Here is a 72,089-nt window from a genome sequence, read left to right on the forward strand (position 1 = left end):
TATTCGGGACTTGCCGAAATGTAGAATGTTGGAGCTCTGAGTTTTGTTTAAATCCGGAAGATATCACAATGTGTAGAAATGAAGGATTTAAATCTGTATGAGGTTTCAGATTTGAACCTTATGAATGAGGGGGTTAATAAATAAAGGGGGTCAATAAATATTAAACTACCTTTGAATATAATTGTGTTTTGTAACCTTCACACTGCTTTTTTTCTTATCTGAACATTTTCACCTCTGTCAAATATTTGGAATGTTCCAAGTTACAAGTCACAGGTTCGACAGGAAGTTGCACCATGTCATGTGAATTTTCAAAAGAGCACAGGAAATATGATATCGACTGACAATTACGCTTTGAAATACAGCTCTCTTTTTTCAATGTTTGAATGAAAACCAACGATTTATTACATAAGTGATCACAATGTCAGTAATGTCATGTCCTGTCATTAGCATAAATGTTAGTTATCTGCATATTGTTTTTGCTAACTTTATGTAACCAGGTTACTCATACAAGACAGATTATGAGCAAAACAATTTACATAGATGAACAAATTTTTCACATTTAAGCGCATGTTTTATGCACAAAATCACCTTGATGCTGCACAAAACTTGATTTCAAATCTTAAATGCTTAACATTACACAGAGACACTTCGCTTTCCCTTTTTCAGCTTTTAAAGATGCTGAAACATTTGGTGTTGCCTCGAAGTCTCCGATTTCACCCCAATTTCCTCCTCATATTGAAAGAAAAAGTGAATTAATTGAAGCGCTTGTCTAAATTGGTGCCGCGTCGATTGGCTCATTGAGGCCAGTTCTGAATGACAGGAAGCGTTTTTGCACTTGATGTTTGTTAAAAAAAAAAAAGTAGGGTGGGTGTAGGGGAAGGCTCGCGAGATCCAGCTGAATCTCCAAATCAGCGTGAATCTCCACATCTGCCATCTTGAGGGTTAAAGGACACAGATGGCCGACTCGCTGGCACACACCCAAAGCCCCGTGTGTGTGTGTGTGTGTGTGTGTGTGTGTGTGTGTGTGTATGTGTGAATGCGGATGCCAGGATGTGCAGAGAGGGAGGAAAAAAAGTCTCATTTTCTCCCCACCGTTAAAAACGTTCTCAGGTCTGCCTGACACCAGATGTTCCTCGAACGATGCTGAGTGACATCTTGTGTTGTCGCAATCTTGGTTTTTAATCACTCTCATTTATCCAAATGGGGCTCCAATAGACGCTGTGAATAGGAAATTAGCTGTCTGTGCTAACGCTGGCGTCAGGCTAAATCGCTTTAAGGCCGCACATAAACGAAGGAACGACGGAGAACGCATGATGATGGGGTTTTGATCGCGGATGCTACAGAGAGAGATTTCAGACGCTAATCGCATCGCTAAGTCCGCTCGGGCTGAGAGTTCCGACTCTTAAAAGACTTTCCGAAAGTGAAGAAGCTCATTCGCTAACGTTAATAAAACTCTTTAAGTGATATTGAAACTTCATGGTTCGGCCCGCTTTGCTTTCTCGCTTCTCTGCAGTAAAGCACATACCTCGGGCCGCTGTTTTCGGAGAGCGTATTAGTGTTATCCCTTCCCTTCAGGCAATTGGTCTATTATGGCCTCCGATCCTCAGCTCTGATAATATTAAGTGCCTTTTTTTTCAGTTTTATATTGCCGCCAAAATGGCTTTTAAACCCGTGAACACGTATGAATATGTAAATTCGGTGTGGACGAATATGAAACTAATCCCGTCAGGCCATCTTCAACTTCAAATTCAAATTCATCAGAGGCCCCATAGTTAGCGTCGCTTTCGTTTAATTTGAATATGACCGAATTAGATTTTCCTCTCAGATCTCAGATATTCTCCTGCTTCAAATTTTGATGCTTTTCTTTTCTTTTTTGGTTTGGTTAAATTTTTTTTTTGTAAAATTTCTGACAAATCACCATAAATCCATATGTATACTGTGTTTAGTGGACGATTTTATTGAGATGTGAAAACAGCAGGCACTCAGTGATGGAGTCAGTTTTCGTCGTTAAGTGAATTTTCCCAGTTTTCTGATTTTCCAATTGCTACTAAAGATACCAAGATGATGATTTTCTCTTCATCATCATCATTTGCCGAGTTTTTATGTGTGTATATATATATATATATATATATATATATATATATATATATATATATATATATATATATATATAAATTGTGCAGAAACATATACACAAACTAAAGCCCGTTTAAAAAAATACCCACAAAATACAAATACACACACAAAAATATACACACAAAAAAACACACACCAACAAACACAAATATACACAAAAAATTACATACACACAAGCACAAATGCACACACACATAACCACACATATACACACAACATATACATACAAAATATACCCACAAACAGACAAATACACACACAAAAATATACACACAAAAACACACCAACAAACACAAATATACACAAAAATTACATACACACAAGCACAAATGCACACACATAACCACATATACACACAACATATACATACAAAATATACCCACAAACAGACAAATACACACACATAAACTCACAAAAATACAATACAAACATAAATATACACACAGACACATGCATACATATGTACACTCAAATATACACCCACACATATACTAATATACACACATGTAATCACACAACACGTATATACATGCATATAAACATAAAATCACACACCTCCGAGGCAAATCAAACACTCCACCCTTCAGTCTTTAGCTTTATAACTCATAATGGCCTGTTGTTTTAAATAAAGGAAATTAAGTCAGATTCTGAAGGTCACATGACCTCCAATTGTATTTATTTGTAAAATGCTGCTTCACAGATAATTTCCTCCTTGGCGCATGATCCCAAAAAATGTCATTAGCGCCCTAAATACTGTAAGGAGGTGCAGCCCATTTTGTACACATCATTATGTCTCGCTATCTTTCCAGCAAATGAGTCTTTTCAAATGAATTTGCTTTATTAAAAAATATTTTTCATTTGATCACTGAATTAATAGTTTTTTCCCTCGCCGTTCATTGACATAGGTGATTGGTTCTTAATTACTACGATGGCCTCGGCCCATTCTCTCTTATTAATTCGTGTTTTCTGGCGCAGTCCCAAAAGGCAGCCTTGCCCTATATCTCCTAATTACTTCTGTAATTGAATTTGCTCACTGTTTCTCGGTTCGCTTTTTTTTTCCCCTTTTTTTTTCTAAACGCCGCTGTTTGTTCTTGCGCTTATTGTGTCTTTGTGTCTCGGCCCCTTTGCAGACAGAAACACGCCGGCCTACTTGTCTCTCATTAATTTTACGGAGCATGCCTTTTCTACTTTTTTTTAGTTTTTTTATATCTTTATTTATTTCGATATTACCTGCAGCTCTCGAGCCTCAGCCAGGCCGAATCAGAGGAGGGAATTAATTAATTGTGATCGCGGAAACAATTACACTCGGCCCACGACTCTCGGGCACTGGCTTATCAGGTTTCTTGAAGTCGGACGGCGGGTTTGAGAAGTAGCTGCTTAAGTGCCATCGGTGCTATCGCATCTGAAGAGATTGACACGTTTATTTATTTATTTTTGGGTGTTAAAGGATTATTTAATTCCATAAGCTTTGACATAAAAAATGTTGAAAGTGAACTGTAAACAAGCTGATTTTTTTCTTTTTGCCACATGGCTGCCTGTGTCTCCAATTCTGGGATTTAATGGAATAATTGAATGGCGTGTGTGACACTCGGGAGGTCGGATGAAGCCTCTGGACGGCATTGTTGCTTGTGTCAGAGGCCATTATCTGTCCATGCACTCTTCACTCACTTGTGTGTGTTGAGGGGTGGTGGTGGGGGTGATGGTTGATGGTCGTGGGGTATCTTTGAAAAAAAAACCTCAAACTTTCTTCATTCATTGATTTATTTTCGTTTTTTTTCCCCTGCTCGCTCCTATCTCCCTTCCTTTTGTCTCCTTATCGTCTCTTCAGGTTATTATGTGTAAAGTATTGACAGGGCCAGGAGGCGCGTGGTCGATGGAGAGCTAATGCATCCGTAATCCTGCTTTTGTCGCACAGGAATGTTTCACGATGAGGACCGAGAAGTGCAAAGCTGTTGATCCTCGTTTTCTTTTTTTTTTCTTTCTTTTTTTTATTATTTTTTTTTATTTGGTGCCAAGGCCCATCCATCAATCAAAGCACAGCCCATCTGAGCGGCTGAATGACACGCCAACTGGGCTGAGGAAATTTGATAACAGCCCACATTGTCACATGGCTCTCTTTTTTCCCCTCCCTTCCTCCCTGATAAGAAATACATTCGACTGAATCCGATAAGAAGGCTAAAGCTTTCGAGGAGAGCCAACGGTGACACACGTGCCATCAGACAGGAGGTCTCTCTTCTTTCACGCTTCTTCTTTTTCTTTAAGAGCTCGGGGTGTAAATGATAGCTTTCGGTCCAAAAGAAAAAAAAAAAACAGCACAAACACGGATTGGAAAGGATGCAAGAGCAACAGGATTATTGAATGTGATAGCAAAGAGTCCCCTGGTGCATCAAGAGCAAAACAAGTATAGACTATGGAGCAGAATATAGAGTGTAATGTGAAGTTTATCATAAATGTAGCACATACTAAAGCTTTTTTTTTAAATATATATATTTATACACACTACTCAGGACCATTATGCAGCATTAGCTGATGGCTTTCTCTTCTTAATAGTATGCTATAACCTGGACTTACAAATCTTATCATATAAACACACTCAAGAAATCAATGTGAGGAGAAAAATGTAATTTTTAATAAAATAAATTATTATTTTTTTTAAACAAATGCAGCCATGACGTAGTTGAAGTATATTCCGATTTATTTGAGAGGAAATGCTTTATTTTTTTAATTGTCTATTAGTTCTGTACAAGTTAGTCTTCATGACTCTTGTATGTTTTTGTGTGTGTGATATGTATGTATAAACACACAAACATGGTTTTGCGGATAAAATGTTTGATGGATAAACATAAGGTGTCCCACACGGGTCTATTTTAGGTCCCTTTATGTTTCCTGTTTTTTTCTTGAATTCTTACTTTTTTTTTGGAATGAGAGGAAACATGCATATAAATGTGTTTATTCATCTAAAAAAACAATCTTTTTTTTTAACATTACATATACAATCATTACAGTTTGTTATGTATTTATGAAGGACATCACGTACGATTTATGATGTCATTATACACTATATGGCACAAAGGTTGTGAATCTGACCACAAGATTCACGTTTTTTTTTTTTTTTTTATGATGATAAATAGCTGACAACAATAAACAGTATTTATTGTGGTACTAAAATCATATATTTACCCAGGCAAAACAAAACATTAGATGTTTAAATATATTTTTGAGGAAAAAGAAGTGGAATCAAAAGTAAAAATAAATGCCAGTTTGCAGTTTTAGGCAATTTTATTTGTGTAGCGTTTTTAATAATAGACAGTGTGCATAAATAGATAACGGATATAAAAAGTATACACTATAAATGTATAAATCAGTCCATATATGTTTATCCATAATGCCTGAACAATCGCAAGGAAAAACTCCCTGAGATGTAGTTAGGAATAAACCTTAAGAGGAACCAGACACAAAAGCAAATCAATCCTCATTTTCATCTTTAAAAGTTATGAGTCCAAATACTGTTAGCCACATACAGTAGTTTATACTTATTTATACTTTATACTTAGATATAGTTTAGAAACATTTAATACATGGGAAATGTCAGTGAAACACGTTAGTTACTGTTCTCATTACAATACAGTGGCTATAAACAAACAGTCTTTCTCTTACCAGCTTCTCTCTTTTCTTTTCTCGTGAAGTTAATAAATACAATTTGCTTTTTTTTTTTTAAGAAACTGCAAAATTTAAACTCTTCTGTCCTAAGGATTTTGAAAAACCTAAAGTTACAACTTTATCTCTGACAAAGCACTGACTCTGGAGACTCCTTCTTTTTAAAAAAAAAAAAAAAATTTAAAATTAAAAAAAAAAAACATTTTTTTTTCATCAAAATTTCGGTCGATTGTCGATCACTATAAAAACAATAGTAATTTATGATAAACATATTTAAATAAATACGTGGTTTGTGGTTTTTTATGCACTTTGTTCTGATTTGATAATTGACCAGTGTGGTATATGTTATCAGTTTATGAAGAAAAAAAAAAGCCATACTTCACGTGAACATAATTTCCAAGGATTTTCTTTCTTTCTTTCTTTCTTTCTTTCTTTCTTTCTTTCTTTCTTTCTTTCTTTCTTTCTTTCTTCTTCCTTCCTTCCTTCCTTCCTTCCTTCCTTCCTCCCAAAGCGTATTCTTGTACAAAAGAATGAATGGCCTTGCACAACCCCATCGTTAAAAAAGAGAGGACTCTGACCTATAAAAAAGATTTTTAGAGCAAAGCTGAAGAAAGGAACAAAATTACCAGGGGGCAAGAAAATGGACATCGTCGTGACCCGTACATTAACACACCGTATGATTAAATGCGTGTGTGTGTGTGTGTTGTATTTTTTTGTGCCTGTAATGACTACCGGCTATAAAAAGTCCAAAAGGGGAGGAGAGAAAAAAAAAATCAATGCAAGAGTACTGCAGATTAGATTGACAAATTACACACACCCGGCTGCTTCGTTGTACAGTAAGGCTTTATACACTACAAGATGGAAAGTACGCACTCCAAGATCATTTTTATTGATTTTGCGTGTGTGTGTGTGTGTGTGTGTGTGTGTATGGGTGGGTGAGATAGATAGAGATGGCATTCTCGACTGTCTCTGCCACAGTTCTAGGTCACAGATGGTCATGTGTCATTGTCGGGGTCTACTGTCAAATCATAAAAACGAGAAAAATGTAAAGATTTTAAAAATATTTTTATTTTAAATCAATTATATCCTTTAGCAAACATTTTGTAATAAAGTGCAGATATTTCAGCCCAGTAGAGGCTGAACATTTAAAATGAGATTAAATAAATATTTCAGTGTAGTGGGTCTATAAAACATTGTACAGATAAAGGAAAGGTGTCCTACAAGGCTCTATCACAGGTCCGGCCAAGATGGCCAAAAGTATTGGGACACCTGACTTTCTCAGCCATATGTAGTTATGTTTGCTGCTAATGTGTCAAAAAAATAATGTCTTAATTTTATTTTTTAGCTCAGACAACATCTTATTTATTCTATATTCATTTATACATCTTAGCAGCTGAGGGTTAAGGGCCTTGCATGAAGCCCAGCAGGGGCAACATGGTGGGAGTTTGAACTCATGACTTTCTGATCACAAGTCCAACAACGTAACCACTGAGCTACTGCTTACCTGAACATCCTAAATGTTCAAAAGGTTGTGTGGCACTCTGATGTCATAAGGGGACACTGTCATTGCCATTGCTTTTGTTACCATGGTCTGTCTAAATGCTCGATTCTGATTAGTGTGAGTTTAAAGTGTGGAACAAACATGAAGTTTCGGGCAATTTAATCACTGTTCTATAATTATGTGCCGCCTCGTAAACAACTGTACACATACAGTCATATACAACGTACAGTCACAGTTGAATACGGAGAGCGACAGTTATTCGAAACATTTCCTATTGACCTCACTGAACTAAATGGAGGATTTATGCGTGTTATTTAACTGATAATGTGAATACAGTGATTTTGATAAATGGACTGAGACACAAGTTGATTTTAAACACTGGAGACAAAAATGTTTAAATGAGAAATTTAATGGAAATGGTACAAGGAGTTAATACCATTTTTATTAGTAGGGAAGCAGCACAAATGTACATAAATTTCATTCTTTCTTTCTTTCTTTCTTTCTCTTGCTCTAATAACTTTATTAAATGCTTTATCTCTGTGTATGATTTAATTTACATTTACATTTGTAAATTAATTTGTAAATACAATACAATTCAACTCATTTTTATTAGTAGAGCAATTTTAAACATAGTCTCAAAGTGACTATAAAAGAATGTATACGTTTGTTCCTTCTAATTGTAAGTTTGTCCCTATTGTCCCTAAACTACTGATTTGTTTTTATTATTTTGTCCATTCAGAAACAAATATTACATTATATTACATTTATGGCATTTAGCATACGCCCTTGTAACTGCATTGAAGTCTCTATCAATTAATAAATTAGCACACTTTTTCTTTACGTATAGACATAAAACAAACAGGGGAAATACGTGCTAATGCAAGTGTTTCTGGAAAAGAGAAATATTATTTCCAGCTTTAACGTGCCAATACTCCCAAATGGAATAAATGATATAATCCAATCAATGCACTCGTTTTCAGGTCCTGATGTTTTTCGGCTTTTATGCATTATATTTACGGCATTTGGATTTGTTAGCATAATATTTTCCCTGCACTTGAACTAGGAGACCCAGACTTGTTCCAGAATGACAATGTCTAAGTGTACAAAGCCAGCTTAATAAAGCTATGCTTTGCATGGGCTGGAATGAAAGATATTGAGTGGTCTGCTATAGAGCTCTGACCTCAACCCTACTGAACACCTCTGGGATTATTTAGAACACTAACTGCACCCCAGGTACATCAGTACCCCTTATTAATGCACTTAGCACTGGGTTTAGGGCCTTGCTCAGAGGCCCAGCAGTGGTAGCTTGATGGGACTGGGATTTGAACTCCCGACCTTCTGATCAGAAGTCCAACGTTTTGCCTGCTGAGCTATCACTTTAAAAACTCTCTAATACATGCCAGGCCATAGATTACAACAAGTTAAACAGGAGAGAAAATGTGATCTTTGTTAACTACTCAACCTTTATGCCAACATTTAGCATTATTGAAATATCCAGTGTAGCAGTAAGGGTGATCTTGGAGCAATTGCATGATTTAAAATCCTGCTCAATTAATATGCTATATGCCTCAACAAGCCATTTGGAGTACTAGGATATGTTAAGGTTTATGGTTAGAGATGAAGCTTGGGATAAATCCAATCACACTGCTTTTAGCAGCTTGTCAAATGGCATTGTGGGTAGGAAACGTTTATCCAAAGTGAGAATAGAGCTGTTGTAGATCACATAATCATTATAAAAAAATAAACTGATCAAGATGGAGTTTTTGTGTCTGCATCACAGAGTTAACAGTAAAAACTGTTGTGTGTGTGTGTGTTTGGGGTTATTAGCGGTGATCCATCAGCATGGCTTGTTTGAGGCGAGTGTGTAGTGTGATTAGAGGCGTCTGATTCTATTAGCATGAATCAGTGTATTGGAGTAACACAGCGGCATTAAACGGAGCAGATGTTAACAGTGGGAGGTGAAGGAACTGGCAGCCTGAGGGTGTTTGCCTCACACACACACACACACACACACACACACACACACACACACACACATACGCTTGCACACAAACACAGAGAGAGCAGATGTTGCAAACTGTTGCATGCACTTGTCATCTGTGAGTGCATGTATTTCTGCATGAGTGTGCATTTGTGTGTGTGTGTGTGTGTGTGTCTCTGTGTGTGTGTAGCGTTTTACGATGCCAGTTAAAGGAGTGTGAATTAGATGGGCTCATTCCCATGGAGGCCCCGTCGTATAGACAGTGTTTCCTTAACTCCGGCTCTCTTTGCATTTCACACACACACACACGGACTGATAGTTTATTTTCCCGCGTTTATGAGCTTGTTGTGAAATTCTACAACTTGAGTTTAAACAAGACGGGAAGAAAAGCTCAGGATGCAGAAATGCGAGTCAAGTCACGGCTCGTCCAGACGCTGAGGACGAGACCTCCCTGAAGCTCCCTCGTTAGTCATTAGACACCGTGTATGTCTGTGTGTGTGTCTTTGTGTGTGGAAGTGTAAAACACTGAAATGTCAAATTGTAAATGCGCGCACAATAACTCAAAATATTTCACATAGATTCAATATTTAACACAGATTTCTATGAAATATTGTGACTAACAAAACATCTTTACCATTTTGCTATAGCAAGTTTTGTGTGCGTGTGCGTCATCGCCTTGTTTGTTCTTCATGTACTGTAGTTGTGTTCTACTTAGTGTGTACTTAGTGCGCATTTAATCCCCATTTACTGTTATATATAAGATGTTCCACTAGATTTTGGAGTGTGCTTGTGGAGATTTGTGTTCAGCCACAAGGGTGTTAATAAAATCAGATGAGGTGAGGAGGCCTGGGGTGCAGTCAGTGTTCCAAATCATTCCACAAATGTTCAACAGGGTTGAGGTCAGAGCTTTATAGCAGGCCAATCAAAATCTTTCAGTCCAGCCCATGTAAAGTGTATATATCTTCATGGAGCTGGATTTGTGCACAGCGACATTGTCATGCTGGAACAATTCTGGGTCTCCTATTTCAAGCGCAGGGAAAATTGAATCCTACCACATCCAAAGACATTATATACATATACAGTATATTGTGTGCCTCCAACTTTGTGGTAACAAATTGGGGCATAACCATATATGGCTGTAAAAGTCAAGTGTCACAATAGTTTTGGTGATGTGATGTATATTTAACCTAGTTTACTTTTATTTGTATAACAGTTATAACAATAGACATTGTCAAAAAGCAGCTTTAACCAAAGAATAAAATTAAGGGCATTGAAGGAAAATCTCCAGTTCAAGAAGGAAACCTTGAAACAAACCAGACTTTAAGGGGTATCAGTCCTCATTTGAGTGACAATCATTATTCAAATATTCCTGTATATATCATTTACACATCTATGAATATCATTAAACAGGTGTTCTTGTGCATTTTTAAACCAAACCAAAGCAGTCATCTGGTCCTAGATACCAAAAATGCTTCTACCTTCTGCTTTATGAAAATGTTTAAGAGAGAAAAATCATTGATCGTTTTTTTCTATTCATGACCATGTGGTCTTTATTTTCATGCATTTCACTTGTATGCGAATAAAAACTGAGAGAGCTTGCCATATCGATCTGTCTTGAGGGCCAAGCACCACAACAAAACCTCTGTCTCCAAGAGCTCAGATGAAGACGCTGTCTGAGAAAGAGAGTGCATGTGTGTGTGTGTGTGTGTGTGTGTGTGTGTGTTTACCTCTCCAGGTACTCGCAGGATGTCCATTGAGTTTTTCTTTCACAGCCACAACACTACAGAATTGATGTTAAAATTCCCCAGTGTATGTTTTTCTATTTCACTATTTAAAGATTTTTATTTGATTGACATTCACTACAAATCATTGTCTTGATCAGAACCGTATCTGCTTCCAGCCACAGTGCAAATGCGACACCTTTTCCGCTTATTGTGATTTGAAACACTGTGATGGGAAATCCACAAACCTTTAATGACAGTAATGTTTTTAGTCACAAAGCAAAAGAACTAACAAAAAAAATACTAACTCAGAACTTTTCAGACATCGACCCTACAAAATGATATGGTTAAAAATCTTAGGAGTGCTACATGATAGCTTAGTTATGCATAAAGATGCCAATAATAAGCAAACATCACCATACGGATGGAATGTATTTCAGGTTACTTTATGATTTGCCCTTAAAAGGGAGGATTCCCATAGAGAATACCCGAAAAGAAAATCAAGAATTGGCTTCATGGCTTCCTGTTCAGCATACAGTAGAAACAGTCAGAATTATTATATAGTAATCTAATATAATATAGTATTTTATGGAAAAAGGCAAATATTGGCTAGAATGCATGTTTTCAATCAATCAATCAATCAATCAATCAATCAATCAATCAATCAATCAACCAGTCTATCTATCTAGCTAGCTAGCTAGCTAGCTATCTAGCTGTTAGAATTTGGCTGTTTTTTCGAGTATGCTCTTATAGTGTAGCTATAACTTTATTTAGACAACATTTCCGTGACAGGAGGTTTTACATTTAACTTTTAAATTTTTAATTTAAAATAAATAAATAATCAAAAATTTAGCGGATTGAAAAAACAAACAAAGAAACACCAGCATTGGGTATTTTTTTGTTCCAAGACATTGCATTTGGCAAATAACCTTATCCAGGGCAAATTAAATTTTTCTCATTCAAACAACAGAGCTGCTATGGCATTAAGGGCCTTGCACAAGGGCCCAAAAGAGGCAGCTTTGTGTGACTTGGATTTTAACTCACTCTTTAGATTCAAAGTCTACTACTCGAACTGTTTTTTTTTTTTTTTAAATACTGTTTTATTCATATGTGCTACAATGGAAGTAAAACATAAGAGAAACAGTATGTTGTGTCCTTGGAGACGTCCCCTCTTTAAAGAAGAATAAAGCAGAACCTCTGGATGGAATTCAATTCAATTGAATACCACTTGGTGCAGCTGAGGAAGGCTCCACAAGAACAACGTAAAGATTCATGAGGTTAATGCTGAAGGTTAAACTATAGAACCCTGAAGATGAATTTTGACTGTAATTAATATTAACAATTTGCAACAATGGTTTAGGACTACACTTTTTATGCACAGTTTTGCAAGTGTCTAACAGTGAACAGCTAATAACCTCAACAGTTATGGAACTGTAATGAATGGAACTTCAGGGTCACCTAGATGAGGAAGGGGTTTCCTTTTATGTCTGGTTCCTCTCAAGGTTTCTTTCTTATACTATATATCACCACTGTCGCAACTGGTTCACTCGTTAGGGATAAATTTATAAGGACAAATTACTGCAAAGCTGCTTTGGGACAAGGTCTTATTGAACTGAAAACAGAAAATGGGTTAACTCTGAGGAGGTTACAGAGACGATTGCAAATACAGATTTCTCCTGATTTTTGACTTTGTTGGCCTTTTTTTTTAAATGCTACATTTGATTCCTTGGAAACTGAGAAATTTCAGAACTAAGCATGGCAGCATGGTATCAGCTAAAAAATAGCATCGGCACGAGATCATCAGATCCAGATGAGAGATAGAGATGAGGCAATGCCCTCGTCGGCGATGATCCGTAACGTATCTGAGCATCTCCAGGGACTAAAAGGTATCATCCTGTGATGCGTTGGGATTCTCAGTCTCATCGGGAAAAACGACTCTCTACACTTAATTACAGGGGAATGAGTTTCTCTTTGTGATAGGCTAAGCTCGCAGTAATCCCAAACAAAGAGGCCTGGCTGTGCGGGATGTAGGATTTACGGCCGGGATTACAGTCTGTCAGATAATGATGTGCAGTCAGCAGAAGCAAAGCTTTATTCGAATTCAAATTGGCCGGTAAACAAAAAAAATGGAAGCAAAACCCAAACCCATCGGTATGTCTGATGAGAAGGAGACGGCAATGATTCGTCCAATGATGGGGTTTTCTATTATCTAAGAGCAAGTGATAAGTTCATTATTGTGTCTGTTCCGCAATATGATCAATTCAGATAAATGTCTGATAATGGTATGATCAATTTTTTTCTTTAATTAAATGATAGATATTGATACCCATTCAGTATAAAAAATTACCTTTAGTCACTATTTGATGCTTCATTGAATATATAACATCTTTTTTTGTAATCTATAAAGAATTAAAATGTTTCGTTTGTGTAAAAAAAAATACAAAATCACCATTAATATACTGCAGGCAGATTGTGAGCAAACCTAAAAATCAGAACACATTTTATGTATATTGTGTATATTGTGTGTAGAAATTGTTTACATGGCTTTACATGGAGTTGTCAAAGTGGTCTATAGTTGGCCGGTTGTTGTAAACATTAGATTTCATGGTTATCATTGTGATCATGTGAAAGACTTTATTCTTTCATTACAAATAATTCTTAGGTTTTTTTTTTTTAAATCAAGATTTATTTTTGTATGAGCCCGATAATCCTTGCTGCTTGGAATTATAAGAATTTATAAAAAACTGTTAGCGAAGCCGCCATGTTTACCTTATTTAAGTAGGTGTTTAATGCTGAATAGAGTATATAATCAGTGTTATGACAGATGCCATTATCAAGAATGACTTACAATTATCTCATTTACTTTATACATTTAGCAGTTGAGGGTTAAGGGCCTTGCTCAGGGGCCCAGCAGTGGCAGCATTTTTCTGGCACTGGGATTTAAACTCCTGATCTTCTTATCAGAATTCCAGCACCTTAACCACTGAACAACCAATTTCATTTATCTATATGTTGATTAATCTGAAATATCGTATTTTTCTGACTATAAGCCGCTACTTTTTTCCCACGTTTTAAACCCCGCTGCTTAAACAACGAAGCGGCTAATTTTTTAATTTTTCCTGGGTTTTTCCTGGTTTCACAAACTTCAAGCCAAAAAACTGAACCCCATAATATTAGATCAATGAAATTTCCGAACGGAAACGAAAAAACCGCACCTCACCTGTGGTCTGAGCTGCACGGCATCGGGAGAAAAAACTTCCATTGGGTGATTTTTAAACGCACGACAATTCCCAAAGATAAACTCCCGAGAGAAATGGTTGTGAAAGGAAGGAGGAAGACAGTGAACAATGACTTTCTTGGTCGGCTACTGTTTAGATACAAGCTGTTGTAACGCGTTGAGTCAGGGTGAAGGAAGAGCTCGCTTCTGGCATGCTATTCCCAAAATATCGCTATGCTCCTAATGGAAGCGCAACATATTTCATCCGTTACACCGTGTGTAATGTGTCTTTCGTTAAAGCCTGTGTAAAGTACATTAGTGTAGACTTATAGACAGGTGCGGCTTATTTACGTTAAAAATCAAAATATTTGTAAAATTTAGTGAGTGCGGCTTATATATGGGTGCGCTTTATAGTCCGGAAATTATGGTAATTGCTTGTATATTCTATTCAATTTAAAGAATTTAATTAAATAGTAAAAAATTTCTAATAGTAATTAGTAATTACTTTCTACACCCACTGTTGAGGAGACTCGTTCTGGGGTAAGAATTCTGAATTGAGGGCGTGATTCCTAGCCGGAGGCCGACATTATGACCTTTTGCTAAATGCTGCACAATTCAAATAGACATAAAAAGTTGTATCCAATAACTCTTTTCAGCCATAACCATCCATATCATTTAGACAAAATGTAACAATGCATGTACTGAAATTACCCATAATGCTCTTATTTAACATGGATCTGGATTCAAATGTTGTTAAACTGTGACAAGCAGTTTCTGCTCTTTTCTATGATTTTGAAATAATCTCATATGGTGTTGTTAATGGGGTGTATATTCTTTACAGGCATCATTGTAATATGTAGGAAATGCATCATGGGAAATCACTCAGGTGATTATGCTGTAAAATGTACACATTTTGAGACAATTTTCTACTGTATATAAGAAGCTACAGTAAAGCACTTGACACCATTTCTATTATTAGAAGAAAAAGATTTTGAGTTGTGATATTGTTGTGCGACTTTAAAAGAACTTGAAAATCACAAAACATCATAAAATGCCTTATCTGTGACTCTGTTGCTCCGTAACGGCGTACTGTTGAATTGTAACGGATTCCAATTTGCCCCCTGGTGCCCCGTGGACCAAAAACACTGCAAACGTGCTTGTGTGTGCTTTTAATCAGCACTGATAGAGCAGGAACCATGTCGTATCCCGCTCCGTCAGCTCAGCAGCTCTCTGCTTCAGTGTTTCTCAGTCTCCCTTTTCTTTTAATTGAACGCAGCTGAAGCGAGACAAGATGTGCAAATATAAGACATATGTTCTTTGCTCCTTATTTACTCTGCCTGCTGATTTTCTAATAACACCTTTTGTGTTTCGGTGCAGTTCGGACCGAGTGTACCCCCCCTCCACATGCACACACATATTCCTCATTCCGAGTTTGTCACGATAAAGCAACGTCGTTTAATTAAAATGTTTCAATAGGAAAATAACCTTGAAAAGAGTGCGTGATAGAAAGTAGCAAATAACAGCAGGTGAGAATCTATTATCATCTGTAAATGTTTGTGCAACCCAGTCGTGTGGTGTTGTCACAATCTGGAGCGAATTATTATATTATATATATATATATATATATATATATATATATATATATATATATATATATATATATATATATATATATATATATACATTATGACATTATAAGCATTGAAGTGAATAACACTGATTATCGCTTCATCATGGAACCTGTTGGTGGGTGGATATAATTTTTAGGCAGCAAGTAAAAATTTTTGTCCTCAAAGTTGACGTGTTCGAAGAAGGAAAAATGGGTTTTACAAGGGCCAAATTGTGATGTCTAGATTACTGGGTCAGAGCATCTCCAAAACTGCAGCTCTTGTGGACTGTTCACGGTCTGCAGTGGTCAGAATCTATCAAAATTTGTCCAAGGAAGGAACAGTGATGAACCGGCGCCAGGGTCATGGGCTGCCAAGGCTCATTTATGCAAGTGGTGAGCGAAGGCTGGCCATGTGGTCTGACCCAACAGATGAGCTTCTGAAGCTCAATTTACTGACGAAGTAAATGGTGTTAATGCTCGACAGGTCAGGATTGTTTTGGCAGCAATACTTGTAAAAATGCTCCAAACGTGTGTGATTTTAGATTAGTGAACGTTGTCACATTAATGAACAAATACATTTTAATGCGATTGTATTAATAAAATGGACAAAACAACTGCATAGCCGACATACTGTGAGCAAATCTAAATACCAGGACACGTATTGTGCATTGTAGAAATGTCATCAAGAATTGTGTAATATTTTTTTGTAATATGACCAATGTCATGGCTGACATGAGAGAAATTGCTCACTGGTTGTTGCTTGCATTATGTCACATGGTTATTGTTGTGATCATGTGACCAACTTTATCCTTTTATTACAATTAATTCTCTTATATATATATATTTTTTTACAATAATGTTTTTACATTTCGATAATGATCGCTGCTTGGATTTGTAACTGTTGTTTGAATTACAACGTGAGGAAAAAAAATCATAGATGCCTCCACTGATTCTCCACAATGATCTAATTTATATAGTCAACCCCCGATAATTTACGCTTCGGAACTCACGGCTCGGAAAATTTGTGGGTTCTCATTTGGATCCTAACTAACAGCAAGTTGCAGATTAGCTTAAAATTCGTTGGAATTCGAGGCGGGACCGAATGTTCAGGAACGTTAGGAATAACATTTTAAACTATGTTTTTTTGTTGAATAATGTACAATATTACGCTTATAAAGTCACAATGTCTAGATGAATTCACTAAGGTACAATAGGGGCTGCCGGAGTGCGTCCAAAATTCGTGGATTTTCAGGAATTTAGAACTTAACTCCAGCGAGTTCTGGGGGACCACTGCACATTGAGCAGTTGAGAATTAAGGGCCTTGCTCAGGGGCCAGCAGTGGCAGCATTTATGTACTGCTGGGATTTAAACTTGGGAACTTCAGCATCTTCCGACTTCCATTAATAAGTGTGTGTGGTCATTAATAATTAGTGCAAGCTGCCTGTTAACTGCTAAGGCACACCCATGCAAAGGTTTTCACAAGAATTCAAAGAAATTCTTGTGTGTGAAATTGAGCAATCCCCTTCTGGGAGCACTAAGCACTTTTTCTCGTTGGATTAAGTCTCAGCATCCTTGTTTTTTCTATTGCACATACACTTCATACACAATAAACATCAAAATATTATCATGTTTAGTGGGAGGCCAATACTTTTAAACAGGGAATTATTGACTCATTTTTATAGGTTTAAAGTCTACACATGATCAAACTTAAGACAATATTTGTTTGGACTCTTGTTTATACCTGTTTTTGTGGTGGGTGCCAATATTTATAGGCATAATAATCTTTTGTGTTAAACTGAGTTGCCTATTGTTTATTTCTAATGCCAAGCAGATGAGTTTACGTTAAACCGTTATCACGTCGCATCTCCTCGGCCTGCTCGCTTCCTACGTCAATGTTCTTTTTTTTTCTTTCTTTTTTTACTTCCTGTCAGGATGTTGTGTCTAACTAGCCGCTAGAAAGGGATCATCTCTCTAATCTTTATGCTTGACAGGAGAAAATATTTTCTCAAGGAGACAACATGCTCATTGTCAAGCTGCTGAGACACACACACACACACACACACACACACACACACACACACACACACATCCTTACTCAGGCATGACTAAAACGCTGCTGCTTTGCTAAATGGCTTAATGACTGTGCCTGATTTGATAACATTTTCACGGCAGATATCCATGTCGGAAGCGATATGCAAAGGCCTGCTCTTCTGCTGCGTGTCTTCTGTACTCGCACTCGTTTACGGTGATTAATTTAAATCACTCTTGATGGACCGGCGAGTGCACCGTTTATTCATTTGCCAGTCGCTTTTATTTAAAATGACTTACAAATCAGGCAGAGCTCAATCATTAGAGCAGGTCAGGGTTAAACACACTGAGATTTGAACTCATAACTGTTTGGATGTCCCATTAACCACTAATGTGTCCATAATCTGAGATTTGATGTTTGACATTTGCTTGTTTTTTTTTGTTTTTTTTGCTAACAAGCTAATATGCTCAGAACTAATAAATAATGTTAATTAAAAAAAGAGATTGAGGTAAACAAGAAAGTGGTAGCTGGGTATTTACAGACACTGGACATTGAATATCTGATTTCAAATCCCAATATCACCAAGATGCCACTGCTCAGCCCTTGAACAAAGCCCTTAAACCGTAGCGGCTCAGCTGTATAAATGACATACTTGAAAGCCACTTTGGATAAGGGCATCTGCCAAATGCTAAATGTATTGTAGAATATTTTAATCTAGGCCACAAATAACATCCAGTTCTTGATGCCATATGGATACATTGGTTCTGAAAGTGATTTTCAACCTCAGGAAGTGGAGTTTTGTAAATAATAATACGGAATAAAATTCCTCCCTGTGGATGTACATGAATGGGTAAATATTCTGTATGCTAAAAATGCTACGTTACCAAAAAATAATTATATGATTACAAAATTAACGATGCCGTGTAAAGCAAATATGGTTGAAAATGATTACACGTATATAAACATAATTCAGTCAATGATGTACTACACCTTTTCCATTATCATTAACAGTCAAAAGGATATCATGAATAAGAATGAGCCTGTGTTTAATTCATTTGATTCTAATACATTAGAATGTAGTACAGGAAACTGGTAGCCAAATGGTTAAGGCTCTGGATTACTGATTGGTTGGGTTCGAGCCCCAGTACTGCTAAACTGCCACTGTTGAGCCCTTGAGTAAGGCCCTTAACCCAATCTGCTCTAGGGGGGCTGCATCATGGCTGACCCCAGCTTCCTAACAAGCAGAAATATTCAACGAAAAAAGTTACATTGTGCTGTAATGTATATGTTGTTATGTAAAAGTGTGAGGAAAGAAGAAAGGACGGTCAGTGAACAGGCTCTTTATAGCTGCTATAATGTAAGTGAAAACATGTAACTGTAAAACAAATCGATCTCTAATAAATGAAAAAAATTATTGTTATTTTGGCTGTGTAAACAGAAAAAAAAACACTGCCAGGTGATAACAGTAACTCTGCTCCATAACAGCACCACACACACAATTGTATTCCTTTACCCCTACTTTCTCTCTCTCTTTTTTTAAAGGAGGAATTCAATTAACCTAACAAAAAACCCACACTGAATCTGTTTTTTCATCAAATGAATAACACATGGATTGTGTCTGTTCTCACAAATGATCAGGACAATCCAATTTGAGCTGAGACAGGGGCCATGACCTCCCTCCTCTCTCTCTCTCTCTCTCTCTCTCTCTCTCTCTCTCTCTCTCTCACACACACACACACACACACACACACACACACACACACACACACACGTTTCCATTCAACCGTTTAAGAAGTTCACATTGTGACAGTGAGTGACAGGCTTCTGTTTCCCCTCGATTACTGATTCAGCTCAGTCCACAGGGGGAAAGTGTGGGGTCTGAAGTGTCTCCCGGCCTCTATACAACACTAGCCATAAAACACTCACACACACAGACACACACATACACATGCATTAGCACTAAGAACATACTCATGCATATGGAAATGAAACGCCCCGGCATTCATATAGTGGTCAATTAGCATGCTGTGATTAGACCTCGAGTACAGCCTGAAGCGTAGCTGCTTTCTATCATTTCAATCGGTTTAGTCAACGATCATTAATACCGTCGGTCATGCGATTTGCTGATTAATTAATGTAGTTTCACGAGCCACCATGCTAATCCTCCAAATCTGGGATCCATTTTTGTCCCTCTTCAACATAAACTTTTTTGCTCAATAATCAGATTTGCGTGTTGTTATTAGGCATTATTAGACACTCGTAATCTGTGTGCACCTGTGCGAGCTAATTAGCCATGCTGCTATTTTGATTGAAGTCATTATTTCCTGCTTTAGAGATTTAATAGTGAACTGAAGCATTAGAGCTGCTAGGGGACAAAACGCTGTGCAGTGGATTACTGTCAATGTGAAGAGAGAGAGAAAAAACTTCGTATATGTACAGATAGATATTTTTAAAAAAAATCAAAATATCAAGTAACTTATTATTGGCTGTGTGTGTGTGTGTGTGTGTGTGTGTGTGTGTGTGTGTGTGTGTGTGTGTGTGATGATAACCAGCAACAATGTGGTTTGATGTCCAGTTCCTGGGGTTTAAAAAAGTGATGGCACTAAAATTGTCCAATATCATTCTCAACCTGTCTTGCATGTGTTTTTAAGTTTCCTATTTTCACCTTCAGATTCATTGTAACAGTTCAAATTTTTCTATTATTTAATAAAAATGGGAGGAGCTGGTGAGAAAACTTTTTTTTTTTGCAGCTGCTATAACATAAGTAAGAACTGTTTTCCAAATAATTCACAACATCCCATGTAACTCTGAATGAATAAAAATCGATACGTCATTAATTAATGAACAAAATCTGTTATCCTCTCTAATGTAAAGGGAATGAAGCCTTGCAGGATGTACTGCCATGAGAAAACAAATTGTGGCTTATCGTTAAAGTGTTCGTCTTAAAAAGATCTCGTCTCCTTTTGGATCTGTGGCACATTTTGTATCTGCGGCTTAATCATTTTTGAACAGTTTAGCATAACGATAGAGCTATTTCGGTATATCATTTATATACCATCATTACAGGATGCTGTCACAGCCTCAGAGTGAAGGATGAAAAGCATTCCACAAGACCTCCTTGTGCAGAGCGTAATTAGGGAAAGATACATTCTAATGCTGATTGAAACGCTGAAGTTTTTTTTTTTGTTTAATGTGTGTGTGTGTGTGTGTGTGTGCGTGCGTGTTTATATACCAGTTGAATGCATGGATTTTTAATTGCATGTAAAAATAGATGACAAGGCTGCAGAAGGTGGCCTTGAAAATCCAATTTTCTCTCTCTCTCTCTCTCTCTCTCTCTCTCTCTCTCTCTCTCTCTCTCAATAACAATAGGCTTACCTTTAGAGGAATATTGGCCTAAATTTCACGAGGATGTACAATGACATGTTGCACATCACACTACATATGATATGCTACTCTATGTGCATATATATATATATATATATATATATATATATATATATATATATATATATATATATATATAATATATATGTGTGTGTGTGTGTGTAATGTTATAATATAGCACTCTTCTGTACCTGTCCATGTTCAGTGTTCCAAATATCCACAATTTGAAGGTTATTTATATAATAAAAGAAAAAAAGGCAACACGTGCAAAAAAAAAAAGGAATCACGTGATGTTCAATGACCAGGAATTCTTGCCACGAGTGACAAGCGTTAGAAATTGCACGTGATCAAATTAAAATGTAAACGCAAAAGAATCACGTGATAATTGGAGTCAGGTGGAAATCACGTGAGATCATTTCACGTGGAAATCAAGGACTTAATTAGACAACGTAGGCAAAACAACAAAATAGAGGAAGTGTGTAGTGTGGTATAGAAAAAAAGCCTAAACAAAATATCTTCCCAAACATAAATAGATTTTATAGAAGCAGGCAATTTTGTTATCGTCACGTGTAAAATGGAAAGCCGTGACTGCAAAACACACGTGACTATAAAAAGTCACCTGCTGCTTTAAGGTTACCTTTCAGTCAGTGTGTGTTTACGTGTTTGTTTTAGATTTGTTTTTATTCCTCTTTCGCATTGCGAATCCATTTGCAGAGAACATTTCATCCACAATAGCCAGTGAAAAATATTTTGCATAAATAATAGAACAAAATTAAGAGGATGAAGAGGGGAAAAATAAAGAGAAGGGTGTAAAAGATATAAATAAGTTGAAAAGCTAAAATAAGAAAATAAATAAACAATAAATAGATGTTATTAGATTTAAAAAAATATATAAAAATAATAAAAAAGATTATCAAAGTGTTCTTTGGCTGCTCTTTGAGAACCCATTAGCTCAGGGCTGCTTTTGTTGCTCCTTTACAAAAGTGAACAAAAATGGCTTTAGATTTTTGTGCTTTTTTTATATTGTGGTTCAGAGACACACAAAGAGAAGCGTGTTATTGTATTAGAAATAAAAGAACCATCTGTGCCAGAAAACAATGGCTTCAAATTATCTTTGAATGGCCGCCGAATAAAAAAAAAGGAAGATAAAGCTTTTATTTCCTTCTCATTATGTTTGGAGGAGAGGGGGTGGCAGTGCTGCTCTAGCTAACTGACTTTTTTGTTGTTCTTGATGCATTCTTGCCCCTTTTTTCCCCCAGATTGTGTATGGACATAAAACGGCTTTTTCCCGTTGCAGATGCGCGCAGAGAGAGAACGAGTGCGACAGAGGAGCGAAAGGAGCGGGCAGCAGAGCGCGGCTCTGCCGGGAGGAGGGCGCCGGAGAGCGGCCACAGCTCACACATTTCCCCGCTGGACCGCTGGAGGATGCTGATCCGAGCCGGAGCTTCGGGTTGACGGTAACAAAAATAAATATGCTAATTATATACACAATATATGCTGACTTCACAAAGCGCATAGGCTTCTACACTACTGAATATACATATAGGCTAATTACCTTATAAACAGTTTAATAATAATAAATACACTTCCTGTTAGCGCTGATTTCAGCCGGTTTAGTAGACAGATTTATAATATAAATCTTATGGCTCTGATATAATACATGTTTTTTATATTGTTATTATTCTTGACATTATCATTTTATAAAAATGCACTCCAAATTGCAGAGTAAATTTTTCTATTTAAATACATAGATGATAAGAGCATTAAGAAAGATTACCCACACACACACACACACACACACACACACATATATATATATATATATATATATATATATATATATATATATATATATATATATATATAAGTCCTTTTATTTACAGAAAAAAAAAAACACAATTACGTTTTGAAAAGTTTTAAGTTTTGCCGGAAGTTTTCAATTGGCGCTTGAGGTGTCAGGGGGCGGGGAGTCATTTGATTGATTAAGAAACATTGAACTTCCTGTTCAATTAAACTCACAAAAGAGCTACAGATCGCACTGGCTGCAGGACCCAAACTTTTGTCAAAAAAAATCAAACATATAAATAAAACTTAAAAAATATTTTTTCTCATTTAAAATTCTACAATATAAAGTACTTTATATATATATATATATATATATATATATATATATATATATATATATATATATATATACATACAACAATCTGCGTTTGGAAGCATTTTCCTCTCATCATTTTATCATTGCTTTTCAAATCTGTGATTCAGCAGCATTTGCCATTTTTCTGCTCTCCAAATTATGGATTTTATATATATATATATATATATATATATATATATATATATATATATATATATATATATATATATACATATAAATACAGTACTATTTACTTCGATATTGTGTAAATTGATGATAGTTATCATTTAAAAATGCTTCCATAATCGTTACACAAAATAAATGTGTCGTATCCATGTTTTTTCTTTAAAATAATTATTTTATAATGCGTTTTTTGCATATTGTTCTTGATCTACTTCTGGTTTATGGAAGCATATTTAGAGTCTGCAGTAAGCGCGACCCCTAGTGGACAATATTGTATATATGAGAGAGAGAGAGAGAGAGAGAGAGAGAGAGAGAGAGAGACACAGACAGACAGACAGACAGACAGAGACACACGCACGCACACACACAGAAACAGAATCACACACACAGAAACACAACCTTTCCAACTCTCTGGCCTGCTGATATTTCTTTTAGATTTCATTTCACAAATATGTTTTATTAATTCCAAGCATAATGCAAAAACATGTTTTAATGTTGTAAATGTTTGGTAGATAGATAGATAGATAGATAGATAGATAGATAGATAGATAGATAGATAGATAGATAGATAGATGGATACTGCATGGTTTTTGCCTGCATGATTTTTTGTGTTTGTCTTACTTAAACAGGCAAGTAATATTAGTGCAAAAAGGTCAGTTTAAAAGTTATATGATTTGTGTGTGTGTGTTTGTGTTAGTATGAATGTGAGTGAGTGAATTAGTAAAGCTCTAGCTAACAAGAACACACACTCTAAGAGTGATGCGGTTTCCCTGCTGGGCATCACATTTCCATAAGCAGATTAGGAGAAATGAGAGAGAGAGAGAGAGAGAGAGAGAGAGAGAGAGAGAGAGAGAGAGAGAGAAGAGAAGAGAAGGTGTGAGGGGATTTAGACATGCATCATATATGTTTAAATCAAAGTGGCTGAAGTCTAGGTTGTGTGTGTGTGTGTGTGTGTGTGTGTGAGAGAGAGAGAGAGAGACAGACAGACAGACAACATAAACATGCCATCACAGAGACACACACACACACACACACACACACACACATATTGTGTTTTTTTCCCATATATCTTATCCCTTATTTAGGCATAAGATATAAAGGAAATTTGTCTACATTCAAAATCTTTCATAAAGAGCAGTTAATTGTACTAAACTGAGCAACGTCTATATATGATGAGACATCAGTCTGTAAACACATGCAGCAAAAGTCTCAGGTTCAATACTATATACAATATTTTTTCTTGGGGAATCTGATCGAGTTTTTCTGGAGGTTTAGACTGCCAAGCTAATAGGTGCTCTATTACATAATATATTACACTCTTTACTCACATACAAAATATATTCATTCATAAAACCTCTAAGACAAAATTTATATTTAAAAATGATGGAATCTTGCATGGTTTTGTAAAATCATTTTTTATCTAAATAGGAAATATTGTATTATTAGAGATTTTTTCATATGAAAACAATCATTTACTTATTCTCATTATGGAAAAAAAACAGTTCTTTAATATTCATTCACAAAACTAGCTTAACTTTTCTTGGTTTTATAGAGACAGTGGCACATCACGTTATTAAATACTTATATGGACAGTTGACTTTGCATTAGTGTAGTATATAAAATAGACATTTTATTATAAGCATCCTGCCAAAAAAAATCCTGCATGGAAGCATGTTTGTATTTTTGAGTGAACCCTGGACAGAAGAGGGCGCTGTTGACGCGTTTTATCAATTAAAAGTTCCCTACACATGTTCTAACAATCAGTCTGTTCTGCAAGTCGTTTTGTTTCCCCTTGAGATTTTCTGAGATTTTCCTCTTATGGGTTTAGAGTTTTGTATTTATTAAGCAAACACAGACAACAGCCGAGTCTTGATATTATCTTTAGATTAACTCCTATATCTACAAGCAGTTTTTTGAAAATGTGTAGTGCGCAAAAGTAAGTGCACCTGCTGTGTATCATCCATTACTAAAGTTATTAAGTTTGGAATCTTGAAGCTGTTTCGGGGGGAAAAGCACTAACCCCCTTTATTTATTTTTTTTGCTTTTTATTCATTCATAGCTTTTCTACTTTGTTTGTGGATAAATTCAATCTCTTCCGACAGAGATCATGTTAATAGTCAATATTTATTTTGTTGCTTTTTTTTGTTCTGGCTGATGTACCGACAACATCCCGGACAAAAAAAAACTGCTTATTTTGTTATGAACGACATCAGATTGGATTCACACGCATCCAGACGCACAAAAGAAGAAAATACACGTGCAAGTGGGATAACGGCATGATAAAAAAAATATATATAAGTTTATTAATAGTGGGCTCCCTCCAAATTATACATATAATTACAAGTTTGTTAAATGCAAAGTAAAGATTTCTCATAGCATTTTAGGCAGCTGTTGATGTAAATTAGCTTGAAAATTGCTTTATTTTACTTTGAAAAAGTTTTTTTTATCAGTCGCATAAATACGCATTTTATTTCTAAGTGTGATTCACGTGATTCAAATAGAAAGTCGAAAACAGAGCTACAGTCTACAGATACAATCCAGTCTACAGATGTTATATATCCATCCTAAAATATATCCAACCTGTTAATCCTGACATCAAGCCCAGGTTCATGTCGTCATAATTCGTTTTTCAGCAGATTTTTGTTTTTGTTTTTTTTCTTTTTTTTACTGAAATCTTTGCCATGATGAAACTCTTTCAGTGAGTTAGTGCTGTGGCTGCCTCGCTGCCGAAGAGCCCACTGGCCCCGCCCATTTATGCTAATCGACCCACCCAGGCGCGCTGTGATTGGCCAGGTGGAAACCCATTTATATTCGCAGTGACAGTCGCTCCATGAATGGTTGTCTATTAACTTGTTCAAAAAGTATCAGGAGTTGTCAAGGCTTGTGGCTTGTGGAAGAGGGGAAAACGGAGTTTTGATTTCTTTAAGACTCAGAAAGAAGTTTTGTGAGCGTGAGAGGACTTTTTTTTTTTCCACCGGGAGCAAAAGAGAAAGAAGAGAGAGATTTTTGTTTTTGTTTTGTTTTGTTTTTTACCACGAAAGAGTTTGGAACTTTTGTAATTTTTGTTGTTTTATTTTTTTTTACTTTCGTTTGCTCGGTCGAGGAAGAGTTCTCCCTCAAACCGGCGTTTTAAATGTACAACATGATGGAGACCGAGTTGAAACCCAATCCCGGGGGTAATAACACCGGCACCGGGAACACCGGAGGCGGCACACCGGGACAGAAGAACAGTCCGGAGCGCGTAAAGAGGCCCATGAACGCGTTCATGGTGTGGTCCCGCGGCCAGCGGCGAAAAATGGCCCAAGAGAACCCGAAGATGCACAACTCTGAGATCAGTAAGAGGCTGGGCGCCGAGTGGAAGCTGCTGTCCGAGTCTGAGAAGCGGCCGTTCATCGACGAGGCCAAGCGGTTGCGCGCTCTGCACATGAAGGAGCACCCGGACTACAAGTACCGGCCGCGGCGGAAGACCAAGACGCTCATGAAGAAGGACAAGTACGCGCTGCCCGGCGGGCTCCTGGCACCGGGCGGCGGTGGCGGTGGAAACCTGGGTGGTAACGGCATGAGCGCCGGCGTAGGCTCGGGCCTCGGCGGCCTCGGAGTCAACCTTGGGGTCAACCAGAGGATGGACGCGTACGCGCATATGAACGGCTGCTGGAGCAACGGGGGCTACGGCATGATGCAGGAGCAGCTGGGCTACGCAGCGGCGGCGAGTCCCATGCAGCAGCAGCAGCAGCACCACGTACACCGCTATGACATGAGCGCGCTGCAGCCGTACGGCTCCATGACGAGCGCGCAGACCTACATGAACGGCTCGCCCACGTATAGCATGTCGTCCTACCCGCAGCTCAGCTCAATGGGCTCGGCGGTGAAGTCCGAGGCCAGCTCGAGTCCACCCGCCGTCACGTCCGCGTCGCACGTCAGAGCCGCCGCCGCGCCCGCAAGCGCACACGCACCGCCACCGCCCTCGTGCCAAACCGGGGACCTGCGGGACATGATCAGCATGTATCTGCCCGGGGCGGAAGTGGCCGAGCAGACGGGCCAAAGCAGACTGCACCTGTCGCAACACTACCAGAGCGCACCTGTGCACGCAACCACGATTAACGGCACCATCCCGTTATCGCACATGTAAATTCACTTCTTTTTTGTTTTTTGTTTTTCCTTTTTTTTCTATCACACTGGACTCCTCTAGACTGGACTATATTAATTTTATTATTATTTTTTTTGTACAGAATGTTTTTTCTTGGTGAGGGAAACTTTTAAAGGACTAAAGGAAAAAAGAACACAAGCCTTTCTTTCTTTCTTTCTTTCTTTCTTTCTTTCTTTCTTTCTTTCTTTCTTTCTTTCTTTCTTTCTTTCTATTTAAATAAGAAACGGTAGGAACACCAACAAGGGTTGTTTTTTGTTTTTTGTTTTGTTTTTTTATTAAAAATCTATGAATTTCTTTGGAAATGGAAAATGTGTGTGCGTGGGATCGGGGGAAAAGGTATAGTAATCAATCAAATGTTTTATTATTGCAATCAACTTTTGTACAGTATTTATCAAAGAAACATAACAATCAGTTGTAATGTTTGTATAAAACTACACTAAAGAAGTTTTTTTATTAAGAAAGATAATGACAGAATTGACACTTATCATACTCTAAAAACTGTGCAAAAAAAAAAAACCCCAAGAAGACCAGACAAAGTGGAAGTAAAGAGCAGGTCAGATTATTTCATCCTGAGGGTTAAATATTACTAAACCAATTTAATTTAGTTTCAGATGACGAGCGCGTTAATTTATACCTTTTTTTGTTGCATCTCCAACCCTGCATCTGTTCAAGCTCTCGAGTTTGTGTTCTTTATTTTCTCATGGTTTTGTAAAAAAGTTCTGTATATTTTACTGTGAGTTTTTATTTTTCAAAAAAAAATTCCGTAGTTGTATTTTAAAGAATTGTGGCCTGTAGGCAAAATGCCAAACACGCGACATGTACATATCTGAACTAATAGCGACATAACAGTTACAACTTCAGATGAGGTTTTTTTTTTCAATATGCAGTTTGAAATGAATAAATTTTTGAAATTTGGATATTTGAAATTGTTTCTGGTTTTGATTTGATTTCTTCTTCAATTCGTCACGTTTGGTTTTCTCCTCTGCTGTCCAATATAAACTTACATTTATTATTAATCGCTTTAAAAAGGTCATTAACACCAGACTCCTTTACCCCCCAAACATGTGCAGTGCTGTGTTTCTTTACTAATGTTGATTTTGTGCAGACTCTTGATTGCAGCAATACAGTAAGTAACTTCTTCTTTCTCCAAAATCCCTCTTTCAGCTCGTGTGTTGGTGCGCGCGGGTTTGGGAACTGGACAAGTTGGGATTGAAAACTAACTTGATCTTTCTTTTTTTCTTACACTATATTTTGTGTTGTTTTGTGTTGTGTTTAAGGGCTGTAAGAGTCGATGCAGCGCTTTAAAGTTTTGTCGAAGAATAGCAAATGTTGAAGACGCGAGAGACCCCAGGTAGACGCTCATTTCTTTATATTTGTCTAAAATCAATAATCATTTCTTTTATTGCTTTCAATCGGATTAAACACATTCCTGATCAGTATTATCAATCCGATCCTTTTTGCACGTGCAGAACGTCGACCCGTGGTGATGATGATGATGATAAAAATGCGTATAGATATTATAATTGGTGTCGCATCTTTTAAAAAAAGACACCGTTCTAAGTAAATTAGGAATAATAATAATAATAATATTATTAATAATAATAATAACAACAATGTGAACTCACATGAAACATTGTCATGTGCAGCTTAGTTCCTTTTTTTTTTTTAATATTGAAGTTTTGGCGTATAGGTGCGTTATAAAGTTATTATTAATATCAGTGCGTTAAAAAAACGTTGCGTGTTTATTCACTTAGTTTCAGATTTTTTTTGAAGTGCTCGTGCTGCCAAAAAACCAATTGAGCTAAATTGCTATTAATTAAAACCTTATGAAATTCAAATGAAAAAAAAAGTGTACAAAGATGTTTCTTGTGTTTTTGTCGATTTTTGTCTCAAAGTAGATAAAAGCTTACTTAGTGTGTCGTTTACAAATAAAAATAAATAAATATAAAAATATTATACAAATATAAAACTATTTTTAGAAATATATAAAATTATAACCACAAGCATATAAGCGTTTGCTGCTTCTTTTTAACGCCAATAATCTGATAATGATGATGATGATGATGATAATAATAATAATAATAATAATAATAATAATAATAATAATAATAATAATAATTTTAAAATAGAAATAGTAATAGTAGTCAAATTAAATGCTTCCAGCTTCTAAAAAACAATTCTTTATTGTATTATTATTATTGTTATAATTATTATTAATGATATTATTATTAATAATAATAATGATGGTAATATTAATATAATAACATTGAGTATTGTTATGATTATTAATATTATTAAATGGTGTGAGAAAAAGTGTCAGTAGTGATCTGAGAGATTTTACTTTACACTCTCTGGGGAGAAAAAGATCTCACACACACACACACACACACACACACACACACACACACACACACACACACACAGGGAGCGTTAAATGAATATTTGACGAGTCTTCTTTCTTCATGCTCGCTGATGTTAAAGCTGACAATTCATTATTTATCCAAACCCCAACAAATCCTTCAGCAGAAATGAAAAGGATGTTGAGGATGTTGAGGCTTCTCTAAGTCGGTATTTACTGCAGCTGCTCGGATTGACTTTTACACAACATTTAAATGTAAAAGCTTTAATCATTTGCTGTGAACCTTCTCAGTATTTAGATTTCCCTCCGTTCTTGTTAGACATCTGTGATATTACTCATTCTAACAGTAAACCCTGTTGGATTTTGAAGCCCATGTAAACCTGTGTGTGATCTGCAGGATCTCTACACTGTGATAAAATCTTTCAGTTTGATATAAAAACGATGCTGAGTGTTTATTCTCTAAACACTCCAATATGCAAGAATATAGATTGCATTATAATTTGGTGTGCGTGTGTGTGTGTGTGTGTAGGTCATGCTGGCTGAAGTCTGGATAAGACCCGGATGTAGAAACTGCGCAGCAGCTGATTTACCTGCAACAGGTGGTGAGCGCGCGTTTTTTCTTTCTTTCTTCTTTCTTTCTTTTTTTTTTTTTTTTTTTTAACTAAAATAGCTCATCATCGCTTTTATCTCAGCGCCATGTTATACCTGCATAAAGAAAAGGGGGAAAAGTCGGAGGGTGTGTGTGTGTGTGTGTGTGTGTGTGTGTGTGTGTGTGGTGAGGTTTAAAAGGCTTCGCGAATTGCCCTGAAATGTTGCGCTTTTTTTTTTTTTTACTGAATTGATCGAAAAGTCGGATGATTGTTAGGGGGCGGGGCTTAGCGCCGTATAGCGTTTAACATGATTTCTTTCCATTTTTTTCTTTTTGTTTTTCTTCCCACGTGAACCGTTTTAGATGCTGTGAACAGGGTTTTGATTTTGTTCATTTTCCTATAAAGGAAAACGGATTCATTTCGTTTATTTAGCTTGCGGGGAAAAATATTTTAATGGCATAGAAATGATATTTGTATGCAATAAATTATAATTTTTTAAATTGAATTTCCTCCCTGAATGTAGAGATTTTCCAACATCATTAAAATACATGTTATTTCATATGTATGTCTTCTTTATTATGCTAGTTTTATTTATTTATTTAACTCGGCTAAAATTAGGACATAATAATAATAATAATAATAATAATAATAATAATGTATTATTATTTTTATTGTTTATTATTATTACTATTTTTAACATCACTTTATCTCCAGTTTTTAAAAACAAACAAACAAATAAATAAATAAAATGAGCTATTTGAGAATCCAGACTAATGATTTTTCTCTACCTTATGCCCCTCCTCTTTCATTTTTTTGTGCCCCCTTTGATGTGGTGGGGGGCAGTTAGTGGGGTTAAGGTTAGTGATTATTGCGGTTGACATAGTTGTTAGTGGGGCGAGGGACAGAAAGTGGGGTGAGGGGGTAGCTAGTTGGGTGGAGGGGGTGGCTAGATTTGGGGTCTTATTCCAGGTAGTAAGGGTAATTGGTGCGGATCTCCAAAATTAATTTTGTTTAAATATATTTGTGTGTGTGTGTGTGTCTGTGTGTGTGTGTGTGTGTGCATGTTCTAATCACAACAGTTGCTGAATAGATAATCTGAATCATAGATTCGAATTTCTCACATAAAAAAAAATATGCTGCTTGATTAATATAAAATTCGATATTAAATTAAATATTTTAAGAGATTCATAAAGACTTTAGTAATTAGAGATGAGTGCAAATTGTTTCTTTTTTGATATATTTATTTACTTACCCACCATTCTGTCTTCACCCCTAATGCATTTTTCCTGATTGTGATTGGAATAAATTTAGGTAGCTCATTTTTTTTGGTAATTATTGTCTTCATTTTTTTTTAAAAACTTGTATTTATTTATCAGTTTGTCTCATCTGTACTCATTGCCTCATGTCGCTATGCCAACAAATTACAACTCAAACCTTTTATACCTTTTATTTGCTCATTAATGTCATATAAATGGCATTATGACAGTCCAGCGTATAATATACAGCCACCCACCAAAACACACACACACATGCAAACGCACACACACGCAAATCCTCTGCCTCTTTTTTTAGTTTCCTCCATCAAAGTGTAAATCTGCGTCTCTTATTATTGAATCAGGTCAAAATGCTTTCCTTTCTTTTCACACTAACAATTCAGATCAGATCTCAGAGTTATCAGGAGTTTTCCAGTGAAATGAGCAGCAAAATAATCTTTATATGTATTCCTTTATATAAAAATCTTTATATGAATTTTTCAATCTCTGGCATTGCTTACTTCCTGTAAATAACACATATTGTTGATTCATTTGCACAAAATCAAAGAGTCTTAGCTCTGGTATAGAAATGGAACATAATTCTACATTTTGATGTTTGAAAAAGTATAACACAATTTTATTAACCCAAAATATTAGTGTGGAGGAATAAATTGACTGTTGTCTTATGATATTGTGAATAAACTTCAATTTTAGTGTCGTGTCAGATATAAAAAAATACTAGACTGTTTTTTAACATTTCTCAGAGCATTTCTTTTGGCATTTCTTTCTGTGTGTGTGTGCGTTAAGTTTTCTTCTCTCATATGCATTCTGCACATGGTGCGTGCTTCGGAGAGATTCTTGCTCTAAATTGCTTCATGCTCACTATTATAGGAGGAACAAGTGTTTTCCTGCATTTCCACACACACACACACACACACACACACACACACACACACACACACACACACACTCACACACACACTGCTGTGGGAACAATAACTCGCTTTGATGCAGCAGTTCAGTCAGTGAGGGGTGTTTCACACAGAGATGCACATCGTGCTTTTAATGGAGCTGAGGGGGGAGATAAACTGAGCTGTGTGTGTGTGTGTGTGTGTGTGTGTGTGTGTGTGTTAGGGGGGTTGGGGCAAAGCTTAAAGTGAAGTCTTTGTCCCTCTAAAAAAGTTGATACTGAAGGTTATGTAGAATGAAAATGACAGAATTTTGAAATCTTTGCCAAAATCTTCGGATTTATATAATAATTTAATATAAAAATCTAATAATACGGTGTATTATTCTAAAATGGATTGATGCAGTGTGTGTAGCTGTTTTTAAAAACTTAGGTAATCCTTATATTATATTAAATATTTAGTTTAGAATAATTTATAATGGATAGTTGGAGAACTGAATTCTTTATTAAATGTGTTTGACTGGAAATTCTTTACCATAAAATAATTTATTTGTCCAGATGATTTTACAGGATTTATGGCTGAAGTCCAAAATAATAACCGAATCACTCAAACAGAAACAAATTAAGGAAATTGTGATCACTGAAAAGTTATTTATTGACTGATTTATCAATCAGTATTGCACATGAGTCTTTAATAAGTACAATGGAAATATGGAATACTGTTTTGAGGCAAAAATGTGTCACTGAATTCTGTTTAGTTTAGAGTAATGAACAAAATGTATTCACGTCTTTTATTGGATCTTGAGAAAAAATATATTCATTTTGTTTTTTGGCATATAAATGTGGACTGATGTGAAAACTGACCACAGTGAAGTTTTTGGAATAGATGTTGATGCTGAAGGTTGTGAGCATTTGGGACAAATAACTTTATATGATATCTATATAATAATCTTGCTTACTATTGTGATGATAAAGCAAGTGTTTATAATTCATGATGTACATTATAAAAAATATATATTGAATTTATTATAACTGAAATCATAATTTACCCATTAAACAAATAAAAAAATATATTGTGTAAATATAATATTCCTCAAAAATACCCATAATGATTCATATCAATTATGTACGAATTCATTATTAATTTTAAAAAGTTATATTTAAAACAAAATATATTACACTTTATCATCGCTTTTCTTTTCAATGTATCTTTTATTCATTTTGTGTAAAACTCAACTTCCGGGACACTTTGTGCTTATGGAAACACGTTTTCAGGATGGGAAGTTAGAACGTCATGCCTGCAGTATAATGCATAATTTATTAAAAATATGAAACTTTTAAAACTTCTTTAGCACGCTGATGAACTTTTTATCAATTGGTTTTACCAAAAAACATTGTTTGGATGTTTAGATTTTATAATAAATGACGTTAAATTAATAGAGAATGTATATTTTCAGTTTTGGGGTTCAGTGCTCAGCTCGAAACCCTGTAACATTAATTCTCCCTCAAGGATTTAGCAGTGAATATGATGAGAAATTGGTGGTAAATTTATGAGATATTTATGGAAATTGTTCTCTCTCTCTCGCTCGCTCTCCATCCTTCTTTCTTTCCCAAATCCATCTTGGTTCTCCTCCTGACTCCAGCCTTCACTTCTCCACTCCATGTTGATTAATGACTTTAATATGTTAATTAACATGTATGTTGATTAATGGCCTTATAAGCGCCTGGGTTGCGCCACTTTAAATGATAATAGTAATCCACAATTAACACTATTAGCCCATCATTTATTAACTGGAAGTCTGTGGGGTCTTTTGACGAGGTTCAGCTCTGTCAGAGAAGAGTTCAGATTCCTTCAGAGAGCGCACATTGTTATAAAAGACTGTTATTGATGGCATTTCTCATTTTTTTTATATTGATACTGCTTTTTTGTCTTGCTGAGTTTGCAAAACAGTTCGGCACAGGAGACCTCATTATATATTTATTTATGCCGCAAAGACATTTGTAAACATTCACACTAACATTTCATTCTGTTGTGTTACATTTTAAGATAGATAGATAGATAGATATATACATATATATATATATATATATATATATATATATATATATATATATATAGCTTAAAATGTACTTTATATGTGACCTTTAACCAATATCCTGTTACTTTGTCTTGATGTAAATTGATCAATATGAAAAAAGGAGGAGGAGAATCCAAATGCGTTGAGCTTCTCAAAGTTTACCAGTTTCCCTTTTTTTTCTCCTCATCAGCAAGCTAGTGATGGTAGACATCCATTATATCTAAAGTAGAATGTGGGAAGGATTTGTTTTCCAGGCCTAACTGTGTGTGTGTGTGTGTGTGTGTGTGTGTGTGTGTGTGTGTGTGTGTGTGTGTGTTTAGTAAAGTTGTCGTCAGATGTCTGCATTTGCAGTCAATCTGAATAGGTTAAATGATTTCAGTATCATCTCAAAGATTACCTCAATTTTCAATGCACATTATGAATTGCATTTATTTTTATTATAAACTATTTCTAGAATCTCAGTCATTTATTTAAAGGCACAAATAAAGGTCAGGTATGTTATTTATTATTTTATACTGGATTTTGGGCTAAGTGAACAGAATGAATGAACACTTCCGAAAGAGTGTCTTTTGTACTGAAGAAAAAGTGCAAGAACTCGTTAGGATCCTCGTACAGGATCATCACAGGTCCGACAGGATATTCACTATATTAACCAGCAATGTAGTAATATTCAATTGCTCATTTCATAAAAGGCATAATAAATGTCATTTTTTCAGATCAATGCATTTATGCAGTCCATAACAAATTATGTTGGAACGAATTAGGACGGAGGAAACATCTAGAAATAGGCCCATAATAAACCACAGCTTCTTGTTTAAAACTCATCCCATTAGAAAAGTGCTTAAGGAAAGAATGTTCTAGAAAATTGGACCATTATGATGTATATAGTGATTGATCAGCAATAGAGTTCTTGAACACTGCCTAACAGATCCTTGTTAATGTAAAATTTGTAACTCTATGATCTTTACACTGATAACGAATTTTGTTCATCCAAAAGCTAGTTAAGGATGAATGTACTATAAATAATGTTTGTTTTGGGTATTTTGACAGATTTACATAGAAATGTGATTTGTTATGCTAAAAACATTTAGAAACAGTGTTCAAACACACTTATCCAGCAACTAGCAAAACCTGCAAGGCTAATCAAGCCTCAAAAGACAACAATAATATGCTAAATAGTTAGCATTACTCAAACGTATGCACACGTTAGATCTACTTGCACTGCAATAAAAAATATTACCTTAGCAATAATAGAATAATAGAACTCAAATATAACAATATACAGACTTTTTACAGCCTTTTGCTAACCTTAAAATGTTCATCCTCTATCAGCATATGAATCAGTTTGAATAGTTTTGGATGATCTAGCATTAGAAAATAATGTCATGATCAAAATGAACAACAAATCTCAAAAAGATTTTTATTCAATTATCACATTTTTTCAAGATATTTTCACAATCCAGACTGCGGTTTGCAATGTTGTGTGTATTTCAGCTTGTCCAAAAACAGAAAGCAGGAACTTAGTGACCCCTAGGAAACTGAACTTTCTTCAAATATTTGTCTCGAAACATCGATCTTTGTTTTTTTGCTAATTCCGTCATCTAATCGTTTAAAGGAACTCTGCTGAGTGTTAGCTGTGTAAGCATGAGCCGAGCTCACTAGAGCATTAGCATATGTAGCAGCCCTGTGGCCTTCTGAGGTCACTGCATTTTATTGTAAATAAGAGTTCACACGCTGATCGAGTGACCGAGTGGAAACAAGCAAAGCATTTTAATCAGCTGGCCATCTCCCTATCGCCGGAGATCAGAGCTCCGTCATTGTGTCCCCTCAGCCAAAAGGACATCTCCGTCTGACGAAAAGCGAATCCACTCTCAGGATGAGATTTCACTGTCTCACCCATTAGCATCTCCGAGCACAAGGAGTGGCATTAAGGCCAGTTTGTCCCTGTGAGCGGAGTCCAGCACGGGTTGCTGATTTTTCCTGCTCAGACACACCTGCGCAATCGTCGAATCCGGTGCGTTAACGCTGGACTGGCATGAAACGTAATGAACTCTGGACATACGGGAACGCTGTGAAGAAATGCAGGAATGATCTGTTTAACCTCTAAATGCGGATTTCGCTTTTTGTCGAAACTTTAAGCTCAAATTAAACACTTCACAAGCAGGAAATAGAAGTCGGTTCTAGTTGAATGGTGGCCTGATGTAACACATTCTATACATGGAATACAGTCATATAATGGTATACTGCATTTGTAAGACGTTATGCACATCTATTATAATTTGTTCTGAAAAGGGATGTATCATTACAATGCATTCAAATAGTGCATTATATTTAGCTCTTATAACATATCATTGTTATATCTTTTATTTGTGCATTATACAAAGTTAGTTATCCTGCGTGAGTTAATGTTACACAACAAGTTTGATGTTGAAGTGTCCTTTCATATTTAGGTTTAATGATGTAAAGAGTTAAACAAAAAAGTTAGTGTTCTCACTTACATTATAGAGGCTATTCACGGTTTAACAGAACACTTTCTCTCTCTCGAAGCATAAAAAACTTCTTTTCACTTTTGTTACCATGAAACCACAAGTTATAAACTCCTCGCTTCTTTCTAAACTGTAGTTACAGATGTGCCTCTGATTGGTACAAAGCACTGATACTGGAGACTCCTTCCATAAAACTTAATACGAATAATGAATATAGTATGCATAATATTGCAGAACAGGTTTACTATGTGGAATAAATAGAAACATATAAGGAACAATACAATAAATTACAAAACTGCATTCAAAACAAACATTGTTTAAATGGAATTTTGGTCATGTGTGGGACTACAAAAAAATGTTGTCTACTTCCTTTTCTTTAGAAATGTAATAAGATGTAGTTGGCTGTGCATTTCCTTGTCTTTAAAAATAAAGTATTTATTTAACCAATACAGTATACACCTGACAGGTTTTTCATTCATTCAATACAACATGGACGATCAAAAAAAACCGTGATAAAATTATATATTACAATACATATTTTTGGTATTTTCAAATGTATATTACATATAATATATATATTTTTATAAATAAAGGTTTAACTTCTTATATTTTTACTTATCGAATGTTTTCAATCACTTTGAAAATTCTAACACGGCTAGTCAAGCTAACTTCTCGGTCCTGAAGGTCTCAGAAAACTTGCACTGCCAGAAAAATTGCAGTGCACTGACACTGGAGACTCCCTGAAAAAAGTTAAACACATTTCTTCTGACACAAAACGTCCCCATATTAACAATGATCTGTTATTAAATGATTAGCATTTATCCTAGCATTAGAATGAGCACATTCATATAAACCTGTGATGTGCCCCTGCACCTTCTGACCAATCAGAATCCAGCAGTAACTATTTGTAAAAAATGTTTAAAGAACTTGTATGTCAGCTATGCTCATGTCTCTGGAAGCTGAAGTGATGTAATGTTACAGAGGACATATAAGTTAAAAAAAAGAAACATGACAGTTAATCAATGAGCTCTCTCTCTCTCTCTCTCTCTCTCTCTCTCTCTCTCTCTCGCTCTCTCTCTCGCTGTTTCAAATGTCAAACCTTTTAAACCTCATATATAATTCAGTCTTTCGGGATTTCTTCTGGATGTCCCAGAGAATACGTTGTAGTAGAAAGTTATACTCTTTCAATTTGAAGAAATACCTGCCAGTTACACTATATAGCCAGAAGTATTGGGACACCTTACCTTTCCAGCCACATGGATCTTCTCCAAACTGTTAACACAGAACTGGAGACACCCAATTGTATATTATGACTTTGGATGAATTAGTATTACATTTTCCATTCATTTGAACTAGGAGTCCCAAACCTGTTCATGACAATGCTTCTGTGGACAAAGCGAGCTCCATGAAGATGTGCTTTGAAGTGAAAGATCTTGAATGGCCTGCTACAGAGCTTTGACCTCAACCATATTGAAGAACTCTGGGATGAAATGGAAAGCTGACTGCACCCTAGGCCTCTTCACATGAGTACACTTTAAAATCTAGTGGAACATTTTGCCGGAAGAGTGGAAGTTATTATAACAGCAAATGGAGACGCACTTTTGTCCATACAGTGTAAACACACACAGTCATTCTGTAAAACAAGGAAGCAGTTAAAAAAATTTCACAATATGACATTCCACTAACGGTGTATAATTAATATTGCTTTGTAATTTATTGCAGTGCTCTTTCATAAACCAAATGTTCAGCCTGTTATGCAATGTTATGTATCTACCTCCATTATTCCTACTTTATTATAAGATTTATGGAAGGAGTCTCTAGTTTCAGTTTTTTCCTCCATTATCTTTGGGAGAGTGGAGTTTGTGTTCTTTGTGTTTTTTTTTCTGGAATAAGAAAAAAAGTTTTAAAAAAGGAACTTCAGGAGAATGTGTGGCTTTAGAGCTGTTAGAACATATGTATGAACAGAAACTGATTATTTACATTATGTAAATTATTTAATAAATAAAATGAGAATGGTTGCCACGTTGCTGTGGTATGAAATAAAATTATATTTACGTTATGTTGAAATAAATATGAATAAAATAAAGAAATAAATAATAGCATATTACTATAAGAAAATAACTAGCTGTTTTGCTTGATTGTGGTTAGTGCTAAACTATACATATAATATTTTGCTATTTATTGTTAATTGGTCTAACTGGACAAATGTATATGATTCTTTCACAGTAGGAAGAGAGATTTTGTGTTTTATTTTCTTGAATCAGGATATTATGAATCCAAAGAGATTTGTTTGTTCATTCATTTAATTTAATTCAAATAAATATCAAATGGTAACATGTAAGTAATATAGTTTAAGCATTATTATAATTTCAAAATTTCCTCTTCTTTACACAATCACATTTGCATGAATACAACTGAAAATCAGATTAGACATGTTTTCTTTTTTCCCCCTCTTGCTTTAAACCTATGAAGTTAATTCTTCTTCCCTGTTGTTCATTTGTGGTAAAACTGAGTCACCACATTTGCATCACTGCCCATAGTGAGCTGTCGTACCCTTTTTTGAGGGTAAGAAGGATCAGCTCGAAGCGCCCCGTCACCCTGGAAACTGCCAGAACAATTCAGTGTAAAGTTTGAAGAGGTCAGCAAGTGCCAGCTTCTGCTCGGCCCGGGACGTTCAGTGAGGGGGGGGTGAGGGATGGTGCAGGGACTGTTTGGTAGGGTGGATTTGGAGGGAGGTTCGAGAATGACGGGGGTGGACGTGTCCTGTACTGAGTGAAACTTTTCCAGTCAGTTTGTAGCCCCGGCTCTCCAGGTGGCCTGTGAAATCGATTTTAACCCCATGACCCTGTCAAGCGAAGGCCGAGCTCACAACCTGGGCGACGGTTTAGCAGTCCATGACAGATTTACAGATTTGCAGGACAGAGAGAGAGAGAGAGAGAGAGAGAGAGAGAGCACGAAAGATAAGCACCCAGGATGAAGCTGAACAGCTCTTCAGCTATGGGGTGTGTTTTAGAAGTGGTCATTAAAAGCTTATTAAAGTTTGGTATGGCCAGGAGGAGAAGTGCAGCTGAAGAATTAAGAAGCTCAAGAGAATTGAAAAGAAAAAAAAAAAAGATTGCTAGGGCTCAGAGATGGATGGTTTCCAGCAAGTTTAAGTGTGTGTGTGTGTATGTATGTATATATATATATATATATATATATATATATATATATATATATATATATATATATATATATAATCTTGAGAGAACTGCTATAGAGCTCTGCCCTTAACCCTATTGAAAACCTTTGGGATAAACTGGAACTGCACCCCAGGCCTCCTCACGTCAAATACATCAGTACCTGACTTTACTAACACCCTTGTGACTGAATGAGTACAAATCTCCACAAAATCTAGTAGAACATCTTCCCAGAGGTTATTATAATAGCAAATGGGACTAAAATGTGGAATGGGATGTTTAGAAAGTAAATACAAATCTTATAGTCAAGTGTCCACATACTTTTGCTCATAAAGTCTATGCTTTTTTATTTTATTTTCTTAGTTATAGAAACCAATCTCAGGTTCCTACATGCTGACAAGCTTTTATTTTTTACTTCGCAGGTTCTTCAGATAAAGTGTTCCTGCATCCTGGCAAAGTTGTTGGTAACAAGAGTCAGTTCTCAATCGGTTGATCAAGTGGATCTTCCCCTTGTTGGCACATGGACACCTGTAAATCAAATATCAAGTCATATGAATGAGCTTGTTGCTTCATCTGTGTTAATGTAATATGTTAAATTCTATATCATATTATATAGTTTGATGTAATTCTGGTTATTGGTATTAAATGGGGTGGGGGTATAAAAAGGGGGCGTGATTAATTAATACAAACTCTGAACACATATGCGTATATAACCTGCGCTCACTAGCATGTTCATACTTCTCTGAGGGCAGGGTATTAGCTTTGTGTGTGGGTGTGTTTACCTTAAGCTTAGCTCACCTATAGGCCAATAACACACACCTCACAATGGCACCACGCTGACTCCAGGGTGAAGGTGAAAGTGAATGAGCCGCTGAGTAAATATGACTTTAAAGCTGCACAAACTTGCAGCTCCTTCTTAGGTATAATGAGAATAATAAATAATAACTATTATTATTTTTTAGTTCAATCCTATTCCAAATCACTCTTTTACCACATTACTGGCATTTTCAGTCTTGTTTTTTTCCAAATGTTTGAAAATTAAAATGTTTCCAAAAATATAACTTTGGCCCATAAAGTCTAAGATTTCAATGCCCTCATAAATATGACTTAATTAATACTTAATTAATAATATTATTTAATTTTGTTAAAAATTCCATTCTATTTATTTACTTGTATATTGATTTATACACTATGTAGACAAAAGTATTGGGACACCTGACCTTTCTGTGAAAGGTATTCTTAAAGGCTATAAAAACAGAATTATAAAAGCATTGGGAGGCCTGACTTTTCTAGCCATATGTGGTTCTTTCCCAAATTCTTACCACAAAGTTGGAGACATTACATTTTTCCTTCAACTGAACTAGGAGACCTAAATCTTTTCCAGCATGACGATACCCCTGTGCATAATGCCAGCTTTTTGAAGATATGGTTCACATTGACTGGATTGGAAGATGTTAAGTGCCTTACTATAGAGCTCTGACCTCAACCCTATTAAACACATTTGTAATGAATTGGAATGATGACTGCACCCTAGGCCTCCTCACCTCACCTACATCAGTACCTGCCTTTACTAATCTCCACAAGTACACTCCCAAATCTCGTGCAACACCTTCCCAGAAGAGTGGAGGTTATTATAGCAGCAAATGTAGAATTGGATGTTCAAAGGTACATACGAATCTTATGGTCAGGTGTTCACAAACCTTTGTTCATAAAGTGCAGTGTATTGAATGTAATAAATGTATGTGACCCAAATTCCTGTTTTGTCTCTCACATTATAGCAGCTATAAACAGTCATTTCGTCACTAGCCCTTTTTTTGATCCTGTCTAAAAGTTGAATTACAGCTACTACACTAATACAAAAACAGCTAAAAAATGCAAATTCCTTTATTCCTAAGTAACAGCTTTACTCCTGAGTGCTGACAAAGTGCTGACATTGGAGACTCCTTCCTTTCCTAGAAAACATTACCATATTGGCGATTCTTTTAATCCTTTTGTGTGGAGGATCTGCATTACAAATAGCTCTGAACAGGCTGTTAGAAAACAGTTGCATTTGTAATTAGAGTTGCTATGAGAATATAAATGATAGAAAGTCAGAAGAAACACATTTTAACCAAACAGAATCGAGAATTCAATAAAACTATCCTAAAATATTTCTGATATTTGTGGTAATGAAGGACATAACATGATTAAATGCACATTGAGGCATTTGTGTGCGTGTGTGTGTGTGTGTGTATATATATATATATATATATATATATATATATATATATATATATATATATATATATATATATATATATTACTGTGACATTTGCAACATTTATTTACTGCATTAGGAGAATTAGGGTTGTTTCAAAGCTGCAGCAGTGTCTCCAGCTCATCCAGATTGATGTGGGTACGGACTGGCCTGTTTAGTGCATGTGTATGCCTGTGTGATGATTAATGAGGTATTTTTTGGCAAGTTGGCAAAGCTGGCCAGTGCCACTGCAGTTTTGTTTGAAAAGTGCTGGTGCTGGAGAAAGAGGGATTTGAGTGCCTGAGCACAGCATGATGTCAGCATGCACCACAACAAAAGCCAAATGTCTGCTGTTTGCAGCATTACGGGGCCCGAGCTGGGCTGAGCACATTTCATTGGGAGAAACATGCTGGAACACGCGCACACACGCATGCGCGCACACACACACACACACACACACACACACACACACACACACATATATATATATATATATATATATATATATATATATATATATATATATATATATATATAAAATAAGCTCTCTCTCACAAACAAACACATACACGGTGTCAGGATTTTGATCTCTCTCTCTCTCTCTCTCTCTCTCTCTCTCTCTCTCTCATATTAAATTGTACATTTGTATTGCCAAAGTAATTGCAGCTAGTTTTTGTCAAGTTTTTTAAACTTCTCTCTCTCTGAGATGTATTTTATGCCCGTTCTTGAGCAACAAATATGCACTGTTGACTGCTGGCTAATAATGGCAGACTCACAGCAGCTCAGCAACATCACTTTACTTGTTCTGTTCCCTGATCCACTAATCATAAAAGAAAAGTACAGATTAGAAATAACCTGTATCCAAAAGAGTTGAGGGAAAAAGTCTGTACACCCTTTTCAGAGAAAAATGGAAAAGAATTGGGATTTTAATGTTGACCATTCATTGAGAGTTTTACTAATATTAAAATGAAGCAAAGACACAATGTACATAAACACACACAATTATCCACTATCCAACTAGCTAAAAAAACAACAGTGTATCAACTAGGTAAATCTACAAATTCTAGAAATATTGGATTGTACTGTATCATTGGATGTTCTGTATCATTTATAATGTTTTTTTAAATCATTTTCAACAAAAAACAAATAAACAAAAACAGTTTACATAACATAGCAGAATAATCTGCATGACTGGAAATGTAGTTACAGGAACAAATGGGAGCCAGCTGGCAAATAAACCCTTTTAAAGACAAAAGTATTGGGATTTTATTTTTTTATTGTTTTATAAGTATTTTACCTTTAACCATAAGCACCAACTTGATATATACATAAATACACTTTAAACACATGCTGTTAGCCACTGCCCCAACCTTGTAGCCTGCTAGCTACATTTTTAAAGATTACTTTGACACAGAAGTCAGAATTATACACACCAAGAGCAAACAGAAGTTTTCATCTACTAATTCACAGGCAAATGAAGTATAAGATAATTAGTAAAATCACACATCACATCCCACATTAGGAACATCAGAGGAAATCACAGCTTCTTAGAAATGTTTTATATAGTTTATTCTGTATTCAATAATAAATGTAATGACCTTGGGCTCGTATTATAATTCAGAATGTTATGAATGCACGTAATTATATATATATATATATATATGCACACATTGAACACATTTTATTAGCAATTACTTGGCCCATGTTAGCATGCTGTACATAAAAATGAACAGAAGTTTAGTTTGAAACAAAAATATACAAAACTAATGATGTAAATGTAAAAAAAAAAAAAAACATTACACACTGTGTGTTTCAATATCAGAATAATGTGTAGAAAAAGAATTGCAAATTGCATTTGTGTGTAAAAACTTAGGATTCACCAACATGCATTTGATTAAAAGTACAGGAAACTGGCTTTGTTCAGATGCTAATTTCGGTGTGTGAAAAAAAAAAAAAAAGTGACTAGCAAAAGCAAACACTACTAATTTCACTCTAAATGTTTTTGCATGCCATCTATTAATTTTTCATATCCCCAAGAAACACACAACTTGATCTTTTGCTGAGCTCAGACAAGCTTGTGTTTTTACTTGCGATTAGGGATTATGTGTTGGTTAAAGATCTGTACTGCTGTGCTTTGATATGCTTATCAGAGTTACACTGACACATTCGGAGTAATTTTTTTTTTTTAGATATTTCTTAGATGTTCGGCTGCTTGAGGAACTGTAATTAAGAGAATATCCTGATCTTAGGTGAACATAAGCATATTGTGTCCTATGATATAAGGGACATCCTGTTTTCTCTCTCTTGACAGTTTCAAATGTTGCCTGTTCATCCATTTGGCATCTCAAAAAAGGGAATACTTCCTTATATGGAAGCTTGTTCCTATGCTTTGTTCAAAGCATTTGTTTAATAAAGTGTTAAAGAGTGTAAAGTGGACTGGAGGGCAGACATCTGAAACCATTCAACTCAGAAAAAGCACTGCCCCTACAGCCGGACTCTGTATGATTGTTTTTAATAAATAGTAAAATGCAAAGATAGTTTTAGCAAAGTATAAGTATAATTTCCATCACAGGAACCAAGGAAGACAATTAGCACTATGATATGATCTGATGAAGGAGAAATTGGAGAAAAAGAAATCTGAGAAAATCTGCTGAGCAATGGTTAAGTTTTGCATCTATATATATCTACACATGAATACACTGTTATGCAAATAGTCCCCTTTTGTTGTTATTTCATTTTTATATTTGTTGTTCTAATAGCCTCCACTCTTCTGGGAAGATGTTCCACTAGATTTTGAAGGCTGCTTGTGGAGATTTGTGCTTATTCAGCCACAAAAGCATTGGTAAAATCACGTGCTGATGTAGGTGAGGTGAGGAGGCCTGGGGTGCAGTCAGCATTCTAATTTATCCCAAAGCTGTTCAGGAGGGTTGAGTTCAGAGCTCTATAACAACCTATGTACACCATATCTTTATGGAGCTGGCTTTGTGCACAGTGGCATTGTCATGCTGAAACGGGTTTGGGTCTCCTAGTTAAGTGAAGGAACAATGTCCTATACTATTGTGTGCATTTAACTTTGGGGTATCAGTTTGGGGAAGAACCACATATGGCTGAAAATGTCAGGAGTCTGGCCAAAAACTTATTTATTAAAGTAACATGCTAGTCAATTTTTGCCCTCTGGTTGTAAAATATTTTGCGAGCTGATGTGGGTTGTTAACAGGATTCAGTAAGTAAAAGAATCCTGGGCTGTGTCAGTAACTTTAAACATTTTTTAAACCATTTGTATTGAAAATACTCATTATGATAGTAGTCAAGTGCAAAAGTGTGTACATAAACAGCAACAGATATTTAAGACATGTAAATGTTAAGACATTTCTTCAATAGTGACAAAGTAGTTCATAGTATCATGTAAATACACCAAACAAATTAAAATGTCAATGGTTCAAGTGTTTATGCCCTCTTATCTTAATGTGATGTAAATATTTTCTTGACCTTTATATTTGCATCTGACCCCCCAGTTGTATTCTTCCTACACTGTTTAAATTGCCTCTGTTGTGATTTCAATCCTAATTTTTTTGTTTTTATTTTTGGTTTACTTCTAGATTACACATATATTTTTTACTTATAGAAAAGTAATTAAAAAAGTAGTTTTTTTTTTTTTTTTTTACATTCTAAAACTGCAGAGAAAGAATCCATTACTACAGTCCCCACCTTCGAACTTCAGGCTACGCCTCCATTTTGGGGCCTCACAGTGCAAAACTGTAAAAGAAAAAAGAGAACATGCGTTGTGTTGATATAATGGAGATACTGAATGCCATAAAAACCCTCCAGGATGACTGTGCTGCTTTTCTCTGTCTTGCTAAAAAACCCAAAAAACGAAAAAATGGTGAGCACAGAGACCTCCTAAACGAGGATCATTGTGAACAGCGTTGAAAAGTGGACAAGCCGTCTTTATGTATGACGGGAAGCGTTATGATGGAGAGAGATAAGGCCTGTGATTGTCACATACTGTAACACAGCAGTCACCATTCATTAGTGAGCAATAAACGAGCGCAGGAACAAGTGGCAGCTGGACGACGAAGCTTCGCACAACGGCGCTCTTTCTCTCTGTCCAGCCCTGAAATTTTGTTAAAGGCCAAATCGCTCTGTGAAGTCCTCTGTGGCTCGACAAGCCTGAGCCGGGATTCCAATAGACGTTTGTTTTGGGGGAGCAAACAAGGGTTTCTCTTTGACTAAATAAAGAAAAATAGGCTCTTCAAGAAGCAGGAGGGAAAAAAAATCAATACACACTGCTGTAGCTCATCTGGGATACGCTGAGTAACCTGAAAGGTTTTTTTTGCTTTCTATTTAAAATCTTTTCTTTTCTTTAGAAATATTTTCGTTTTTTTGTGTGTTTGAGTAATGATTTTTGAAACTTTTGAAAAAAACAGCAGTTTAAAAAAATAGCTGTCTGTCTGTCTGTCTGTCTGTCTGTCTGTCTGTCTGTCTGTCTGTCTATCTATCTATCTATCTATCTATCTATCTATCTATCTATCTATCTATCTATCTATGCATACCAAAAATGTTATTATTTTTATATTAACAAAGTAATAAATAAACCTTTATTAACAGTTAAGGAATGAGTCTCCGGTTTAAGCACAAAATGTGATTCATTTGATTATTTTTGGTATTACTATTCAATTTAATACAATTGAATTATATAATTAGAATACAATTATATATATATATATATATATATATATATATATATATATATATATATATATATATATATATATAAAGGGCCACTGCTGGGCCCTTGAGGAAGACCCTTAACCCTCAACTGTTCATGTGTCTACATGAGATAACTGTAAGTCACTCTGGATAAGGGCTTAACCCAAATAAATATAGTTTCATCATTGTTGATGTTATCAGTTGTTGAATCAGCACTGATGGACACTTGAGTGCAAATCTGTTCAAGCATTAGGCTCTGCATTTTTCACGAGACAGAAGCCTAGAAATATAACGGCGACATTATAGTTTCAGTCAAAATGAAATGTTTCAAGGCAGGTTATTTCCGCTCTAGTTATGATTTTACTCAGCTCTACGTTACGATATTTGAACATTTAGGTGAAACTCAAGATGCAAATGTCAGACAGGAAGCATAGATGGTCAGATTTTGTGTTCAATGTAGCATAAAAACACATTCAAATGAATTGTATAACTTCACTGAACTGTTCCTGGATGTAAAAAGGCATCATTTCCAACTGTGATTTTTTTGGTATGAAATAAAGCAAAGAAAAAACACATTTTTTTTTACATGATTAAATAATAAGCTTCAGGAAAGGCTCTTCGGTGTTAAATAAATAGAAAAAAAAACTCGCCTTTTCTTACCATTTCAGCTATTTCACACATTCTCTTTGGACATTCCTCACACACTTACATTCTTCACATACACAGGATGGTGTGAATGTGAATTCTGCAGTCTTTAGCCCATTGTGTTCTTTTACTTGCCTAATGAATGTAAAAAAAAGTGACCAAATTTGAAAGAAAAAAATCGGAAAGTTAAACTTTAGTGAAAGAAGAATGATGGCACAAGATAGAGAAGTGCAGCGTCATTGATTTGGTGATAAATTATGTCACAGTAAACTTTTTTCGAGAGACAATGGGTTTTTAACAGCATTTTTATTAAATGTTATAGTATTACTACTTACAACCTCTTACAGTTTTATACTGAAGAAATTTCTTTCCACACAATTGATAAAACCTTCTGATTGGTCAGGTCATATTGGTTCTTTCAGATGCTTTACATAAATAGATTCTAAAAATAACTGATATGGTGAAATTTTCTTTAAGCAGCATTTTTGTACAAAGTTTTGTGGCATTTTCAGGAGAGAGGAGTTAACACTAGACATAAAGTATAAATATATTATAATATATGTAAATACATTTTAATAGTATACATATACATATATATATATATATATATATATATATATATATATATATATATATATATATATATATATAATGTTACATATTTTTATCATTCCCTTTTTATTGTCTATTTCTATTCATTGATTTATTATATAATTAATTATATTGTAAATCCTATTTCATTCCTCTTCTCAATTTGTATTCTTTAAAATTTTCACCTTTAATTTGTTATTGTTACATTATTGTTACATACATACCAATAGTTGAAACCGCTTCACTGAATGTTATACTGTGTATGGTTATGTCAGTGACAAATAAAATTTGAATAAAGATGCATGTTAAAATGTATGTTTCAAAGACAAAATTCCCTTTTTTGTGTGTGTGTGTGTGTGTGTGTGTGTGTGTGTGTGTGTGTGTGGGGGTATTTCTGTGTTGGATGCCACATGGCTTTGCCATCCTGTGTTGAGGAGATTTAGGGGAAGAATCTGGGGGTTCCTGCCCAGTAAGGGTGCTTTAACTCAGGCATGATGGGTCATTGTGGCCCCATTCCACCTCGTCCAGATAGATAGATGGATTGCTGGGAGAGAAGAGGAGGAGGAGGAGGAGGAGGAGGAGATGTGCACTTGCTCCCTGGAATGTGGCGAGTCCTTGCAAACTATTTTCTTTGTGTTTTAACTACTGTGTTGCTGCTTCCAAACACTTCAAGTGTTTAATGTAAGAAAACACAAGACATTCCTTTAGCGATGTCATTGAACCTCATAGGCCATCAAGACCACTCTTCATTCCACCTCTCTATCGATTCTATCCATCTGCAGACACATGCAAATTATTAAACTGTTTTCAAACATATATTAACTTTTCTTCCAAAACTCGAAGAAGGGATTTTAACCCATTTTATTTATATATCATTGTCAAACTTGAGCAATTTCAAGCTCAATTAACTCTCATCCTTTCGTCATCTTACTGCATGGATGAGACTAACTGGGATCATCCTCTTTTTTGTTTCCTGATAATGAACAAAACTTTAGTTTATGCTTACACCATGTTAGACCTTCAGAAACATGTTCGCCGAACCGTAAACACACAAAGACCTCAACTGGAGGCTAGAAATGACTCAGAATTACTCGAAATGACTCAAAATAACTCTAGCAGGAGTAAATTGAGGTGGAGGAATCAAACAGATGTTCAAGAGACAGAAAGAAAAAAATCAATACACACTCCAGCCAAATCTCTCAAATCTGAAAGCTTAATTGTCTTTAGGAGTGTATGACATGACATGTCTTCGTTTTCTTAAAAAAAAATCATTGATTTTCATTTCAAGCAGAATAAAATAAAATAAATATGAAACAAGGACGATAGAAGAGTAGCTTCCTAAAATAATCCTCTAGTCTGGTTAGGTGACGTAGGAAATTCTTTTTGTTTTCTTTAAAAAATATACATTTTGGCAGCTTAAAATAGTTTAAGCTGGATCAAACATATGCTTCAGGAAAAAAAAGCTTGCTCAAATATTCAAAAGCCTTTCAGTGACACAAAAGCTTTTTTGCAACAAAAAAAATCTCACTGAAGATCCCAATAATCCTTTAAAGTCCAATATCTCTGTGGTGATTCGGGCATTAGTGTTTGCCCTTTAGATCTAAGATATTTCAAACATGAGCTATAAAAGTGTTCATCACTCCTTCAACACTCTTCATCCCTTCATTTTTTAATACTGAGAATACTTTTTAAAATCATTGATTTAAATCTTTTATTTGATTAAAAAATTTGATGAGTTAGAAACGTCCCAGGAGGGGCAACTCTTCTAAAAAAAGATATGGAGCCCAAAACAGGAATTCAGGCCTCATGTTTGTGACTAGGGTTGTGTGTGTGTGTGTGTGTGTGTGTGTGTGTGTGTGTTGTGCAGAGCACCCCGATTTACTCCCACAGTCCTCAGCATGGGGCTTGGTGGAGGAGGAGCTGCTGTCTGAGAGCTTTTGTCATTATAGGGGAAGTAGCGGAATCCAACAGGGAAGGAAACTCTCTCTCTCTCTCTCTCTCTTTCTCTCTATTACACACACACACACACACACACACACACACACACACACACACCCTCCCTGTCCAACGGCAGCAGGAGGAGAAAGAAAGCACGTTACATGCTTGCAAATCAGCCTGCTGGTATTATTCTACTCACCCGGGACGTTGGGGACACTTTCTCCTTCTAAACACACACTCTCACACTCTCTCTCTCTCTCTCTCTCTCTCTCACACACACACACACACACACACACACACAGACACGCACACACAGACATGCACAAACACACAGCCTTATTAAATTAGTGAGTCTGGAGTATAAACCACACTTGCTTTGTGATACAAATCTTGCAGGTTGATTTTATTTTCCATAAAATTGCCTGAAATAACACTTCAGCGCCTCCTACTGGTGTCATCCAGTACAGTATTTGTCTGCTGGTCTTGTCCAGTGCATTGTTTGTCTGCAGGTCTTGCCCATCATATTGTTCTTCTGCTGGAGTCAGCCACTACTTTGTTCATCTGCTGGTGTCGTTTAGTATGTTTGTCTGCTGTGATGTCCAGTATGTCCTTAGTCTACTGGTGTCGGCCAGTACGTTGTTGTTCTGCTTGAGTCATTCAATGCATAGTTCATCAACTACTGTCATGCAGTACATTGTTTGTCTGTTGATGCCATCCAGTGAGCTGTTGATCTGCTGGGTTCAGCCACTGCATTGTTCATCTGCTGGTGTTGTTTAGTGCACTGGGTTAGGGTTAGGGTTGTCCTGCTGATGTTCGTCTGCTGGTGTCATCCAGTATGCTGTTTCACTGCTGGTTCATACCGTGTGTTGTTTACTAGCTGTGTCATGCAGTGAATTTTATTTTATTAGCTGGAGTCATCCAGTGCATTGTTTCTCAGCTGGTGTCATCCAGTGCATTGTTGTCTACTGGTGTCGTCCAATGCATTGTGTTTCAGCTGTGTTGTGCAGTGGATTGTTCGTCTGCTGTTGTCATGCAATGCATTGTTCATCTGCTGGTGCATCCAGTAGGTTGTTTATCTGCTGGTGTCATCCAGTATGTTGTTTATCTGCTGGTGTCATCCAGTATGTTGTTTATTTGCTGGAGTTGTTCGGTCCATTGTTCCTCTCCCAGTATCATCCAGCATGTTGTTACTTTGCTGGCATTGTCCAATACATTTATTCTTTTGCTGGTATCACCTAGTAGGTTGTCTCCTGCTGACATCCAGTAACTCATTTGTGGATGGTGTTATCCAGTACATTGTTTGTCTGTTGGTGTAATCTAGTGCGTTGTTCATCAGCTGGTGTCGTTCAGTGCATTGCTTGTCAACTTGTGTCATTTAGTGCATTGTTCATCTGCTGGAGCCATCTGGTATGTTGCGGTCTGCCGGTATCTTCCAGTACGTTGCTCATTCGCTGATCCGGTATGTTGTTTGTCAGCTTGTGTCATTTTGTACATTGTTCATCTGCTGGTGTCATCCAGAGTTGTTTGTCATCTTGTTTCATTTAGTGAGTTGTTCGTCTGCTGGTTTTGTCCAGTACACTGTTCATCTTCTGGTGTTGTCCAGTATGTTCTTCTCTTGGAGTCATCCAGTGAATTGTTCATATGCTGGTATAAACCAGTACATTTCATTTTAGTTTGCTGGTGTCATCCAGTGCACTGTTTGTCTGCTGGCGTTTCCTGTATGTTGTTTGTCTGCTGGTGTCACCCAGTACATTGTTTGTGTGTTGGTGTCACCCAGTACATTGTTTGTGTGTTGGTGTCACCTAGGCATTGTTATCATAGACTTAGCATACACCCATGCTAACTCATTAAATAAAAATGTGGTGGTGTTTCAAGCCAGAATCCTTTTGGATTTTACATCTGATATTAATAAACAACACATTTTTCAGGCATTTTCACTGTACTCATCCTGTGCTAGAATAGTAGTGCTAATCAGATTTTAGGAACAGCTGAATGAGTGCAGTTTATCCTTGCGGGATCAGGGATCAGGGAAAAGGGACATAGGAGTTGATGTGAATTTTCCTTGTGTTGGCTGTTATAGACACCTCGCCCCAAACTTCACAAAGTGGAAATGCATATTACTTTTGCTCAGCTAGGAATTGCTGGAGGCACACGTTAGCGCGCTAGATTTTAAATAACGCATGCTACTGATTTATAATTCAGGAGTAATTAAGCCAAGATGACACCATCCTCACGGTTGACCTCTGTGTTAGTGCAGTGCTGCCAACAGCTCTAGTCAGGGCAGACATTGCTAGCATGGGTGTGTAAACAAAGTGCCATATGTGTGAGTGTAAGTGCGTGTGTGCGCGCGCGTGTGTGTGTGTGTGTGTAGAAGAGGGTAGAGATGCAGAAACAGGAGCTGTGTGTAGTGAAACATAAGCAGCAGGTGAGGTCTGCTGCAGGTAGAAAGTGTGATTAGCAGAATTAGCACAATGGTTTTCAGGTTTCTCAGGATTCATCGTGTCTTGTTTTTGTGTTGTTTAAATTTACTAGGCATCCAAATGTATTGGAATTCCTGACTTTTCCAGCCATATGTGATTATTTTCCAAACTTTTACCAAAAAGTTGGAGGTACACAATTGTATATGATGTCTTTGGATTACATTTTCCATTAATTTAAACTAAGAGACAAAAACCTGTTCCATCATGGTAATGCCCCAATGCACAAAGCCAGCTCCTGCTATAGAGCTCTGACCTCAACCTAAATAAATTAAAAATATTGTGCATCTTAGGGAATTGATCATCTTTGTAATTGTGAGATTTTGATGACTACATAATTCAAGGAAACACCGTTTATTCCTAATGGATTAAAATGTAATTTTCTTTTTTTTTTTTATCCAGGATCAGACAAACATTTTTGGATTAGGATTAAAATGATCAGTGCAGATTGATGTCTTAAAGAGCATATACATACAGCAAAACCTTCCAGAATGTATTCCTAGTTGAGACTGTTCTGTTTCAGAAAGTTGAATAAAGTCGACAAAACACTTCTGGTAAGACTTTCTCTCTTGCTCTCTGTCCTTGTCTCATAAAAAGTCCAATTTGCAAAGCCTCATAATAACTGATAAGTGCAGAAAGGTGCAGAGAGAATAATAAAGAGCATTATGAGGAATTTCGGTATCACTAGCACTCGGGTTTTCAGGTAGAGAATTTTAAAGCTTGTTGCCGTAGTAACTTGTCATGGCGATATTTTGCACATTAGGGGGAAAAAAAAACGCTCCTAAAACTTCCCATGGTCACCTTCGAGTGCGAATACGTAATGAGCTGCACATTCGCTACGGTTGATTAGACGAGAACAACGAGGCCAAAGACAGGCAGATCTCACACTGAGGATGAGGGGGGAAGCCTCGAGGCTTTACTGAGAAAGAGGGGGGGGAAGTGATAGAAGTTGAGAAAAAGATAGAGTGACCGAGAAAAACTGAGAGAGAGAAAGAGAGAGACAGACAGAAAGTCAGTCAGACAGACAAAAATAAATAGATAGACAGACAGAGTAACAGAGAGGGAGAGAGTAACCAAATGAGACTGGGACAGCCATATAGAAAGGCACAAAAAGAGAGAGAGAGAGAGAGAGAGAGAGAGAGAGAGAGAGAGAGAGAGAGAGAGAAAGGTAGAGATTTTGAATGGACAATAGAGAAAATGAGAATGATTAAGAAATAGGGAAGGACAGCAAGAAAATAAAAATTGGAGAGAAAGAAGTGAGAATGGTTCAGCATGAACACGAAAAGAAAGGGAGGAAGAGGAGTTTCAGAAAGACTTGAGAGCAAAAAAAGGCACAGGAAAGAATGAGAAGGAAATGTTTGGGTGGCTCAGAAAAAGTACAAGTAGGAGATCGAGAAAAGAGATAAAAGATAGGAGACAGGTGAGATATACTGTAAGAGAGAACTAAAAAAAAAAAATATATATATATATATATATATATATATATATATATATATATATATATATATATATATATATATATATACTGAGTGTGTGTAATTAAGTAGAATATTTAAAATAAGTTCTAAACACAAAATCCAATAAAATATTAATGATGCACACTGTATAATTTATTACTCGTTACTGGATGTCAGAAAGCAGCCAGTGAAAGATTTGGGCCATTTATTTTCTTTACCAATCTAAACCAGGATGATTCTGTCTGTCTGGTTAAAAAAAAAAGAAAAAATTCAGAGTAGCAGCTTATCACAGTTATATTTATGTGGAATATTAATGTTAGACGGTGGTGTTTAAATTAACAATCCCTTTTTCTGACCTGTCAAATACTTCTGAATCTTAAATGTGTAATTAGTTGGGGACGGCTAAAGAGATCAACTTTATTAATGATTTTTTTTTAGGCTTGGTGCATAAAAAAAAATGCAGAAACTGTTCATTTGGAGTGTGAGGCGTATCTGAGCGCCGCTCTAAATGAGTTCCTGTATCAGTTCAAGACCATTTGCTCCCTGACTTACACTTAGGGTGAGATAGTGGAAACCTACGGAATATTCAGTGTGTGTATGTGTGTGTGTCTCTGTCTGTGTCTCTGTGTGTCTGTGTGTGCGTGGGATGTTAAACCCGAAAAGACAATTTTCCCCTTTGCTCGTCTTCTGCTTATGTGTGTTTTTTTTATGTTTTATTTTAGAGCAGAAATGAGTCACGCTTAATTGTGTTTCATAAATTAGAATAAGAAGCAGTTTGGAATCCTTTATTAAGATGATAAAAAAAAAACCTGAATGTCCAGAGTGTCAATTTTTCTTTTTTTTTTTTTTTTTAACTAAAGACAGTCGCTGTGTAGGACTATATATAATATTCTAATATAATACAATACAATATAATAAGCATAAAATTATGACTTTTACTTATGTATTAATATGTAAATATTAATCAGGGATTGTTCCCATTTTATTGCACTTCCAAAACAGGAATTTACCATCCATTTATTAAATAACGACACACTTGAGTTGTCTAACACTGTATATATATATATATATATATATATATATATATATATATATATATATATATATATATGGCAAAAAAAACCCACATACATTACACTACAGACCCTGCAGCTTTAAACGTTAAATAGTGGCATAAATAGTGTCTCCTTCAATCTTTAATTTCAGTTTGATATCTTGTCACTGAGCTGTAAAAAACACATGCATTTATACAGTATTTATGATTTTCAGCTGTACTACTGTTACAACGGCTGCTCTACAAAATTTATTGGCACCTTCATACCTTATCACATGAAAATGGTGTTCGAACAGTGTCATTAGAGCTGCTACTGACATTGTAATGACGGTGGATTTATGAATGTATCTTAAAAGATATTTGTTTTGTGTGCAACTGTGTGTGTGTCTGGGGGTGAATTGGGGACTGAATTGTGTGCTCTGGAGGCGATTGATCGAACTTAATAAAAATGTACCGTAATTTACGGACTATAAAGCACACCCAAATATAAGCCGCGCCCACTGAATTTGACAAAGATTTTTATTTTGAACATAAATAAGCTGCACCTGTCTATAAGCCTTCAATGTCTACATTGAAACTAATGAACTTTACACAGGATTTAACAAAAGACAGTGTCTGTTACACAGTGTAACGGGTGAAATATGTTGCGCTTCCTTTAAGAGCATAGCGGTATTTTGGGAACAGCCTGGTGCCACATTTTTCCACTATTACTGCATGTGTGGAGACCGAGGAATATGTCCTTATTATTTTCTGATGCTCATTTCTAAGTTTCTTTGACTAACCCATAATGCTGTTGCCAAGAAAAATAAAAAAGCACGAGTTTTGTGCTTATATGATTTCTGTTGCAACTCGATTAGCGAGCTATCCCATGACCCAGACTCAACGCGTTACAACAGCTTGTATCTAAACAGTAGCCTACCAAGAAAGTCATTGTTCACTGTCTTCCTCCTTCCTTTCACAACTATTTCTCTCGGGAGTTTATCACGCGTTTAAGAAAAACATTTTTTCTCCCGATGCCGTGCAGCACAGAACACAGGTGAGGTGCGTTTTTTCGTTTCCGTTCCGAAATTTCATTGGTCTAATGTTATGGGGTTGGCTTGAAGTTTGTGAAATCGGGAAAAACCCAGGAAAAATTTAGAAATAAGCCGCTTCATTGTTTAAGCCCTGGGGTTCAAAACGTGGGAAAAAAGTAGCAGCTTATAGTCCGAAAAATACGGTATGTACATGTGCACACACATATTTGCAGTTCACCTATGCTCCTGGGTCTTGGATTGGACTTGATGAACGTGGCTTTGTTTCCTTTAAGCTTGACAAGTAGACATGTTTTTTAAATTAGACAGATTAGCCCATTAGAAAGAGGAGTGAGATTTAGGAAAGGAAAGATTTGTAATGTTTTTGATTGGGGCAAAGGGGTGTTTTATTAAATGGGAAAGATGAGGTGTTTTTGAATGAGGCAAAAAGACATGGGTTAACAGTGTAAAAGGTGGGTGTGGCTTGAAGTCTAAAAAAAAGGTCTGTTTTTGATAGTGAAAGGTGGGTGTACCTTTATTTGAAAAGATGGGCCTGTCTTTAAGTTGGAAAGACGGTTTGTCTTTGATTGGGGCAAAGGGGCATGTCTTTGAGTGTAAAAGATGGGTGTGTTTTGGATTGTGGAAAAATGTGTATGTGTTTGAGTGGGAAAGATGAGCATGTCTTTAAGTTGGCAGTGGTGTGTATTTTTGAGGGTGGCACAGGGGCATGTCTTTGAATAGGAAAGATGGGTATGACAGTGTCAGAGATGGATGTGTGGTAAGGGGAATGATGGATGCATTAAGAGGCAAAAAAGATAGGTATGACTTGATCTGTGTCTTAGATTGGGAAAAATAGTTATGCCTTTAAGTGGGGCAAAGGGATGTGTTATTGAGTGGGGCAAAATGGACGTGTTTGAATGGGAAAGATGGGCATGTCTTCGAGTTGGAGCCCAGGGGGCGTTTCTTTGATTTCATTGTAGCTACAGCTGTACACCTGATGCCAGTAGTTTACAGTTCACCATGCACACACACACACACACACACACACACACACACACACACACACACGCACATGCACATGCACACCTAAAGGCAATTTACCAAATCCAGTCTGCCTACTGTTTATAGGATGTGGGAGAAAACCAGAAAAACCAGAAGAGCCCACACAGAATTTAAAGGAAAAGAACCTAAGTTTCCGTTTTTTTTTTGTTTTTTTTTATCACACTCCCACTTGTTTGGATACCTGGACAAGCTGAACTTAAGAGCCAAACACACACACACACACACACACACACACACACACACACACACACACACACACACACACACACACACACACACACACACACACACACACACACACATCAATGTGGGCAAAAATCAATCAGGTTTCCAGCTTCAGTAGCACATAGTGCTGTGGTTGTGCCGCGGTTATCCGAGATTAACACAAGTTCTTATAAAGACGAGTTGACCGAGCGGTCAGGCAAAGCGAGCACGGCTAAAAACAAACAACTCATTCGGCACAGAGGTGTAATAGGATAAATTCCCACTAGAGCCCAAGTCCATTGTTTGACTGGAATGAAGTGTGGCGGGTCGTGTGTCACCGACCCTCACGGCATTCACCAACACACTCACACACACTCGCATTAGACGGTGCAAGACAAGAGGTCAAACATCATAACAAGGCGATTGAACCGGAGTGCATCTCTTCTTCTCTCTCTCACACACACAGACACACTGACACACTCTTCAGTTTAAATCTATTTACCAAACAAAGGAAGGAAAAGGAATACCTGTGTGTGTTACATGCTCTTTTCTCGTTTAAATTAATAATGAAGCTGGTTCAGGCTGGAGAAGTCAATCACGCTGACGTTCTGCAGGACTGCACTCTGACACCTGAGACTCTGAGGTTAATAGATAGATAGATAGATAGATAGATAGATAGATAGATAGATAGATAGATAGATAGATAGATGATAGATAGATAGATAGATAGATAGATAGATAGATAGATAGATAGATAGATAGATAGATACTCTGCACATGAGGGTTACACTTAACACTACTCCACACAGTCGTGTTAAACTAAACACTGCCCCAAACATTAGCATTACAAAAATACTACTCCACACGCTAGCTTAACAGTAAACACTACTCCACACTCTAGTGTTACACTAAACACTACTCCACACCTTAGTATTATAGTGACGACTACTCCACGTTAGCGTTACACTACACAATACGCCACATGCTAGTGTTACACTAAATACTACTCCACGCATTAGCTTTACACTAAACAATACTCGACACACTAATGTTACAATAAATACATTAACTTCCAAACTCGCATTACAGTAAACAGGCCAACTCCAAAACTAGCATTCAGTATATAGGCTAACTCGTGAACTAGCATTACAGGAAACAGGCTAAAAGCCACACTAGCATTCAAGTTAACAGGCTAATTACCAAACTATCATGGCAGTAAACAGGCTAACTCCCAAATTAAAAATTACAGTAAATAAGCTAACTCCCAAACTATTAATCAGTTAAACATACCAAACATTAGTGATGATTAAACCCAGAAAATGGCATCACATTGCTTTGATATTTCTTTCTGCAACACCACTTTTATTTTTTTTTTTGGTAAGTATGCTACAACTCAGACACAGTGTGAGTAAAGGCATGAAATATGAAGCAGATAAAGAGTTCTCATGACACTCCTGATTGATACGCTTTTCCTTGCCCTCTCCTCCACTTCAGCCAGGCTCAGAGCTGTTGCCTTAATGTAGGGAGCGGCGCTCGGGGCCCGAGAGCCTCTGGCACATGCAGTGTTAATTACAGAGCGGCCGAGCGACAGATGTACGGCGTGTGTGCCGTAAAAACATCTGATACTTTTGCTTAAGGCCACAGATACTGCTAAAAAGGAGAAAGCGAGAGAGAGAGAGAGAGAGAGAGAGATAGAGAGAGAGAGAAAGAGAGAGGCACACAGAGAGAAAGGGAAAGAAAGAGGGAGAGAGGGAGCACATTATACCATCGGGTGACTGTGCACTCATTTACATACAGCTGCAAAATGTTTGTCTGGGCGTTTTTATCTCGAATTCTCGACGCACGCATGTTGGCAAATTATTAATGTTTCACGACGTGTTAAAATAACAACAGCTGGACAGTGAGGTGAGTGTTTTACACGCCACCATCACAGGTGTCTTTCACACCGGGACAGAGACAGAGTGAGAGCACCCGTTTGCCAACTCATTTCAAGGGAAAAGTAGCTAATTCCTGCTCAAAACTGTCGGCAGGAGGCACGGACAATGTCATGGGTTCGTTTGCATGTGTGGTGATTCATCACCATCATTTGCATATTGATATGTTTTGCAAGGAGAAGTAAACATTTTTCATCGAATGACATAGAGAACCGTTTACTAAAACTTTAATTCAGTTTGATTTTTAGAGTGCTATTAACCACATTATCCCAAAGCAGCATTACAGGAAAAAATAGGTTATATGTATGAATTTATATGTTAGTGCTTATAAGTTTATCCCTAATGAGTAAACCAGTGGTGACTGTGACAGTGAAAAACTCTCTGAGTTGGTATGAGAAAGAAACCTTGAGAAAGCAGAAGGGAACTTATCCTCATCTGAGTGGCACCGAATGCCCATTCAATATAGTTCCATCATTGTTAAGGTGTACTGTTTAGTAATAGGGTTTTATCTTTTGTCACCCAAATAAGAATGGTTCCTCTCAATGTTTCTTCCTCATAACATCTAAGGGAGTTTTTCCTTGCCACAGTCACCATGGCTGCTCATCAGGGATAAATACACACCATTCACCTTAACTGTTGATTTCTGTAAAGCTGCTTTAAGACAATGTCTGTTGTGAAAAGCGCTATAGAAATAAACTTGACTTGACTTTTATAGGCATGATAAACTGAATTTGTGTCTAGGGGTGTTAGGACTTAAAATGTTCACAATGTGAAAAAGAATTAATAAATGAAAGCAGCTCAAAAAATAGAGTTAAGGATAGAATAACTTGTTTTTATTCAGGGAAATTCTGCTTGAACATAGAACAAACACTCATAGATTCAGCAGCTGTGATGTGGAACAGGAAAGCCAAATCGAGCACTGGACAGTCACTAACGTCTGCTCAGAAATTCACTTGGTTTGTCAGTAGGGGGTCTAAATAGTTTCAGTCAATAAGTTGGTAACACTGAGACAGAGATAGAGAGGGAGAGGGAGAAAGAGAGAGAGAGAGAGAGAGAGAGAGAGAGAGAGAGGTCGGGGAAAGAGAGGTATGAGTCTGTGTCTCTGTTAATTGATTGGCCGATGGGTGGGCGGGACAAAGTGTGTGTATACCCTCGAGCATCGAGAGTGGAATTAAAACTTCAATCCCACTACATAAGACTCAATTTCATCCCTGAGACGACATTATACAAATGAGGAGGACACAGGAGTCTCTCTATTACAGAAGAAGTGCAGAAGTTTATGCTCTTTTCCTCTTGTCATGGTGCTACTGCTGGGTTGGAGAAATGGCAAGTGGATGTGTGTATGTACAGTATATATATATATATATATATATATATATATATATATATATATATATATATATATATATACTGTACATATATATATATATATATATATATATATATATATATATATATATATATATATATATATATATATACCTAGAGCAGAGAGGGTTAAGGGCCTTGCTCAAGGGCCCAACACTTCCTTTACTTTCTTTCGGTTTCTCACATTAGGGGTCGCCACAGCGGACCATCCGCATGTTTGATTCCTAACGCAAACCTCCCCATTTATCCGGGCTTGGGACCGGCACTAAGGCTTGTGCAACCCTAATGGCTAGAGTTGGTTTCCTGACCGGGGATTGAACCTGGCCCGCAGCGGTGAGAGTGCTGCATCCTAACCACTAAACCACCAGGGAACAGGCACACTTCCTTTACTAAGACTGAAAAATACAGAAGGAAAGCCTCCTTTCATGAAACTGGCAGGTACAGAGAAGTTATGCCTTCTTAACTTCTTCATTGACAGGACCAAAGGCCACACTTTCTTTACTGTGACAGACAGTTTTAAAGACCACACCTCCTCTGCTAGGATTGACAGTTACTGAGGCCACACTTAATTTACTAGGACTAAGAGGTTTAGAGAAAACACACCCTCCTAACTGGGATTAATTAATACAGAAGGTATTGGTATAGTGTATAGGTATAGGTATAGCCCCTGGCACTGCACTAATAAGATTTACAATTTAAAATTGTTGTTAGGCCACACTTCTGCAATTCTTTAGAATCTTGTGATTGTGATTAGTTAGAAGGTGCAGATTAATTTTCTTGAACACTAACTCTGATTATAGATTACAGATTTGTATGTATATGAGTATGAATTGAAATCATGAAGTAGATCATGTCAGATCCTTCCCTACATTTAAATTCAATAATAATAAAAAAAAAAAATACACATTTTAGGGGGAAAAGAAGAATTGCCGAAGTGAGCATGTCCTAATATACTGGTTCATGTGTCTGCACTCGAAATGAACCAATCACATTCAAACTCATTCGAAAGTAATGATCATACACCTGTCATCAATGACACAGTGCTGATTAATCCCTAAACATAGATCAGCTGTTTCTGTGGGATTTTCTTGGTCTAGGTTTTTATCTGATTGACTGTTCTCAAAGAGCTTATTAAGCTTATATGGGATGTCATTGATGAGAGATATAGATCAGCAGAGGGGTACAAAATCTTTTTCCAAAACATTACACGTACCATGAAACACTATGCAGGCCAACATCAACAAAGTGAAGAAAATGGGGCACCATAGTGATGCTACCCAGTACAGGACATCCCTCTGAAAGTGATTAAAGGACAAGAAGAAAACTTAGCAGCCAAATGACATACTGCAACATTAAAGGAGCTGCAGGAAAATCTGCCATGTGCTCTTTACTTCCTGCATGTGACAACAATCTCTCATATTCTTCACATGTCTATGGGGTAGGGTGGCTAGACAGAAGCTCTTTCTTAAAAAACATCCAAGACTGCCTAAATTACTCGAGACCATGTGTCTGATAAGACCAAGATACAACTTAAAATGTTTGGCATAACATCATAACATCACCATACCCAAGGTGAAACATAGGGGTGGCGGCATCATGCTATAGGACTGCATAAACTGGAACTAAAGCTAGTCAAGATAGAGAGGAGCATTGATAGTTCCTTATGATTGGCTAAAACCCAGAGGCCTCTGTTAGAGCAATAAAAATGGAAAAAAGCACAAATCTTACTCCGTGCAGGAATGACTTTAGAAGATGATGATCAATGTTTTAGAAAGTTGATCTGAGCTCACATCTAAGGCCTATCATTAACCCAGGGAATTCGACGTGACTTTGCGCAGGAGCTCTCCTTACAAATTGATGGATCTGGAGCATGGTCAAGGTTCAAGCACCAGCATTGCCTAAACCTGTTGGCCGTCCCACCTGAGTACCTGAAGATCATGGGAATCCAAAACAGATTTTCATCCTTGTCCCTTGTACATGGAGACTTCTCCAGATTCTAAGAATCCTTTGGTGATATTATGGACAGTAGATTGGATATTCAAAGTTTTTTGAAATGTGATATTGAGAAACATTATTCTGAAATTGTTCCACAATTTGCCTTTTACAGTTTGGTGGCCCATCTTTACTTCTCTGACTGCCTAATTTTGCATCTACATTAATCCGAAAACATTTAATCAGCATTTTTGTCTAAAAACACTCGAAACATTAGTTTCAATCATTTTTCAAAAGTTGCTCATACACACATTGAAATGTCTGAAATCACTTAGATTTGAGTAAAATCTAAGACACTTTGACTGCATCATTTACTTTCCGTCTTTTTGAAATGCTGTGGAAATGATAAAAAATGTGTCATTGTTATTTTATCCACTTTGGGAGCCTTTTCAAAAAACTATGTTTTCATTGACTGAAGATGCTGTCTCAGTGTGGACAGAAGGCCAAAACAGAGAGAAATATATGCTTTTGCATACGTATTAGTGTAGGCATCGCCTACAATACACTTTGTAGACCCAATCATCACACTGACCTGCTACCGATGAAACTAATTGCAAAATGCTCCTCTAGTCGTTTATTTTTAGTAACACTCACTTTCCCAGCCTTTTGTTCCCCCCATAAGTCTGCACACTTATGTTACCAGGTTACTGTAACTGTTATCTGTTTCTCCCCCCTTTAATGGGTTGCGATTTCTAATAAAAAGGTAGAAAATGACCTGCCGGGTTTATCTTGGTTTAATCACAGTTACATGACAAAAACCTATTATATTGACACTGTAGTCAGTAGACTGTTTTATCTCCACAGTATAAAAAATTTTATAGTATAATGTGTTGTCTTTAATTAATAAATAAATAAATAAATAAATAAATAAATAAATAAATAAATTTAATTGTTGGAGAGTTGCTGTGATTGCTTAGCAAAAAAAAACTTAAATGAAACATCACAGCACCATTAAAAACCCCAGCAGTGTTTCGGTCACGAGACTGATCCATAACTTCCTCGTGAATATCGACATAAGAGTACCATTTCACTCTGTGTCACGGCCGAGTCGCTACACGCAGCTGCACACGTTTCCTTTCACAGTGGCCATGACTGGCAGCATTCTTCTGTTTAGAGCACAGAAACACAAACTCACTGTGTCTCCAAACTCCAGTGAAGGAATGAGGACAGACTCCCTACATTGTTCACTTTTGGGTTTTTACAGCACCAATAGATGATGGAGGAGCATAACACCACTTCGTCTAAAAAACAAAAAAAACACTAGTTTTTTTATGGTGGATGTATCTTGCTTAGTTATTAGTGTTGGTTTGGACTGCGATATTGCATAGGGGAGGCACTGTGTACAAATGAGTCAGCATTGGTACGTTTGTATGTCATGGTATATGCATGTCAAGCAACTGCTACTTTTGTATACATATACACACAAGCATCTAAAGGCTTTTGTGTTGTTTATTGTTAATAAAAACACAAGTATATTTGCTAGCTCACAATGTTAGTGTATTTTTTCCAAACAATACCTATTTTCAGGTTTGAAAATTAGGATTTGAAGTGGATTAAAGAAATATGCACTTTTGTTATAACTTCTTTTGTCATTAGCATAAACTCTCAAGCTCATTGTTCATCTTTAGTAAATGAAAGTGTGTGATGGCCCACAATGTCATCATTAGCGACATATTATGATATATATGATATAATATAAGTATTATGATAAAAACACACAAAAGCAAGTCACTTTATTTGTACCAAAATTCTAAATGGGTGTGTGTTTATTTCTATTATTAGAGTTAGTAGTATTAAAACAAATAGAAATATGAATACAAAATATTATATAATTATTATAATGATAATAGTAATAATAATTCTTCTTACATAATAATAATAAAAAGATATGAATCCAAATATTCATTAAAATAATAATACAAATTATGTAGTTTATTTCTTTATAATAATAACAACAGCAATAACAACAATAACAACCACAATGATAATAATTATTATTATTAGCATTAATTCTTATATATAATATAAATGGAAAACTTTATAATAATTGTAATGATCATAATCATTTCTAATAAGAACAAGATGAGGAAGAAGATAATGATGATGATGAAAACAAGTAAAAATAATAATCTTCTTCTTCTTTCGGCTTTACTTTGTCTCACTCCTATTGACTTTCATTCCCCTTCTCTTCAGCGCATACCTCCACCTCTCCAGGCTCTTCTCAACCTGCTTCCTACTCTCGCCACAAATCACAATATCATCTGCAAACATCATAGTCCAGGGAGACTCCTGTCTGACCTTGTCCGTCAACCTGTCCATCACCACTGCAAACAGGAAAGGGCTCAGAGCCGATCCTTGATGCAGTCCCACATTCACCTTGAACCAGTCTGTCATTCCTACTGCACACTTTACTGCTGTCACACTGTCCTCATACATGTCCTGCACCACCCTCACATACTTCTCTGACACACCTGACTTCCTCATACAATACCACAACCCCTCTCTTGGCACCCTGTCGTACGCTTTCTCTAAATCCACAAACACACAATGCAACTCCTTCTGACCTTCTCTATACTTCTCCATCAACATTCTCAAAGCAAATAATGCATCTATGGTGCTCTTTCTCAGCATGAAACCATACTGCTGCTCACAGATGGTCACCTCTTCCCTCAGCCTGGCTTCCTACTTTTTCCCATAACTTCATGGTGTGAATGATCAACTTTATTCCCCTGTAGTTACTGCAGGTCTGCACATCTCCCTTATTCTTAAAGATCGGTACCAGCACACTCCTTCTCCATTCCTCAGGCATCCTCTCACCTTCCAGAATCTTGTTGAACAATCTGGTTAAAAACTCCACTGCCATCTCTCCCAAACATCTCCATGCTACTACTGGTATGTCATCTGGTCCAACTGACTCTTCACTCTTCATCCTCTTAATAGCTGCTCTCACTTCCTCCTTACTAATCCCATCCACTTCCTGCTTTACCATCTCCACACCATCCAACTTTCTCTCTTTCTCTCTCTCTCTCATTTTCTTTTGTTCATCAGCTGCTCAAAATACTCCCTCCATCTTCTCAACACACTCTCCTCACTAGTCAACACATTTCCATCTCCATCCTTTATTGCTCTAATTTGTAGCACATCCTTCCCAGCTTGGTCCCTCTGCCTGGCCAATTGGTGCAAATCCTTCCTTAGTGTCCAACTTCTCATACAGTGGACCTCCTGGAGTGCTTAAAGGCTCTGGCATGGAGAAGCTGGTGATGGATCTGTGATGATCACAAATGTTGAGCTCAGTAGCTCCTAGTTTTATAACCATAAAGACTGTATAAGACTGTAGGAAGAACATTTACTTATAATCTTATACTCCGGTACTCATGTTAGTTCTCACTCTCCAGTGTTCTGTATTGTTGAAAGATTTATGATCAAACTCTTGATGTCAACCAAATGAGGATGGGTTCCCCTTTTGAGTCTGGATCCTCTCAAGGTTTCTTCCATATAACATCTAAAGGAGTTTTTCTTTCCCACAGTCGCCACAGCTGCTCATCAGGGATAAATCACACCATTCACTTTGACTGTTGATTTCTGTAAAGCTGCTTTGAGACAATGTCTGTTGTGAAAAGCGCAATAGAAATAAACTTGACTTGACTTGACTTGACTTGACTTGACAGCTCCTCATATGCCTTTTCCTTAGCTTTCGCCACATCCCTCTTTACCTGCTGCCGCATCTCCCTAACCCTAACCCTACTTTCCTAATTACTCTTATGATCCCAATTCTGTTTTTGCCAACCTCTTTCTCATTATGCTTTCCTGCACTTCCATATTCCACCACCACATCTCTTTGAATTCCTTTCTATTTCCAGATGTCACACCAAGTACCTTTCTAGCTGTCTCCTTTATCCCTTCTGCAGTAGTTGCCCAATCATCCACCACCTCTTCACCACCACAGAGCCTCTGTCTGACCTCTTTCCTGAATCTCACACTACAGTCTTCCTCTCTCAGTTTCCACCATCTTATTCTTGTTTCAGTCCCCATTCTCCTCCTCTTCTTCTTCACCTTCAAAACCATCCTACAGACCACCATCTGATGCTGTCTAACTACACTGTCCCCTGCCAAACACCTTACAGTCTCCAATCTCTTTCAGATGCATCTTCTACATAGAACATAGTCCACCTGTGTGCACTTAATATCTTAGTTTGCATCATCATCATCATCATAATGATGACAAGGGATTAAAATATTTAAACTTTATGGGCTTCATAAGTAAAGATTACCTCTTTAAAATCTTTATAGGATGCTAAGAATCATGAAATATTGTAAAAAACCATAACACAGTTTTTCTATAAGAAAATAACAGCTGTAATAAATACATTTATTAAAGCAGCTACTTATTCATTCATTTCCTTTTATTTTGTGTTTCTATTTATTATAATGAAATATTATGTGATTATGTAATATTATGCAATAATAATGTATGATTTTTGGGGTACTTTTTGAGGTCTCGTCTGTTATATTATGATGCTCAGGTTTAGAGTGCATTATAATAAATTTTCCTTTTGAACATTAGCTGCCAAAGAAAACATTAGCACATACCTTGATTTAGTGCTAAATGATGGCTAAATGACAGGTTAAAAGGAGAGTCTGAGCATGATTAGGGTTTTAGAGGAGTGTTTTTGTGTCAGAAAGGTGATAAGGGTTTTGTTGTCATCGTGCCCAGAGGCTCTGCAGTTTCACTAACACGTCACAGGAAACTCAGTCGTCCAGCGATGATATCTGGAGCTCGTAGAGCTGTTTGCCTTCTGGCGCGCCACACAAACAGCATGAATGGAGGACAAGCAATCTGAGCCGGGCCCAAACCCGAGCGACCGAATGAACCACCCAGAAAACGTTACAGCCATGAAGCCCAGCTTTGTGTTTTATTGTACAGGTGAAAATAAAACGAAGACAGGTTATTAAGAGCCAGGTGAGGAAACCACAACCCAGAGCTTCAGCGGCTAAACAAACGACGTGTTTGTAGGACTGAAATATAAATACAAATACACACGTTTTATAAGTTATTTCTTTCTCTTCTTTTTAGCATTCCAGAGAGGCTGCTTTTGTTTCTGACTTTCTTTCTTTCTCGCTTGCTTTTCTTTAATCTTTGACAGAGAGTATAGTTAATTTGCCCATATTGAATGGAAAGAATTATTCCAACATACAGGGAGACACAGGGAGAAAAGAGAGAGAGGGAGAGAGAGAGAGAGAGAGAGAGAGAGAGAGAGAGAGAGAGAGAGACAGATAAAGACAGAGACAGAGAATGGTTAAGACAGATGGAGACAGAAACATAAAGACAGAGAAAGAGAGAGAAGGATAAAGACAGAGCGTGATGGAGAAAGAAACAGGTAAAGACAGATGGAGACAGAGACAGATAAAGACAGAGACACACACACAGAGAGAGAGAGAGAGAGAGAGAGAGAGAGAGAGAGAGAGAGGTAACAGGTAACAGAATCATGTTGCTCAGTAAGAAAGGTGATCTGAGTCAGAGGCCCTTCAGCTTTGCTCATGATCAATCATATGGGACATGATTTCCCTCAGGACACTGTCTCGCCTCCATCACTGCTGTCTCATTATCACACTCATCAACCTCCCCCTTTCTCTCTCTCTCTCTCTCTCTCTCTCTCTCTCTCTCTCTCTCTCTCAGACTCTCTTTCTATATCTCAGTCTTTCATCTTTTCATTCATACCCCACTAATGGATAAGACAGTGAGTGATTTAGTGGTGTGGTATAGTTTTTATAGCTCTTACAGAACAACAATTACATCACAACATCATACACCAGGTTCTCCTTCACCTCTAAATCTCCAATCAACTAGTTTTAATATCTGTTTATTTGTGTGTGTGAGCAGTTACGGGCAAATTCATATCACCGAATGATGTTCTACAAATTTCAATACTTTTAGCTCGATTTATGAATTTGGTGTCCATTTTTTTCATACTGGAATTTGTATCATTATCCAGTTACATTTTTGTCATAATAATAATTAAAAAATCTATAATTTGGTCAATTATTATTTTTGTTGTTGTCGTCTAGATCTCCTTATTTTGTTCCATTTTTTTTCTTTTCCTGGTTACTGATTTTCAGGTGCGATAAAGTTTCAGCCTCGGCTTGTTTACCTGCCTTGACGAATGGGTGTGGAAAATGGAGAAACCACACGGAGGGAGAAGGTGGAGACACGCGCGAGCAAAGGGGAGGAGAGACACATGAGTGGAGGTAGAGGAGACAGATGAGTACAGAGGACAAATGAGGCAGAGAGATGGAGGCCAAAAGGGGAAACTTTACCCCTAACTACAGCTCTGGGCCTTTCGCTGTCTCTCTCTGTTTCTCGTTCTCTCTCTGCCTGCAGTTTGTCTTGCTCTCTCGTCCTGTTTGTCTCCAACACTGTCAGTCAGTCTATCTTTCTCTTTGTCTTTAAGTCGGCCTCTCTCTCTCTCTCTCTCTCTCTCTCTCTCTCTCTCTCTCTCTCCCACCTGGATGTCGGTGTTTGCTGTGTTTTGGAAAGCTCCATGTCCCTCGTGCCTGTTCTTACCTGTCCGAGACAAACATTCGACCACAGCAGGTAGAGCAGGAGCTTGGGAGAAGCACACACACACACACACACACACACACACACACACACACACACACACACCTCACACTGAGCAAACCTTCACCAGGTGTGCACGCACACAACCCACTCTCCATCAGCAGCCTGTCACGCAGAAGATGTTTATCCAATTTGTCAAGATAATCTTTCCTCAAACAAGGCCTGGGCCTAGACTCATACACACACACACACACACACACACACACACACACACACACACACACACACACACACACACACCTCTGAAATGAAACCCAGTTCTACAATTTTTCTGAGCAAGTTTCAGCATTGTGGCAAAACATTTCAGTTTCAGCTTAGTTTTCTAGAGATTTATTATCATTCATCAATCATAAATTCTTTAAAATGTCTTTCCCAAACTATCACCTGGAAAGAGTTTAGACACTATGAAAATCCATGAGTGGCTTCTCATGGAATTCCAAAATCCCTTCTGTCTGCCTGTCTGTCTGTCTGTCTGTCTATCTGTCTGCTTGCCTGTCTATCTGTCTGTCTGTATGTCTGCCTGTCTGTCTGACTGTCTCTCTGCCTCCTATCTGTCTGTCTTCTTGCCTATCTGTCTGTCTCTCTATTCATTTATTTATTAAATACTAACTTATTTAAGTTTTTTTCCCTTCCCTGGATTACAGCTTTCATAATGATGTCACTTCAACTGGAATATAAACTGTCATGCTAATTAGCATAAATTACACTCATTATTCCCGTTCTCACCCTGATACACACTCACACACACTCACACAAACACACACACATTAAAGTGCAAGGAATAAAATGTTCTGTAATGAAGCTCCTCATTGGCCATGCTGTGGATTACTCTAACCGGATTTCCCCAGCGATGTGCAAACTTTCTATTTAGAGACGTTTATTTTATCCTTTTTTTTCAAAGACAACACGGGCATCAAAACTAACGCTTGCTTTAATTACATGGCTATGGCAACATCTTCAAAATCTGTGTAAGAAAAAAAAACTGACAAAATACAAATCCTGGATTTCTTTTTTCTAAATTCCCATGAAATAACTTAAGAGCTGTTATTCGGTTCCACGTCTTGATGTATTACCTTTAAAAAAATCAAGCAAGTAAACATGAAGAACTGATTTAAACACTATTTAGCAGTACCCAGGATACTCTGTATAGTATTTTTTTCTTTTTGACTCAAAACAATGTACTTTCAAGACCAGTATCATTAATATCGATACCAGTATTTAAGAAAGGCATCACTATTAATATTAAGAAGACTCCAATTGATTGGACTTCTAATTTGTTTCATTAATGTAAAAATTACACTCCTTTCCCTTTATCCCAAAATATGTTTTATCCCAAAAGACTGTAAAAAAAAATGTCTTGAATGATGAATAAAATTAATTTAATTAAATCCTTACACACTGAATATCTTTGTCTGAACCTTTGTCTTGATTAAACTATTGCTTTCACGTTTTTCAGCAGTGATCAGAAGGTTCAGCATTTATCCAGAGTGACTTACAATTATATCATTTAAACAACTGGAGGGTTAAGGTTCAAGCTCAAGGTCCCAGCAGTGGCAGCACTGGGATTTGAACTCATGATCTGCTGGACTATATTCCAAAAGTTTTAACCAGTAAGCTTCAACTTTCCTAACTCTCTGCGATAAATAGCTTTGTATTTGAACTGGATTTTTATGCTACATAAAAAAAATCTATGTGAAAAAAACCCCTTATAATAAATATTGATATTTTTTAAACAAGCAGGAAAAAACACTTATGGCATTTGGCAGCTGCCCGTATCAAGTTATGATTATCTCATTGATACACCTGAGCAGCTGACGGTTAAGGATATAAACTCACAACCTTTTAAGTAGGAGTGCAACATTTTAAACAATGAGCTACCAGTTCCTGCAAAAAAAAAAAAATAAATAAATAAATAATTCACTGTGCCCCCAATTATTGTATAAACAAGTGAACATTCTGTCACTCAGTCATATTTTTGGAGGCATCACTACAGCTGTGTTGCAAATGTACTTTTAGACTGGAGCTAGGATTATGCTGATAATTTTTTGCTGAATAATAACTACTTGACTTATTTCTGGTCGATGCTTATTGTATATTTGTTATATATATTATATTGTGTATTAGCATGTTATCCGTTGCTTATGGAGCTGTGGGACAAGAATTAAGAAAAAAACATTTATTAACATTAAAAATAATAACATTAAACCCTGACCCTTGAACCTAATTAAAGCCATT

The 72,089-nt window shown here is 36.6% G+C and overlaps 1 protein-coding gene across 1 annotated transcript; it reads left to right on the top strand.

Annotated features, from left to right (window-relative positions):
- The first annotated feature begins 26,383 nt into the window (after nucleotides 1–26,383).
- Nucleotides 26,384–28,631, top strand: sox2 (SRY-box transcription factor 2). The gene has a single exon (XM_046857213.1). The coding sequence runs from the start codon at nucleotides 26,692–26,694 to the stop codon at nucleotides 27,685–27,687; it is 996 nt and encodes a 331-aa protein (XP_046713169.1). The 5' UTR covers nucleotides 26,384–26,691; the 3' UTR covers nucleotides 27,688–28,631.
- Nucleotides 28,632–72,089: the final 43,458 nt, after the last annotated feature.

The sequence above is a fragment of the Silurus meridionalis genome, chromosome 9 (genome assembly GCF_014805685.1).
Source record: "Silurus meridionalis isolate SWU-2019-XX chromosome 9, ASM1480568v1, whole genome shotgun sequence".
NCBI classification, from domain to species: Eukaryota; Metazoa; Chordata; class Actinopteri; order Siluriformes; family Siluridae; genus Silurus; species Silurus meridionalis.

What these genes read in the sequence shown, in the direction of transcription:
- sox2 (XM_046857213.1), top strand. Translation starts at nt 26,692, where the DNA reads ATGTACAACATGATGGAGACCGAGTTGAAACCCAATCCCGGGGGTAAT.